Here is a 72,089-nt window from a genome sequence, read left to right as displayed (position 1 = left end):
TAGAAAACCTTTATCACGAAAGAGCTATTTGATTTCCCATAAAAGAACTCACACGGGCGAGAAACCATTTCAATGTGACGAGTGTAGTTACGCATGTTCACATACGAACAGTTTGACTTCCCTCAAAAGAACTCACACGGGCGAGAAACCATTTCTATGTGACCAGTGTAGTTACGCATGTTCACAAAAGACCCATTTGATTTCGCACAAAAGAACTCACACAGGCGAGAAACCATTTATATGTGACCAGTGTAGTTACGCATTTTCACAAAAGACCCATTTGATTTCGCACAAAAGAACTCACTCGGGCGAGAAACCTATTCAATGTGACCAGTGTAGTTAAGCATGTTCAGATAAGAAGGATTTGATTTCCCATAAAAGATCTCAAACGAGTGAAAAACCCTTTCGATGTGACAAGTGTAGTTACTCATGTTCACGGAAGAGCTATTTGATTTACCATTAAAGAACTCACACGGACGACACACCCTTTCAATGTGACCAGTGTAGTTACGCAGGTTCACGAAATAGCTTTTTGAATTGCCATAAAAGAACTCACATGGGCGAAAAACCTTTTCAATGTGACCAGTGTAGTTACGCATGTTCACAAAAGAGTGATTTGACTTACCATAAAAGATCTCACACGGGTGAGAAACCCTTTCAATATGACCAGTGTAGATACGCATATTCACGAAATAGCTTTTTGATTTGCCATAAAAGAACTCACATGGGCGAAAAACCTTTCCAATGTGACCAGTGTAGTTACGCATGTTCACAAAAGAGTGATTTGACTTACCATAAAAGATCTCACACGGGTGAGAAACCCTTTCAATGTGACCAGTGTAGTTACGCATGTTCACAAAAGAGTGATTTGACTTACCATAAAAGATCTCACACGGGTGAGAAACCCTTTCAATGTGACCAGTGTAGTTACGCATGTTCACAAAAGAGTGATTTGACTTACCATAAAAGATCAAACACGGGTGAGAAACCCTTTCAATATGACCAGTGTAGTTACGCATGTTCACGAAAGAGCTATTTGATTTACCATAAAAGATCTCACACGGGTGAGAAACCCTTTCAATGTGACCAGTGTAGTTACGCATGTTCACAAAAGAGTGATTTGACTTACCATAAAAGATCTCACACTGGTGAGAAGCTCTTTCAATATGACCAGTGTAGTTACGCATGTTCACGAAAGAGCTATTTGATTTACCATAAAAGAACTCACACGGGCGAGAAACCCTTTCAATGTGACAAGTGTAGTTACGCATGTTCACGAAAGAGCGGTTTGAATTCTCACAAAAAAACTCACACGGACGAGAAACCAAATGGATGTCCAAAACGTGGTTACCGGGCCAGATACGAGATAAAATTATCTCACCGAGAAAAAGTGCTTTACGCTCAGAGGCCAATGTCACACAAGTGCCCAATTTGCGACCAGAGCTTCGCCACGAAAAGAACCCTCCGAGCTCACCTTCGAATTCATGGTCTTCCAGGAAACCAAAGTGGCGCTTCGACCAATCACGACCCAGATCCACGACACAGAACACCTTCACGACCACGGCTGATTGAGAGCCTTTGTCGTCAATGGGGAATTAGGTCTTGTTCGGTGCAGATGCGACGCGTGACAAATGAACAGATTCAATCTTGCACCGACAACCCCGACTCCGCCCACGTCGTACAACCCGAAGTTCCCGACCCGGACGCTGACCCAACGGCGACCCTACCCGTTAAGAGGGAGGCGGTACTTGGCACTGAAAGCTCGCAGTCGATATCAGCGCCATCAAAGAAGAGCCCTTTTATGACTTCATGGAGCTTGTGAGTGTTCCGTCTGTCGTCAAACTAGAAGATTTGGGATATCGGCCAACTGATATTCCGTCTTGAACAAAAACAAGAAACAAGTAGTTACTACCTAAATTATTTATCAGAGCCCCTCAATATTTTTCCTGAATCTTAAAATTTATTTTACCTGGTTCCTGGTTCCTCAATTCAGAAATGTTTAATTTTTCTGGAAAATTACCAAGTTGTTCATTTTTGCGAATAAATATATTTAATTAAAAGTTGGTCGTACAAAATTTTCGCCTCGAAAGTCAACGAGGAAGTCCTACGAAACATTTTTGAGATTTATATTCGTATTGCTCTTCGCAGGCGTAGAGACAAGGTTAGTTGCATTAGAGATCGGCGGAACAAATAAATTAACCGCAAAAATTTCAATTAATCATTAAAATTAGTATTATTTTGTTTTATACGAATAAATTATACGATTAAACTACGATTTAAGATGCAAAATTAATCATTTTTTCGAATATTTCTGAATAATTCCCGGTTATGGATAAATATAAACAATCGTATAATTTCTTATTCAAACGCCGACCTCTAAGTTGCATTTAATTTCGCAATATATAGTACGATCGAAAGAGGGTAGCTCAACAGCAAAATTTGTCCCAACTTGCAATGTGGCTCTTAAAATTGCTTTTTGGTGTCTACTTTAAGGATCCGATGAGTCCACATAAATGCGGGGTGGACAACATAGTTTTTGAGGGAGCGAATCCGGATTTGTTAGAGGTCGTACCTGGGGTTATTTTCCAAGCTGAATCGAGTGCGACCAACCGCAGGTCCGTAGGGTGAACTGGTTTCGAGTTACGGCTGAATCGGTCCTAAATCACGTGGTTTGGTTTTCAATATGCAAAAAAAATCTGAAAATTATTAATTAGAAATCCGGTCGAGTGGGTTATCGGTTCCTTTAGAATTCTTAACGCTGAGTTGCACGCGTCGCAAATAAAAATCTCGAATGATAAGGTTACGATTCTCTGTTTTCTCTGAGACGACAGCCAATGGGAAGCAGGCTTTAGTTTAATCTCGAGAGAGCAGAAACTAGATGACTTCCTTACCTCCCGAGACATCGCTGCGTTAAGACGTTGAATCACACAACTCTGTCTTCGTCCTTAAGATCTCAGGATTTCCGACCGTAAATATGGATTTTATGTAGTATTGGTGTATTAATTTAAAAACCACGACAGTTCGAGCGTATCCCAAACTAGTCAGACTTTTTTCATTTATTTTAATAAAAATTCTTGTACCCTTGAAAATAAATAATTAAATTGTTTTAACTTAAACAAAAATTTGTTCTTTTCGAAACCCTTGTTTTCTACTCGTGACACATCGACATGGAGTACTCTGTACTAGGCTACTTTGTTGCATACCCTCAAGCCCGCATTAGACGCACAAGGGAGGACCTAGGTTTAACAACGGACCATGAAAAGCGCAGCGTGTAAGGTATTTTTGATACTATTAAAATAAGTGTCTAACAGTTATTTGGTACTCATCACTTTTAAATAGTGGAACTCTCTTAAAATGGCTCTCGCTAATACACAAAATTCAATGATACACTCAAAACCTTTTAGAAAGGACAACTAATGTAATTACTCCCTCTTACCTTTGGCCTGCTCAATATTTGAAAATAGCATTTTCAGTTTACATAAGAGCCTCGTAGCGGCGAACGTTGTAACTTCATAAACTGCTAGATTTTCGTTTGTCAAGCCATCGATAAAAACTTTTTTTTGCTATTTGCAAAAAGGTTGAAATTTCATCAGTATATCAATTGATAAAACTTTATTTTCTGCTATTCTGTAATATACTTTTCGAAAAATACAATATATCTGTGTAGATAGGCAATATCTTCTCTTGTGCAAAAAGGTGACTTCTTAAAAAACTATAAAATCGAAATATAATTAATAATGTTATTCGTCGTTTGGTGAAGCTCAAAGTTAAGAATCGTTTTGATTATATTTTGAAATGAACCATTGTTTACCGTGAATTTTGTTTTGTGTGACCGTATTCAATTTATAAGGGCAACTTCGAGGTATCATACTTTGGAAACAAAACTTCATACAGTTGCTTATTTGAAAAAATAATTTTTATTATTAAAATATGACAATGTTTAAAATTTTTAACCGATATATCTACAAAATGTTATTTTAAGCAATACATAAGATAATGAAAATAAGAAATAAAAAATATTTGGTTAATTCTTCGGCTGTAGATGTTACTTCTTTCCATATCTGTAGCTGAGCCTTACCTGGACCACCTCCCTTTCTCTCTGGACCTGCGCTCCGCCCCCGAAGCCATCCCTGTGAACGACCTCGACCTCCACCGTGGCTCCCACTCCTCGGCACCCAGTGCCAGTGTCATAGCCCATGCCGGTTCCCAGTCGACTGGACAGCACACTGGCTACGGTGACCAAAGCAACTTCGATTATCATCTGTCGAAATATTTGGATACAGAAATCTAATTTTAAATTAACTATCAAAATTAGTTTCTACGCTGTTATAATTAATAAATTAACTTTAATGATGGACAATTTAATAAGAATGAGTGCAGAAGCGTCACACGTGGACTTAATTTGATCAAGAAAATATTGAAGTACGCGATAATAACAGTACTTCTATTTTATTGATTAATTATTTTTAGGCGCAGGAAAGTTTGAACTAATTGGAATCGTTTTTGACGTAGTGCAGAGTTTCCTTGACTTAAAATCTGTTCAAATCAACGTGTTTTATTTAATAGCAAAGAAATATAATTTAATTTCAAAGACGTAAATTAGGTTTTAAAATCTTATGAAACTTAATAAACCAAATTTACAAATTATTATATCCAAACTTACCATAAAACGCATCTTCTCTGAAAGATTTAGTAAATGGTTGCAAAATTAAGGTAAATTAAATAAACTCAATTAGACAAGGTAGTTCAGAAACGCCTGCAGAAAGCTTTAGTCCCATTCGACCGAAATCCCATTCGACCAAAGGCGATTTTTGAGGTATCCCATTCGACCGAGCGCCTTTAAAATGGAATGAGCATGAATTATATTTTTATCTTCACCTAGTCAAGAAAAGTAACTGAACCAAAACTGAAATAGTAAACTTAACCAACTCTAACCTAACCTAACCTAACCTAACCTAAACATGGATCTTCGATAGTACATAACTTATAAATAAAATACCAAATCACCCCGCCAATTGGGCTACATTTTCAAATTATTTCGGTCGAATGGGATTTCAGTCGAATGGGAATAAACGTGCAGAAATTGTATCCTTGTAATGGTTGCTGAAGCTCAAGTGAATTTTCTCAGACTTTTTTTCTTCAAATAGCCCTTTTCCAAGAGTGATCAATGTTGGAAAAATCCAGAATACCTAGTAAATTATCAATTAGAATATTGTCTTTCCTGTTTTTGTCGGATGGAAGAACAAAATTAAATTCGTACACTCCTGGGAATCCCGGTTCAACAATAACGTCTGTTGACTAAATTACGTACCGTCTCGCGTAATTGAATTAGTTAAGTACGTTGACTATATCAGTGGACTTATCTCCGTTCACGCTTTTTAGCGGGAAAAATAAATTAATTCGCGTTATTTTTATTGGCTACAGGCAGTGTCCGATTGCCAGTAACAATTCGTAAAGGGGTTCGCTTCGATTCCCCAATAGATTCAACTACCGGCTATTTTTACTCTCGCTTTTGAACCGGGATTACGGTAAATATATCTTCGCAACTTCCATTTGGTCGCACGATGACTCAAATCGGTAAAAAAACTCGGTAGTTGTTGGATTTTTGCTGTCGTGTCAAATACGTTTCAGTGGGACAGTCAAGTCCGTTGACAACTACGAAGGCAGGCATTATAAATGTACATGTATCATCTATTTTTTTTTAAATAGTACCGAGTAAGCCCTATATACAAAATATATTTCCACTATTTTTAATACACTATGATTATCATTATAAGCAACATAAGAACAATAAGTTTGACAATTCCTACTGTTTTAATGCTAATTACAGAAACGAACCTATTTCGAACACTGGCATTCTCGCCAAGCTCCAATTTGGACTTGCACTTGAACTGAAGAGCGTGTTGGTAGTAGTGAATTTCGCTTTAGGCATATTTAGACACTAGGGGCTCTGTGCTGAGAAGTAATTGACATACATATTTTTATTATGTTACTTATGCTATCATAGTTGCAGCCTACTTTTAGGGGCTAGTAGGCCACACTTTGAAGCTCACTGGCGCTCTTTTAACTCATCGTAGGAAAATGGGAAAAAACCGGCATACTGCTCAACTCACCCTCTACAACTCTTTAAAATTTTTGCATAAACAGTTTTCAATTTCTTAGCACCACCTATTCTTTTTTTTTAAACCATGCACAACCAAGTTATAACATCACCCCCTCGTGTTCAAAGTCAAGTGTTGTAGACCTCGCAATTTCAAATCGAATGGTATATAGCATGTTATAATAAGACAGCGCCATCAAGCGGCGATATAATTATAATTCGGCTTATATTAATGAGCTGTTTTAGTACAGTCAAATTAAATTAAAAAACGGCGGACTTTGGAAATAATTTGCGACAAGCAGCTCTCAAAGGGAGTGTGTGTCCTGATTTGTGGAAAAAAGTTTTCCGCTATCACATTAGCTGATGAAGGTCCGATAACGTGTCCGAAACTAGTCGGGTAAATAATGTTTTAAAATAAAACTTAAAAATTTTTCTTGTGCACTTAAAAATTCGTTGTTTCTAATTTTTAAAAATAAGTATATCTGTGCAAGTCGCTAAAAACCTAATCAATAGTTGATCATGTTTAAATAGTGCCACCATTTTGCCTATTTTCGTGTTTTTGGAAATAACTCTACAGCGGTTGGTGATATCATTTTTATGATACACACCAAAGTTGTAGATCATGTCATGCCTATTGAATGGTATAAAGTAGGTAGTAGTTCGGAAGCTCAATCTAGCGGAGATAATTTTAAAACTATTACGCAATTAATAAAATCGTCTAGTTTTCAACAATGGCTCGGTATAGCACTTTTGTGATTTAGAATAATGTTGTAGACCTTGCATTTTCAAATCAAAGGGTAATTGGTATATAGCATGTTATAGTACGGCAGCGCAGGGCCGTCACCAGAGGGGGGGGGGGGGGTGGTAGGGCCCGGCCCTGCCTAGAATTGGTTTGGCCCTACCTAGAAATTCGCGAGAAATAAAAATTAAAGCCCTTGGCCCTACCTCAAATTTTGGGCTGGTGACGGCCCTGCGACAGCGCCATCAAGCGGCGATATAGTTAAGCATATATTAATGAGCATTATTAGAAACAAATTGCAAATAACAGCATTATTTATTTTGTTCATTAAACATCAATATATAGTTTACTATATATACTGATCTGGCGAAAACGAAATTATCATTTTTTTATTCGATGCGACATTATGTAATTTTTTATTAATCAATATTTAGTTATAATATTATATACCTGATTGTAAGGCTTTATTTGAGAGGTCGTTGATACGTCACTTTGGGATACTAGAGGGAGGCATATCATTCAATGATGCTAGTGTCATTAGTAAGTTTTCAATGGAGCTATGAGAACTGCCCCAAGCGCTTCTCTGGAAGCACGGCCGTAGTTGAGGCTATTGCAGAAGTCATATATAGGTTTTTTTTGTTTAGACCATTCTTAAGTAATGGACTTTTAAAAATAATTTTTGAAAATGAAATAGGTACGGGTACATCAAAACATGATTTAAACCAACCAAATTTGAAATACTCCATGAGAGTATTTATATCATTAGTCAAATTGTATTAGAATTTAAATGTTGGGAGGGTTGCAACCGAGTACAGCGCCGTTTACTAAAAGCGTTGGCTTTGTCAATTTAGAGGAAAGATCTGCCAGTTGAAAACGCTATTGAGTTTCAAGGCGGCATTGACTGTTTCGAACCACTTATTCAAAGAGATTTGGTTGCTGTCCTTTCGCGGTTTATTAACTGTCATTAGGGCGTCTTCCTTTAGCAGCCCCTGTCTGTTGGCTTCTGGTGTAGTGGAAGCATCACCTCTACAATATAAAGGGCGAGCAAACGACGAGCAGAATAAAAGTCACAGACACCGTAGAAGACGCGCTCCAGAAACCTGAGATTGAAGAATATTACGATTACATTCTGGTATCAGACGAATTTAAGGTAATCTACATTTTGCGCAATATAATGCACTATTTCTTTTTTTACGGTGGTATTTGCTTTGCTTTGGGGAAGTCAAAAACCAAGACTTAGCTCCAGCTAGAGAGAAAAGCCCACACTCGGGGCACATTATCCAGGGCAAGGAAGAGTAGTTCCGGCGTGTTTTTTGGCTGTCTCGGCCGTCGTCGTGGAATAACCGAGAATATACTCGCTTCCAACTCTCAAAAATACCAGGCAACGAGATAAATATTCACTCTTAGAAGAATTTGTAAAAATGGACAGGGTCATGTACCATAGACGACATTAACAGTTAAAACGTTCACTATCAGCTGAAATTATGTGCCAAATTTAGATTTTATTGCTTGAATAGCGTTCGGTATCACCAGTTTGAGTACTTAATATTGAGGTATTAAGAGTATGCTTCGCGTTGATTGGCTCGTTTGTAAATTTGTCAATAACTTCATTTATAGTAATTGTCTACAATATATTTTATATGGGATATATAATTTAGGTTAAAGTTCACTAAGTATAGTAAAAGTGATCTAAATATAATACTCTATAATGGCTCTCTGGCGACGTTATTGTTTCGCTATTTTGAATTTAAGCTTCCGTTCCCATTAATAGATGGCTCCACGCTCTCCACGACAGTCATTTTTTTCGAAGATTCGGATAGATTCATGGCCATGTCTAATAACAGGGGCCTTTTCATAATACAGGTGGCAATGGTAGAGTCGACAGTTGCTTTAATATAAAGCAAATCCTTAATTTTAGAACAATGGATTAACAAGTTTACGATTCTGAAGTTCGCCATTTTGCAGGTTGAGATCTCTGTTCTCACGATCAAGATCGCCATGTTTGTAGTACAAAAGATTGATTATCATAAATATATTTATCATAAAAATTGACTTGAAACTTACTTAATACCGTAATTTCATGTAAGTTTAACCAAAATTCATTTAAAAATTTCCAAAGGCTTAAAGTGTTTCCCGAGCTCTGGGGCCCCTCCAACAGTCAAACCGCCTCGAGACGACCCTGCAACCCGTCTAAAGGTCCACCGATTTCTTTAAATTCACAAACCACTAAATCTGTGTATGAAACTAAGATCCAAGTAAAATATTCAGAGTTTAATTATCCCAGTTTAAGGGCCACACCATATTTTACACGATGTACAGAATTGGTTTCATTCATTGGCCCTTCACTGAACGTTTTTTTATAGTAACGTTACTTCCATTTATTTTAAAGAAATTTAGAACTCTTGCAACCAAGTCATCTGATTGGCGAAATCTATCAAGTTTTATCTGATTCTATTGTCCAATTATCTCAAATCATTTGGGGGAGGAGGGGGAGGGGGTTGTCATCAACTTCAGAAATATCATTTTATAGCTCGCGGGAAGTCTTTGAAAGGGTTGTATTTCTTAGTTTTAACTAAGCAGACAATCTTTCTTATTAAGAAGTAATTTCCAATTTCCAATTTATTTGTCAAAAGGGTGAATGTTCTACAACTTTTTAGTAGACTCGAAACCTTTCCAGAGTCGATAAGAAAAGATAAATTTGATTTATCATAAAATAACTCGCACGGGAGAGAAACCTTTTCCATGTGACAAACGTAGTTACGCATCGACTCAAAGAAATCGTTTCAAGGAACACAAAAGAGCTCACACGAGCGAAAAACCCTTTGAATGTGACCAATGTAGTTACGCTTTTTGTTTTATCGCGCCACTGTTAACTATCATGTTAATATTTGAACTAGGAGATGGTGTTTTCTAACAACAAAAACCAGTTTCTGACACTCTAGTTTTGCTAGCTCAGTTTTGTAAATGAAAAATTATTATATTAAATTTGGAAATAATTTCAGAATTCAAATATATATATCTTATTTATGAAGAACGTAATATGCATAAATAAATTTGCATAAAATCAAAACCAGGTCATAACTGCTGAAAATCAACTGTTAGGAACTGGAGTTGTGGGGATTTCTGCCAATCATTTTATTGTGTACCGGTACTTATTACTATAATAAACTCTGTGTAAACTTAAATAAGTAATAAATATTAAATATTTCGTTCAATTAAAGTATTTGAGTGACAGAATTATTTTTGACTTATAAATGGGTTTGTTTATAAAGGCAAAACTTCAGCTCGTTGAGGCAGTCCTAAATATTAATGAATTTACGTACAATTTTTCGTTGGTCATTTTCTGACCAAAATGAACAAGAAAATCAATTTGCAGCAAAATATTTCGATATTTGCATTTTTTTTAAACACCCTAATAGGGGCTATGTGCCGAACTAAACTTTGATGCCCTTGAAATTTAAAAATTGTTAAGGGGTTAGTTTTTGCTCATGATCAAACTTATTGGCGTTATGATACTTATACTGCCACTTGAAGTCTGACATAAGGTTTGTTACTTCGGAATATAAATGGCAAGTCTTTTTCTCAATAGATCATCGCCCCCGTTACAGATAACGGCAGTAACTTCGTGAAAGCTTTCAAAATGTTTGCCGTTCAGCTTTCCAAAACGGATGTAAACGAGGATTCTGAATTAAGCAGTGAAGAGAGCGAAAATGATTCGATGGAAAACCTGACCACATGAACTTTCAAATGCCAAAGACGCGACTAACAATGACAATCAATGTTTACAACACCATTTGAGGTGCTGCACCCACACTAACAATGTGAGTCTCTGTTCCACCATGGATCTTACTAAATGCATCAAAGCAACTTCACTCCTTAACGACCTACATGCTCAAGTTATGCTGAAATGCACTTCATTATGGAACGCAGCTGGTAGACATAAATCTGCAAATGTAAATTAAGAGATAATTTAATCAGACGTTAATGAACGGAAGTTAATAGTAAATTAGTAATAGCACTAGTGAAATAGGCATTTCCCCCAGGTATCCCCAGTTTGCGAAGTCTGGAACATTTTCTTGACGCTACACGAGAGAGAGCTGTATGAAGGAGTGTCACGAGTAGAAAACAAGTATTTCAAAGAGAACAAATTTTTGTATAAATTAAAACAATTTAATTATTTATTTAAAAACAACGATAGTTCAAGTACTAAATAAAATCCAACTTTACGGTCGGAAATCCTGATATCTTAAGGACGAAGACAGAGCTGTAAGGAACGTGAAGAGAGTCAGCTAGTTTCTACTCTCTCGAGGTTAAACTAAAGCCTGCTTCCCATTAGGTGTCGTCTCAGAGAAAACAGAGAATCGTAACCTTATAATTCGAGATTTTTATTTGCGACGCGTGCAACTCAGCGTTAAGAATTCTAAAGGAACCGATAACCCACTCGACCGGATTTCTAATTAATAATTTTGAGATTTTTCGGCATATTAAAAATCAAACCACGTGATTTAGTACCGGTTCAGCCGTAACTCAAAACCAGTTCACCCTACGAACCTGCGGGTGGTCGCATTCGATTCAGCTTGGAAAATATCCCAGGTACGACCTCAAACAAAACCCGATTCGCTCCCTCTCGCCCCCTCAAAAACTATGGTGTCCACCCAGCATTGCTGTGGTCTCATCGGAACCTCAAAGTAGACACCAAAAAGTTGGGACAAATTTTGCTGTTGAGCTACCCTCTTTCACTCGTACTATATATTGCGAAATGAAATGCAACTAATTTTGTCTCTACGCCTGCGAAGAGCAACGCGAATCAAAATGCAAGGGTTTCGCAAAAATGTTTCGTCTAAATATGCTCAATTTTATCATTATTTCGTTCCAAATGAAGTTTTGTGTTGGACTTCCTCGTTGACTCTCGAGGCGCAAACTTTGTACGACCAACTTCTAATTAAATATATTTATCCTCAAAAATGAACAACTTCGATTTGCATACTGAATAGAGTGGGTAATTTTCCCGAAAAATTAAATGCGGAAAAATTTCCGAAAAATTCAGGAAAAATATTGAGGGGCTTTGAGAACTAATTTAGGTAGTAACTACTTGTTTTTGTTCCAGACGGAATATCAATTAGAAAATTAACCTTTTTCGGGAATGCAAATTTTATTTCCAGGTTCGAACGTACACAACTTTCTCCTTTGTCTGATTCCTATCGGTAAAAAATTACTTTTAGAAAACTACAAAATCGTTTTTTCTTAAATTAACCAATTAAAAGTTTTCTTGAAAATATCTTAAACCCGACAACTTCAGAACTCTAAATTAAATAGATCTGATCTATTAATGGGAACGGAAGCTTAAATTCAAAATAGCGAAACAATAACGTCGCCAGAGAGCCATTATAGAGTATTATATTTAGATCACTTTTACTCTACTTAGTGAACTTTAACCTAAATTATATATCCCATATAAAATATATTGTAGACAATTACTATAAATGAAGTTATTGACAAATTTACAAACGAGCCAATCAACGCGAAGCATACTCTTAATACCTCAATATTAAGTACTCAAACTGGTGATACCGAACGCTATTCAAGCAATAAAATCTAAATTTGGCACATAATTTCAGCTGATAGTGAACGTTTTAACTGTTAATGTCGTCTATGGTACATGACCCTGTCCATTTTTACAAATTCTTCTAAGAGTGAATATTTATCTCGTTGCCTGGTATTTTTGAGAGTTGGAAGCGAGTATATTCTCGGTTATTCCACGACGACGGCCGAGACAGCCAAAAAACACGCCGGAACTACTCTTCCTTGCCCTGGATAATGTGCCCCGAGTGTGGGCTTTTCTCTCTAGCTGGAGCTAAGTCTTGGTTTTTGACTTCCCCAAAGCAAAGCAAATACCACCGTAAAAAAAGAAATAGTGCATTATATTGCGCAAAATGTAGATTACCTTAAATTCGTCTGATACCAGAATGTAATCGTAATATTCTTCAATCTCAGGTTTCTGGAGCGCGTCTTCTACGGTGTCTGTGACTTTTATTCTGCTCGTCGTTTGCTCGCCCTTTATATTGTAGAGGTGATGCTTCCACTACACCAGAAGCCAACAGACAGGGGCTGCTAAAGGAAGACGCCCTAATGACAGTTAATAAACCGCGAAAGGACAGCAACCAAATCTCTTTGAATAAGTGGTTCGAAACAGTCAATGCCGCCTTGAAACTCAATAGCGTTTTCAACTGGCAGATCTTTCCTCTAAATTGACAAAGCCAACGCTTTTAGTAAACGGCGCTGTACTCGGTTGCAACCCTCCCAACATTTAAATTCTAATACAATTTGACTAATGATATAAATACTCTCATGGAGTATTTCAAATTTGGTTGGTTTAAATCATGTTTTGATGTACCCGTACCTATTTCATTTTCAAAAATTATTTTTAAAAGTCCATTACTTAAGAATGGTCTAAACAAAAAAAACCTATATATGACTTCTGCAATAGCCTCAACTACGGCCGTGCTTCCAGAGAAGCGCTTGGGGCAGTTCTCATAGCTCCATTGAAAACTTACTAATGACACTAGCATCATTGAATGATATGCCTCCCTCTAGTATCCCAAAGTGACGTATCAACGACCTCTCAAATAAAGCCTTACAATCAGGTATATAATATTATAACTAAATATTGATTAATAAAAAATTACATAATGTCGCATCGAATAAAAAAATGATAATTTCATTTTCGCCAGATCAGTATATATAGTAAACTATATATTGATGTTTAATGAACAAAATAAATAATGCTGTTATTTGCAATTTGTTTCTAATAATGCTCATTAATATATGCTTAACTATATCGCCGCTTGATGGCGCTGTCGCAGGGCCGTCACCAGCCCAAAATTTGAGGTAGGGCCAAGGGCTTTAATTTTTATTTCTCGCGAATTTCTAGGTAGGGCCAAACCAATTCTAGGCAGGCCGGGCCCTACCACCCCCCCCCCCTCTGGTGACGGCCCTGCGCTGTCGTACTATAACATGCTATATACCAATTACCATTTGATTTGAAAATGCAAGGTCTACAACATTATTCTAAATCACAAAAGTGCTATACCGAGCCATTGTTGAAAACTAGACGATTTTATTAATTGCGTAATAGTTTTAAAATTATCTCCGCTAGATTGAGCTTCCGAACTACTACCTACTTTATACCATTCAATAGGCATGACATGATCTACAACTTTGGTGTGTATCATAAAAATGATATCACCAACCGCTGTAGAGTTATTTCCAAAAACACGAAAATAGGCAAAATGGTGGCACTATTTAAACATGATCAACTATTGATTAGGTTTTTAGCGACTTGCACAGATATACTTATTTTTAAAAATTAGAAACAACGAATTTTTAAGTGCACAAGAAAAATTTTAAAGTTTTATTTTTTTACCCGACTAGTTTCGGACACGTTATCGGACCTTCATCAGCTAATGTGATAGCGGAAAACTTTTTTCCACAAATCAGGACACACACTCCCTTTGAGAGCTGCTTGTCGCAAATTATTTCCAAAGTCCGCCGTTTTTTAATTTAATTTGACTGTACTAAAACAGCTCATTAATATAAGCCGAATTATAATTATATCGCCGCTTGATTATAACATGCTATATACCATTCGATTTGAAATTGCAAGGTCTACAACACTTGACTTTGAACACGAGGGGGTGATGTTATAACTGGGTTGTTCTAGGTTTAAAAAAAAGAATAGGTGGTGCTAAGAAATTGAAAACTGTTTATGCAAAAATTTTAAAGAGTTGTAGAGGGTGAGTTGAGCAGTATGCCGGTTTTTTCCCATTTTCCTACGATGAGTTAAAAGAGCGCCAGTGAGCTTCAAAGTGTGGCCTACTAGCCCCTAAAAGTAGGCTGCAACTATGATAGCATAAGTAACATAATAAAAATATGTATGTCAATTACTTCTCAGCACAGAGCCCCTAGTGTCTAAATATGCCTAAAGCGAAATTCACTACTACCAACACGCTCTTCAGTTCAAGTGCAAGTCCAAATTGGAGCTTGGCGAGAATGCCAGTGTTCGAAATAGGTTCGTTTCTGTAATTAGCATTAAAACAGTAGGAATTGTCAAACTTATTGTTCTTATGTTGCTTATAATGATAATCATAGTGTATTAAAAATAGTGGAAATATATTTTGTATATAGGGCTTACTCGGTACTATTTAAAAAAAAAATAGATGATACATGTACATTTATAATGCCTGCCTTCGTAGTTGTCAACGGACTTGACTGTCCCACTGAAACGTATTTGACACGACAGCAAAAATCCAACAACTACCGAGTTTTTTTACCGATTTGAGTCATCGTGCGACCAAATGGAAGTTGCGAAGATATACTTACCGTAATCCCGGTTCAAAAGCGAGAGTAAAAATAGCCGGTAGTTGAATCTATTGGGGAATCGAAGCGAACCCCTTTACGAATTGTTACTGGCAATCGGACACTGCCTGTAGCCAATAAAAATAACGCGAATTAATTTATTTTTCCCGCTAAAAAGCGTGAACGGAGATAAGTCCACTGATATAGTCAACGTACTTAACTAATTCAATTACGCGAGACGGTACGTAATTTAGTCAACAGACGTTATTGTTGAACCGGGATTCCCAGGAGTGTACGAATTTAATTTTGTTCTTCCATCCGACAAAAACAGGAAAGACAATATTCTAATTGATAATTTACTAGGTATTCTGGATTTTTCCCACATTGATCACTCTTGGAAAAGGGCTATTTGAAGAAAAAAAGTCTGAGAAAATTCACTTGAGCTTCAGCAACCATTACAAGGATACAATTTCTGCACGTTTATTCCCATTCGACCGAAATCCCATTCGACCGAAATAATTTTAAAATGTAGCCCAATTGGCGGGGTGATTTGGTATTTTATTTATAAGTTATGTACTATCGAAGATCCATGTTTAGGTTAGGTTAGGTTAGGTTAGGTTAGAGTTGGTTAAGTTTACTATTTCAGTTTTGGTTCAGTTACTTTTCTTGACTAGGTGAAGATAAAAATATAATTCATGCTCATTCCATTTTAAAAGCGCTCGGTCGAATGGGATACCTCAAAAACCGCCTTTGGTCGAATGGGATTTCGGTCGAATGGGACTAAAGCTTTCTGCAGGCGTTTCTGAACTACCTTGTCTAATTGAGTTTATTTAATATACCTTAATTTTGCAACCATTTACTAAATCTTTCAGAGAAGATGCGTTTTATGGTAAGTTTGGATATAATAATTTGTAAATTTGGTTTATTAAGTTTCATAAGATTTTAAAACCTAATTTACGTCTTTGAAATTAAATTATATTTCTTTGCTATTAAATAAAACACGTTGATTTGAACAGATTTGCCAGTAAATAGAGTCGAGAAGGCGGGGAACGGAGCACGAAAATCTACGTGTCTCTTCTCGATGAGGTCCAGGAACTAAAAGAACGTTGAGTCGTATATCTAGAGATCAAATAACACTCGAAACTTCAAGTAAATCCTGATTTCTCATTGGCTGAAACCAATTGACGTCACGGGAGAATGTAAAATGTAACCAAAAATAGAGGTTACTGCTCATCGGTTAGCGATAAAAAATTCGTCACGTGTTAAATTAGGCAAATTAGAATAGCTGAAAATACATTGCGCTTACTTCGCACTAATTTACTTCTGATACAACTTTGATAAAAATTAATCCTGTTTCGGGGCTGTAGCTTGGCTCCCTCTGTTCCCCCGTTCCTCCCCCACCCGCGCCTCTCCCCCATCTCAATCACCAGAATTTCTAATCACCAGATTCTCCCGTTCACGGGTTGCTTTCCCCCAACCCCCATTCACTGGATACTTTATCTCTCGTTCACCAGCTCCTTTCCCCCATTGCTTTCACCCCTTCTTATCATCGAAAACCAACGCAACAAATCCTCCCAGTCGTAGCAGCGAGACCGATTCCTCAATCCAAAAGAGTCTACACGTTACCTTGAAGCGTGAAACTGGCAAAATGAGCAGCCGAGAATTGAAGAAACACAAGTGCACAAGAAAACATACCTTCGAGAAACCATTTCAATGTGACTTGTGTAATTACGCATCTGCATTGAAGAACGGTTTGATTATGCACAAAAGGACTCACACGGGCAAGAAACCATTTCAATGTGACCAGTGTAGTTACGCAGGTTCACAAAAGACCCATTTGATTTCGCACCAAAGAACTCACACGGGTGAGAAACCAAATGGATGTCCAAAGCGTGGATACCGGGCCAGATACGAGATAAAATTATCTCACCGAGAAAAAGTGCTTTACGCCAGAGGCCAATGTCACACAAGTGCCGAATTTGCGACCAGAGCTTCGCCACGAAAAGAACCCTCCGAGGTCACCTTCGAATTCATGGTCTTCCAGGAAACCAAAGTGGCGCTTCGACCAATCACGACCCAGATCCACGACACAGAACACCTTCACGACCACGGCTGATTGAGAGCCTTTGTCGTCAATGGGGAATTAGGTCTTGTTCGGTGCAGATGCGACGCGTGACAAATGAACAGATTCAATCTTGCACCGACAACCCCGACTCCGCCCACGTCGTACAACGCGAAGTTCCCGACCCGGACGCTGACCCAACGGCGACCCTACCCGTTAAGAGGGAGGCGGTACTTGGCACTGAAAGCCTCGCAGTCGATATCAGCGCCATCAAAGAAGAGCCCCTTTATGACTTCATGGAGCTTGTGGGTGTTCCGTCTGTCGTCAAACTAGAAGATTTGGGATATCGGCCAACTGGGGATAACTGCTAGGGTGTCTCAATGAACATGAACACTCTCTTCAAGGTTCTGAAGAACAAACTACTGAATTTTAGAACCAAACCTACGAAACACGTGGTTTTTCTGTCATTTTTATGTTCTCTTTTTATTTGTTCCCAACTAATTAAGACGTGTTGGCTTTTTCAGTCATGGTCCATTAATTGGTTTTTGAAAATTGTTTTTTAATTTATACAAAATTCACATTTAGCCAATGCTATAACACCCAGTAAATGTGGGTTCATCCACCGCATCCCAAAGGCGTATAGGGACAAAATTTGGAAAATTTTCCAATTGACTAGAGCATTTCCTCATATCTATTTAATCTAGGGTTATGAAATTGTCGGGTTTTAGATATTTACAAAGAAACGTTTTTAATTTGTTAATTTCAGAAAAAAAGATTTTGTGGTTGTCAAAAAGTATTTTTTTACCGATATGCATCAGACAAAGGCGAAAGTTGTAGAGTGTACGTTCGAACCTGCAAATAAAATTTGCATCCCTGAAAAATGTCAATTTTCAAATTGATATTCCGTCTTGAACAAAAACAAGAAACAAGTAGTTACTACCTAAATTATTTATCAGAGCCCCTCAATATTTTTCCTGAATCTTAAAATTTATTTTACCTGGTTCCTGGTTCCTCAATTCGGAAATGTTTTCGGAAATTTTTCCACATTGAATTTTTCTGGAAAATTACCAAGTTGTTCATTTTTGCGAATAAATATATTTAATTAAAAGTTGGTCGTACAAAATTTTCGCCTCGAAAGTCAACGAGGAAGTCCTACGAAACATTTTTGAGATTTATATTCGTATTGCTCTTCGCAGGCGTAGAGACAAGGTTAGTTGCATTAGAGATCGGCGGAACAAATAAATTAACCGCAAAAATTTCAATTAATCATTAAAATTAGTATTATTTTGTTTTATACGAATAAATTATACGATTAAACTACGATTTAAGATGCAAAATTAATCATTTTTTCGAATATTTCTGAATAATTCCCGGTTATGGATAAATATAAACAATCGTATAATTTCTTATTCAAACGCCGACCTCTAAGTTGCATTTAATTTCGCTTAGTACGATCGAAAGAGGGTAGCTCAACAGCAAAATTTGTCCCAACTTGCAATGTGGCTCTTAAAATTGGTTTTTGGTGTCTACTTTGAGGATCCGATGAGTCCACAGCAATGCGGGGTGGACAACATAGTTTTTGAGGGAGCGAATCCGGTCTTGTTGGAGGTCGCACCTGGGGGTATTTTCCAAGCTGAATCGAGTGCGACCAACCGCAGGTCCGTAGGGTGAACTGGTTCCGAGTTACGGCTGAATCGGTCCTAAATCACGTGGTTTGGTTTTCAATATGCAAAAAAAATCTGAAAATTATTAATTTGAAATCCGGTCGAGTGGGTTATCGGTTCCGTTAGAATTCTTAACGCTGAGTTGCCACGCGTCACAAAGAAAAATCTCGAATGATAAGCTTACGATTCTCTGTTTTCTCTGAGACGACAGCCAATGGGAAGCAGGCTTTAGTTTAACCTCGAGAGAGTAGAAACTAGATGACTTTCTTCATGTTGCTTACCTCCCGAGACATCGCTGCGTTAAGACGTTGAATCACACAGCTCTGTCTCCCCCATCCCCATTCTCCAAAATTAGTTTTCCTCGCGCAGATATCTGGAGATTAGATTTTTTACCCGTTTGCTTATCGCTTCAGAACCCCTTAATTTTCTAATCTCTAGGTAATAAAAACAAGTTATTTACATTTAATTTTTTATTTTAGAACTTTGTTTTACATGTTAGTAGGTACTATCAGATATTCCATTAGATGGTTATCTTGTACATTACACAATTAAAACAAATTAAAGTAGTTAAGTTTACAGGCATTTAAATGGGGTGAAACGATCTCCTGCAACTTAATTTAATTAAAAGTTCTAACTCACGTATTTGTAGTGTTTAGCAAGAGTATCGTCTGACATCCGAGGGACAGTCACAAACGTCTTCTTCTGGTACAGGTGAGAAGCTTTTGTCAGAGACCGTAGTTGCTTTTGGCGTCGGGGGAATGTCCCATTCTAGCGAAAGGTACTTTTTTTCCGATGGTGAATTATCCCTAGCCGGACAGTTTGGAAAGAATCTAGCATGTTCAAGTTCTGGTACGTCTCCTGATTCCCATCCTTCTAATACGCCGTGGCACTTGTAACATCGTACTTCATCGCCCCGCTGAATATAGTAGAATCCAGCCTTCGCTAGTTGTTCCTTAGTAACGTGCGGATTTCTCCAGTGACGAAAAGTTTCAAGTCGATACGCTTCGATGTCCATACTGTAAACTGATAGTTTCTATAAGCTATTGTCAACATTCTTAAGCCTAATTGGTTAAGCCTAAATTTCAATAAATGTTTTTCTATTTATTTTGGTTAGACTCTATGACTATTTGACTAGAATCTAAGTCTATTTACTTCAATTTAAACAAGGCCTAATTTCCCTCTACAGTAAAATAATAAAGTCACTTACTTTTACGGAAATCCTGAAGCCTTTGCCAGTAAATAGAGTCGAGAAGGCGGGGAACGGAGCACGAAAATCTACGTGTCTCTTCTCGATGAGGTCCAGGAACTAAAAGAACGTTGAGTCGTATATCTAGAGATCAAATAACACTCGAAACTTCAAGTAAATCCTGATTTCTCATTGGCTGAAACCAATTGACGTCACGGGAGAATGTAAAATGTAACCAAAAATAGAGGTTACTGCTCATCGGTTAGCGATAAAAAATTCGTCACGTGTTAAATTAGGCAAATTAGAATAGCTGAAAATACATTGCGCTTACTTCGCACTAATTTACTTCTGATACAATTTTGATAAAAATTAATCCTGTTTCGGGGCTGTAGCTTGGCTCCCTCTGTTCCCCCGTTCCTCCCCCACCCGCGCCTCTCCCCCATCTCAATCACCAGAATTTCTAATCACCAGATTCTCCCGTTCACGGGTTGCTTTCCCCCAACCCCCATTCACTATATACTTTATCTCTCGTTCACCAGCTCCTTTCCCCCATTGCTTTCACCCCTTCTAATCATCGAAAACCAACGCAACAAATCCTCCCAGTCGTAGCAGCGAGACCGATTCCTCAATCCAAAAGAGTCTACACGTTACCTTGAAGCGTGAAACTGGCAAAATGAGCAGCCGAGAATTGAAGAAACACAAGTGCACAAGAAAACATACCTTCGAGAAACCATTTCAATGTGACCAGTGTAATTACGCATCTGCATTGAAGAACGGTTTGATTATGCACAAAAGGACTCACACGGGCGAGCAACCATTTCAATGTGATCAGTGTAGAAAACCTTTCTCACGAAAGAGCTATTTGATTTCCCATAAAAGAACTCACACGGGCGAGAAACCATTTCAATGTGACCAGTGTAGTTACGCATGTTCACATACGAACAGTTTGACTTCCCTCAAAAGAACTCACACGGGCGAGAAACCATTTCTATGTGACCAGTGTAGTTACGTATGTTCACAAAAGACCCATTTGATTTCGCACAAAAGAACTCACACGGGCGAGAAACCATTTATATGTGACCAGTGTAGTGACGCATTTTCACAAAAGACCCATTTGATTTCGCACAAAAGAACTCACTCGGGCGAAAAACCTTTTCAATGTGACCAGTGTAGTTACGCAGGTTCACGAAATAGCTTTTTGAATTGCCATAAAAGAACTCACATGGGCGAAAAACCTTTTCAATGTGACCAGTGTAGTTACGCATGTTCACAAAAGAGTGATTTGACTTACCATAAAAGATCTCACACGGGTGAGAAACCCTTTCAATATGACCAGTGTAGTTACGCATGTTCACGAAAGAGCTATTTGATTTACCATAAAAGATCTCACACGGGTGAGAAACCCTTTCAATGTGACCTGTGTAGTTACGCATGTTCACAAAAGAGTGATTTGACTTACCATAAAAGATCTCACACGGGTGAGAAACTCTTTCAATGTGACCAGTGTAGTTACGCATGTTCACGAAAGAGCTATTTGATTTACCATAAAAGATCTCACACGGGTGAGAAACACTTTCAATGTGACCAGTGTAGTTACGCATGTTCACGAAAGAGCTATTTGATTTACCATAAAAGAACTCACATGGGCGAGAAACCTTTTCAATGTGACCAGTGTAGTTACGCATGTTCACGAAAGAGCTATTTGATTTACCATAAAAGAACTCACACGGGCAAGAAACCATTTCAATGTGACCAGTGTAGTTACGCAGGTTCACAAAAGACCCATTTGATTTCGCACCAAAGAACTCACACGGGTGAGAAACCAAATGGATGTCCAAAGCGTGGATACCGGGCCAGATACGAGATAAAATTATCTCACCGAGAAAAAGTGCTTTACGCCAGAGGCCAATGTCACACAAGTGCCGAATTTGCGACCAGAGCTTCGCCACGAAAAGAACCCTCCGAGGTCACCTTCGAATTCATGGTCTTCCAGGAAACCAAAGTGGCGCTTCGACCAATCACGACCCAGATCCACGACACAGAACACCTTCACGACCACGGCTGATTGAGAGCCTTTGTCGTCAATGGGGAATTAGGTCTTGTTCGGTGCAGATGCGACGCGTGACAAATGAACAGATTCAATCTTGCACCGACAACCCCGACTCCGCCCACGTCGTACAACGCGAAGTTCCCGACCCGGACGCTGACCCAACGGCGACCCTACCCGTTAAGAGGGAGGCGGTACTTGGCACTGAAAGCCTCGCAGTCGATATCAGCGCCATCAAAGAAGAGCCCCTTTATGACTTCATGGAGCTTGTGGGTGTTCCGTCTGTCGTCAAACTAGAAGATTTGGGATATCGGCCAACTGGGGATAACTGCTAGGGTGTCTCAATGAACATGAACACTCTCTTCAAGGTTCTGAAGAACAAACTACTGAATTTTAGAACCAAACCTACGAAACACGTGGTTTTTCTGTCATTTTTATGTTCTCTTTTTATTTGTTCCCAACTAATTAAGACGTGTTGGCTTTTTCAGTCATGGTCCATTAATTGGTTTTTGAAAATTGTTTTTTAATTTATACAAAATTCACATTTAGCCAATGCTATAACACCCAGTAAATGTGGGTTCATCCACCGCATCCCAAAGGCGTATAGGGACAAAATTTGGAAAATTTTCCAATTGACTAGAGCATTTCCTCATATCTATTTAATCTAGGGTTATGAAATTGTCGGGTTTTAGATATTTACAAAGAAACGTTTTTAATTTGTTAATTTCAGAAAAAAAGATTTTGTGGTTGTCAAAAAGTATTTTTTTACCGATATGCATCAGACAAAGGCGAAAGTTGTAGAGTGTACGTTCGAACCTGCAAATAAAATTTGCATCCCTGAAAAATGTCAATTTTCAAATTGATATTCCGTCTTGAACAAAAACAAGAAACAAGTAGTTACTACCTAAATTATTTATCAGAGCCCCTCAATATTTTTCCTGAATCTTAAAATTTATTTTACCTGGTTCCTGGTTCCTCAATTCGGAAATGTTTTCGGAAATTTTTCCACATTGAATTTTTCTGGAAAATTACCAAGTTGTTCATTTTTGCGAATAAATATATTTAATTAAAAGTTGGTCGTACAAAATTTTCGCCTCGAAAGTCAACGAGGAAGTCCTACGAAACATTTTTGAGATTTATATTCGTATTGCTCTTCGCAGGCGTAGAGACAAGGTTAGTTGCATTAGAGATCGGCGGAACAAATAAATTAACCGCAAAAATTTCAATTAATCATTAAAATTAGTATTATTTTGTTTTATACGAATAAATTATACGATTAAACTACGATTTAAGATGCAAAATTAATCATTTTTTCGAATATTTCTGAATAATTCCCGGTTATGGATAAATATAAACAATCGTATAATTTCTTATTCAAACGCCGACCTCTAAGTTGCATTTAATTTCGCTTAGTACGATCGAAAGAGGGTAGCTCAACAGCAAAATTTGTCCCAACTTGCAATGTGGCTCTTAAAATTGGTTTTTGGTGTCTACTTTGAGGATCCGATGAGTCCACAGCAATGCGGGGTGGACAACATAGTTTTTGAGGGAGCGAATCCGGTCTTGTTGGAGGTCGCACCTGGGGGTATTTTCCAAGCTGAATCGAGTGCGACCAACCGCAGGTCCGTAGGGTGAACTGGTTCCGAGTTACGGCTGAATCGGTCCTAAATCACGTGGTTTGGTTTTCAATATGCAAAAAAAATCTGAAAATTATTAATTTGAAATCCGGTCGAGTGGGTTATCGGTTCCGTTAGAATTCTTAACGCTGAGTTGCCACGCGTCACAAAGAAAAATCTCGAATGATAAGCTTACGATTCTCTGTTTTCTCTGAGACGACAGCCAATGGGAAGCAGGCTTTAGTTTAACCTCGAGAGAGTAGAAACTAGATGACTTTCTTCATGTTGCTTACCTCCCGAGACATCGCTGCGTTAAGACGTTGAATCACACAGCTCTGTCTCCCCCATCCCCATTCTCCAAAATTAGTTTTCCTCGCGCAGATATCTGGAGATTAGATTTTTTACCCGTTTGCTTATCGCTTCAGAACCCCTTAATTTTCTAATCTCTAGGTAATAAAAACAAGTTATTTACATTTAATTTTTTATTTTAGAACTTTGTTTTACATGTTAGTAGGTACTATCAGATATTCCATTAGATGGTTATCTTGTACATTACACAATTAAAACAAATTAAAGTAGTTAAGTTTACAGGCATTTAAATGGGGTGAAACGATCTCCTGCAACTTAATTTAATTAAAAGTTCTAACTCACGTATTTGTAGTGTTTAGCAAGAGTATCGTCTGACATCCGAGGGACAGTCACAAACGTCTTCTTCTGGTACAGGTGAGAAGCTTTTGTCAGAGACCGTAGTTGCTTTTGGCGTCGGGGGAATGTCCCATTCTAGCGAAAGGTATTTTTTTTCCGATGGTGAATTATCCCTAGCCGGACAGTTTGGAAAGAATCTAGCATGTTCAAGTTCTGGTACGTCTCCTGATTCCCATCCTTCTAATACGCCGTGGCACTTGTAACATCGTACTTCATCGCCCCGCTGAATATAGTAGAATCCAGCCTTCGCTAGTTGTTCCTTAGTAACGTGCGGATTTCTCCAGTGACGAAAAGTTTCAAGTCGATACGCTTCCATGTCCATACTGTAAACTGATAGTTTCTATAAGCTATTGTCAACATTCTTAAGCCTAATTGGTTAAGCCTAAATTTCAATAAATGTTTTTCTATTTATTTTGGTTAGACTCTATGACTATTTGACTAGAATCTAAGTCTATTTACTTCAATTTAAACAAGGCCTAATTTCCCTCTACAGTAAAATAATAAAGTCACTTACTTTTACGGAAATCCTGAAGCCTTTGCCAGTAAATAGAGTCGAGAAGGCGGGGAACGGAGCACGAAAATCTACGTGTCTCTTCTCGATGAGGTCCAGGAACTAAAAGAACGTTGAGTCGTATATCTAGAGATCAAATAACACTCGAAACTTCAAGTAAATCCTGATTTCTCATTGGCTGAAACCAATTGACGTCACGGGAGAATGTAAAATGTAACCAAAAATAGAGGTTACTGCTCATCGGTTAGCGATAAAAAATTCGTCACGTGTTAAATTAGGCAAATTAGAATAGCTGAAAATACATTGCGCTTACTTCGCACTAATTTACTTCTGATACAACTTTGATAAAAATTAATTCTGTTTCGGGGCTGTAGCTTGGCTCCCTCTGTTCCCCCGTTCCTCCCCCACCCGCGCCTCTCCCCCATCTCAATCACCAGAATTTCTAATCACCAGATTCTCCCGTTCACGGGTTGCTTTCCCCCAACCCCCATTCACTGGATACTTTATCTCTCGTTCACCAGCTCCTTTCCCCCATTGCTTTCACCCCTTCTAATCATCGAAAACCAACGCAACAAATCCTCCCAGTCGTAGCAGCGAGACCGATTCCTCAATCCAAAAGAGCCTACACGTTACCTTGAAGCGTGAAACTGGCAAAATGAGCAGCCGAGAATTGAAGAAACACAAGTGCACAAGAAAACATACCTTCGAGAAACCATTTCAATGTGACCAGTGTAATTACGCATCTGCATTGAAGAACGGTTTGATTATGCACAAAAGGACTCACACGGGCGAGCAACCATTTCAATGTGATCAGTGTAGAAAACCTTTCTCACGAAAGAGCTATTTGATTTCCCATAAAAGAACTCACACGGGCGAGAAACCATTTCAATGTGACGAGTGTAGTTACGCATGTTCACATACGAACAGTTTGACTTCCCTCAAAAGAACTCACACGGGCGAGAAACCATTTCTATGTGACCAGTGTAGTTACGTATGTTCACAAAAGACCCATTTGATTTCGCACAAAAGAACTCACACGGGCGAGAAACCATTTATATGTGACCAGTGTAGTTACGCATTTTCACAAAAGACCCATTTGATTTCGCACAAAAGAACTCACTCGGGCGAGAAACCTATTCAATGTGACCAGTGTAGTTAAGCATGTTCAGATAAGAAGGATTTGATTTCCCATAAAAGATCTCACACGAGTGAAAAACCCTTTCGATGTGACAAGTGTAGTTACGCATGTTCACGGAAGAGCTATTTGATTTACCATTAAAGAACTCACACGGACGACAAACCCTTTCAATGTGACCAGTGTAGTTACGCAGGTTCACGAAATAGCTTTTTGAATTGCCATAAAAGAACTCACATGGGCGAAAAACCTTTTCAATGTGACCAGTGTAGTTACGCATGTTCACAAAAGAGTGATTTGACTTACCATAAAAGATCTCACACGGGTGAGAAACCCTTTCAATATGACCAGTGTGGATACGCATGTTCGCGAAAGAGCTATTTGATTTACCATAAAAGATCTCATACGGGTGAGAAACCCTTTCAATGTGACCAGTGTAGTTACGCATATTCACGAAATAGCTTTTTGATTTGCCATAAAAGAACTCACATGGGCGAAAAACCTTTTCAATGTGACCAGTGTAGTTACGCAGGTTCACGAAATAGCTTTTTGAATTGCCATAAAAGAACTCACATGGGCGAAAAACCTTTTCAATGTGACCAGTGTAGTTACGCATGTTCACAAAAGAGTGATTTGACTTACCATAAAAGATCTCACACGGGTGAGAAACCCTTTCAATATGAGCAGTGTAGTTACGCATGTTCACGAAAGAGCCATTTGATTTACCATAAAAGATCTCACACGGGTGAGAAACCCTTTCAATGTGACCTGTGTAGTTACGCATGTTCACAAAAGAGTGATTTGACTTACCATAAAAGATCTCACACGGGTGAGAAACTCTTTCAATGTGACCAGTGTAGTTACGCATGTTCACGAAAGAGCTATTTGATTTACCATAAAAGATCTCACACGGGTGAGAAACACTTTCAATGTGACCAGTGTAGTTACGCATGTTCACGAAAGAGCTATTTGATTTACCATAAAAGAACTCACATGGGCGAGAAACCTTTTCAATGTGACCAGTGTAGTTACGCATGTTCACGAAAGAGCTATTTGATTTACCATAAAAGAACTCACACGGGCAAGAAACCATTTCAATGTGACCAGTGTAGTTACGCAGGTTCACAAAAGACCCATTTGATTTCGCACCAAAGAACTCACACGGGTGAGAAACCAAATGGATGTCCAAAGCGTGGATACCGGGCCAGATACGAGATAAAATTATCTCACCGAGAAAAAGTGCTTTACGCCAGAGGCCAATGTCACACAAGTGCCGAATTTGCGACCAGAGCTTCGCCACGAAAAGAACCCTCCGAGCTCACCTTCGAATTCATGGTCTTCCAGGAAACCAAAGTGGCGCTTCGACCAATCACGACCCAGATCCACGACACAGAACACCTTCACGACCACGGCTGATTGAGAGCCTTTGTCGTCAATGGGGAATTAGGTCTTGTTCGGTGCAGATGCGACGCGTGACAAATGAACAGATTCAATCTTGCACCGACAACCCCGACTCCGCCCACGTCGTACAACGCGAAGTTCCCGACCCGGACGCTGACCCAACGGCGACCCTACCCGTTAAGAGGGAGGCGGTACTTGGCACTGAAAGCCTCGCAGTCGATATCAGCGCCATCAAAGAAGAGCCCCTTTATGACTTCATGGAGCTTGTGGGTGTTCCGTCTGTCGTCAAACTAGAAGATTTGGGATATCGGCCAACTGGGGATAACTGCTAGGGTGTCTCAATGAACATGAACACTCTCTTCAAGGTTCTGAAGAACAAACTACTGAATTTTAGAACCAAACCTACGAAACACGTGGTTTTTCTGTCATTTTTATGTTCTCTTTTTATTTGTTCCCAACTAATTAAGACGTGTTGGCTTTTTCAGTCATGGTCCATTAATTGGTTTTTGAAAATTGTTTTTTAATTTATACAAAATTCACATTTAGCCAATGCTATAACACCCAGTAAATGTGGGTTCATCCACTGCATCCCAAAGGCGTATAGGGACAAAATTTGGAAAATTTTCCAATTGACTAGAGCATTTCCTCATATCTATTTAATCTAGGGTTATGAAATTGTCGGGTTTTAGATATTTACAAAGAAACGTTTTTAATTTGTTAATTTCAGAAAAAAAGATTTTGTGGTTGTCAAAAAGTATTTTTTTACCGATATGCATCAGACAAAGGCGAAAGTTGTAGAGTGTACGTTCGAACCTGCAAATAAAATTTGCATCCCTGAAAAATGTCAATTTTCAAATTGATATTCCGTCTTGAACAAAAACAAGAAACAAGTAGTTACTACCTAAATTATTTATCAGAGCCCCTCAATATTTTTCCTGAATCTTAAAATTTATTTTACCTGGTTCCTGGTTCCTCAATTCGGAAATGTTTTCGGAAATTTTTCCACATTGAATTTTTCTGGAAAATAACCAAGTTGTTCATTTTTGCGAATAAATATATTTAATTAAAAGTTGGTCGTACAAAATTTTCGCCTCGAAAGTCAACGAGGAAGTCCTACGAAACATTTTTGAGATTTATATTCGTATTGCTCTTCGCAGGCGTAGAGACAAGGTTAGTTGCATTAGAGATCGGCGGAACAAATAAATTAACCGCAAAAATTTCAATTAATCATTAAAATTAGTATTATTTTGTTTTATACGAATAAATTATACGATTACACTACGATTTAAGATGCAAAATTAATCATTTTTTCGAATATTTCTGAATAATTCCCGGTTATGGATAAATATAAACAATCGTATAATTTCTTATTCAAACGCCGACCTCTAAGTTGCATTTAATTTCGCTTAGTACGATCGAAAGAGGGTAGCTCAACAGCAAAATTTGTCCCAACTTGCAATGTGGCTCTTAAAATTGGTTTTTGGTGTCTACTTTGAGGATCCGATGAGTCCACAGCAATGCGGGGTGGACAACATAGTTTTTGAGGGAGCGAATCCGGTCTTGTTGGAGGTCGCACCTGGGGGTATTTTCCAAGCTGAATCGAGTGCGACCAACCGCAGGTCCGTAGGGTGAACTGGTTCCGAGTTACGGCTGAATCGGTCCTAAATCACGTGGTTTGGTTTTCAATATGCAAAAAAAATCTGAAAATTATTAATTTGAAATGCGGTCGAGTGGGTTATCGGTTCCGTTAGAATTCTTAACGCTGAGTTGCCACGCGTCACAAAGAAAAATCTCGAATGATAAGCTTACGATTCTCTGTTTTCTCTGAGACGACAGCCAATGGGAAGCAGGCTTTAGTTTAACCTCGAGAGAGTAGAAACTAGATGACTTTCTTCATGTTGCTTACCTCCCGAGACATCGCTGCGTTAAGACGTTGAATCACACAGCTCTGTCTCCCCCATCCCCATTCTCCAAAATTAGTTTTCCTCGCGCAGATATCTGGAGATTAGATTTTTTACCCGTTTGCTTATCGCTTCAGAACCCCTTAATTTTCTAATCTCTAGGTAATAAAAACAAGTTATTTACATTTAATTTTTTATTTTAGAACTTTGTTTTACATGTTAGTAGGTACTATCAGATATTCCATTAGATGGTTATCTTGTACATTACACAATTAAAACAAATTAAAGTAGTTAAGTTTACAGGCATTTAAATGGGGTGAAACGATCTCCTGCAACTTAATTTAATTAAAAGTTCTAACTCACGTATTTGTAGTGTTTAGCAACAGTATCGTCTGACATCCGAGGGACAGTCACAAACGTCTTCTTCTGGTACAGGTGAGAAGCTTTTGTCAGAGACCGTAGTTGCTTTTGGCGTCGGGGGAATGTCCCATTCTAGCGAAAGGTACTTTTTTTCCGATGGTGAATTATCCCTAGCCGGACAGTTTGGAAAGAATCTAGCATGTTCAAGTTCTGGTACGTCTCCTGATTCCCATCCTTCTAATACGCCGTGGCACTTGTAACATCGTACTTCATCGCCCCGCTGAATATAGTAGAATCCAGCCTTCGCTAGTTGTTCCTTAGTAACGTGCGGATTTCTCCAGTGACGAAAAGTTTCAAGTCGATACGCTTCGATGTCCATACTGTAAACTGATAGTTTCTATAAGCTATTGTCAACATTCTTAAGCCTAATTGGTTAAGCCTAAATTTCAATAAATGTTTTTCTATTTATTTTGGTTAGACTCTATGACTATTTGACTAGAATCTAAGTCTATTTACTTCAATTTAAACAAGGCCTAATTTCCCTCTACAGTAAAATAATAAAGTCACTTACTTTTACGGAAATCCTGAAGCCTTTGCCAGTAAATAGAGTCGAGAAGGCGGGGAACGGAGCACGAAAATCTACGTGTCTCTTCTCGATGAGGTCCAGGAACTAAAAGAACGTTGAGTCGTATATCTAGAGATCAAATAACACTCGAAACTTCAAGTAAATCCTGATTTCTCATTGGCTGAAACCAATTGACGTCACGGGAGAATGTAAAATGTAACCAAAAATAGAGGTTACTGCTCATCGGTTAGCGATAAAAAATTCGTCACGTGTTAAATTAGGCAAATTAGAATAGCTGAAAATACATTGCGCTTACTTCGCACTAATTTACTTCTGATACAACTTTGATAAAAATTAATCCTGTTTCGGGGCTGTAGCTTGGCTCCCTCTGTTCCCCCGTTCCTCCCCCACCCGCGCCTCTCCCCCATCTCAATCACCAGAATTTCTAATCACCAGATTCTCCCGTTCACGGGTTGCTTTCCCCCAACCCCCATTCACTGGATACTTTATCTCTCGTTCACCAGCTCCTTTCCCCCATTGCTTTCACCCCTTCTAATCATCGAAAACCAACGCAACAAATCCTCCCAGTCGTAGCAGCGAGACCGATTCCTCAATCCAAAAGAGCCTACACGTTACCTTGAAGCGTGAAACTGGCAAAATGAGCAGCCGAGAATTGAAGAAACACAAGTGCACAAGAAAACATACCTTCGAGAAACCATTTCAATGTGACCAGTGTAATTACGCATCTGCATTGAAGAACGGTTTGATTATGCACAAAAGGACTCACACGGGCGAGCAACCATTTCAATGTGATCAGTGTAGAAAACCTTTCTCACGAAAGAGCTATTTGATTTCCCATAAAAGAACTCACACGGGCGAGAAACCATTTCAATGTGACCAGTGTAGTTACGCATGTTCACATACGAACAGTTTGACTTCCCTCAAAAGAACTCACACGGGCGAGAAACCATTTCTATGTGACCAGTGTAGTTACGTATGTTCACAAAAGACCCATTTGATTTCGCACAAAAGAACTCACACGGGCGAGAAACCATTTATATGTGACCAGTGTAGTTACGCATTTTCACAAAAGACCCATTTGATTTCGCACAAAAGAACTCACTCGGGCGAGAAACCTATTCAATGTGACCAGTGTAGTTAAGCATGTTCAGATAAGAAGGATTTGATTTCCCATAAAAGATCTCACACGAGTGAAAAACCCTTTCGATGTGACAAGTGTAGTTACGCATGTTCACGGAAGAGCTATTTGATTTACCATTAAAGAACTCACACGGACGACAAACCCTTTCAATGTGACCAGTGTAGTTACGCAGGTTCACGAAATAGCTTTTTGAATTGCCATAAAAGAACTCACATGGGCGAAAAACCTTTTCAATGTGACCAGTGTAGTTACGCATGTTCACAAAAGAGTGATTTGACTTACCATAAAAGATCTCACACGGGTGAGAAACCCTTTCAATATGACCAGTGTAGATACGCATGTTCGCGAAAGAGCTATTTGATTTACCATAAAAGATCTCATACGGGTGAGAAACCCTTTCAATGTGACCAGTGTAGTTACGCATATTCACGAAATAGCTTTTTGATTTGCCATAAAAGAACTCACATGGGCGAAAAACCTTTTCAATGTGACCAGTGTAGTTACGCAGGTTCACGAAATAGCTTTTTGAATTGCCATAAAAGAACTCACATGGGCGAAAAACCTTTTCAATGTGACCAGTGTAGTTACGCATGTTCACAAAAGAGTGATTTGACTTACCATAAAAGATCTCACACGGGTGAGAAACCCTTTCAATATGACCAGTGTAGTTACGCATGTTCACGAAAGAGCTATTTGATTTACCATAAAAGATCTCACACGGGTGAGAAACCCTTTCAATGTGACCTGTGTAGTTACGCATGTTCACAAAAGAGTGATTTGACTTACCATAAAAGATCTCACACGGGTGAGAAACTCTTTCAATGTGACCAGTGTAGTTACGCATGTTCACGAAAGAGCTATTTGATTTACCATAAAAGATCTCACACGGGAGAGAAACACTTTCAATGTGACCAGTGTAGTTACGCATGTTCACGAAAGAGCTATTTGATTTACCATAAAAGAACTCACATGGGCGAGAAACCTTTTCAATGTGACCAGTGTAGTTACGCAGGTTCACAAAAGACCCATTTGATTTCGCACCAAAGAACTCACACGGGTGAGAAACCAATTGGATGTCCAAAGCGTGGATACCGGGCCAGATACGAGATAAAATTATCTCACCGAGAAAAAGTGCTTTACGCCAGAGGCCAATGTCACACAAGTGCCGAATTTGCGACCAGAGCTTCGCCACGAAAAGAACCCTCCGAGCTCACCTTCGAATTCATGGTCTTCCAGGAAACCAAAGTGGCGCTTCGACCAATCACGACCCAGATCCACGACACAGAACACCTTCACGACCACGGCTGATTGAGAGCCTTTGTCGTCAATGGGGAATTAGGTCTTGTTCGGTGCAGATGCGACGCGTGACAAATGAACAGATTCAATCTTGCACCGACAACCCCGACTCCGCCCACGTCGTACAACGCGAAGTTCCCGACCCGGACGCTGACCCAACGGCGACCCTACCCGTTAAGAGGGAGGCGGTACTTGGCACTGAAAGCCTCGCAGTCGATATCAGCGCCATCAAAGAAGAGCCCCTTTATGACTTCATGGAGCTTGTGGGTGTTCCGTCTGTCGTCAAACTAGAAGATTTGGGATATCGGCCAACTGGGGATAACTGCTAGGGTGTCTCAATGAACATGAACACTCTCTTCAAGGTTCTGAAGAACAAACTACTGAATTTTAGAACCAAACCTACGAAACACGTGGTTTTTCTGTCATTTTTATGTTCTCTTTTTATTTGTTCCCAACTAATTAAGACGTGTTGGCTTTTTCAGTCATGGTCCATTAATTGGTTTTTGAAAATTGTTTTTTAATTTATACAAAATTCACATTTAGCCAATGCTGTAACACCCAGTAAATGTGGGTTCATCCACCGCATCCCAAAGGCGTATAGGGACAAAATTTGGAAAATTTTCCAATTGACTAGAGCATTTCCTCATATCTATTTAATCTAGGGTTATGAAATTGTCGGGTTTTAGATATTTACAAAGAAACGTTTTTAATTTGTTAATTTCAGAAAAAAAGATTTTGTGGTTGTCAAAAAGTATTTTTTTACCGATATGCATCAGACAAAGGCGAAAGTTGTAGAGTGTACGTTCGAACCTGCAAATAAAATTTGCATCCCTGAAAAATGTCAATTTTCAAATTGATATTCCGTCTTGAACAAAAACAAGAAACAAGTAGTTACTACCTAAATTATTTATCAGAGCCCCTCAATATTTTTCCTGAATCTTAAAATTTATTTTACCTGGTTCCTGGTTCCTCAATTCGGAAATGTTTTCGGAAATTTTTCCACATTGAATTTTTCTGGAAAATTACCAAGTTGTTCATTTTTGCGAATAAATATATTTAATTAAAAGTTGGTCGTACAAAATTTTCGCCTCGAAAGTCAACGAGGAAGTCCTACGAAACATTTTTGAGATTTATATTCGTATTGCTCTTCGCAGGAGTAGAGACAAGGTTAGTTGCATTAGAGATCGGCGGAACAAATAAATTAACCGCAAAAATTTCAATTAATCATTAAAATTAGTATTATTTTGTTTTATACGAATAAATTATACGATTAAACTACGATTTAAGATGCAAAATTAATCATTTTTTCGAATATTTCTAAATAATTCCCGGTTATGGATAAATATAAACAATCGTATAATTTCTTATTCAAACGCCGACCTCTAAGTTGCATTTAATTTCGCTTAGTACGATCGAAAGAGGGTAGCTCAACAGCAAAATTTGTCCCAACTTGCAATGTGGCTCTTAAAATTGGTTTTTGGTGTCTACTTTGAGGATCCGATGAGTCCACAGCAATGCGGGGTGGACAACATAGTTTTTGAGGGAGCGAATCCGGTCTTGTTGGAGGTCGCACCTGGGGGTATTTTCCAAGCTGAATCGAGTGCGACCAACCGCAGGTCCGTAGGGTGAACTGGTTCCGAGTTACGGCTGAATCGGTCCTAAATCACGTGGTTTGGTTTTCAATATGCAAAAAAAATCTGAAAATTATTAATTTGAAATCCGGTCGAGTGGGTTATCGGTTCCGTTAGAATTCTTAACGCTGAGTTGCCACGCGTCACAAAGAAAAATCTCGAATGATAAGCTTACGATTCTCTGTTTTCTCTGAGACGACAGCCAATGGGAAGCAGGCTTTAGTTTAACCTCGAGAGAGTAGAAACTAGATGACTTTCTTCATGTTGCTTACCTCCCGAGACATCGCTGCGTTAAGACGTTGAATCACACAGCTCTGTCTCCCCCATCCCCATTCTCCAAAATTAGTTTTCCTCGCGCAGATATCTGGAGATTAGATTTTTTACCCGTTTGCTTATCGCTTCAGAACCCCTTAATTTTCTAATCTCTAGGTAATAAAAACAAGTTATTTACATTTAATTTTTTATTTTAGAACTTTGTTTTACATGTTAGTAGGTACTATCAGATATTCCATTAGATGGTTATCTTGTACATTACACAATTAAAACAAATTAAAGTAGTTAAGTTTACAGGCATTTAAATGGGGTGAAACGATCTCCTGCAACTTAATTTAATTAAAAGTTCTAACTCACGTATTTGTAGTGTTTAGCAACAGTATCGTCTGACATCCGAGGGACAGTCACAAACGTCTTCTTCTGGTACAGGTGAGAAGCTTTTGTCAGAGACCGTAGTTGCTTTTGGCGTCGGGGGAATGTCCCATTCTAGCGAAAGGTACTTTTTTTCCGATGGTGAATTATCCCTAGCCGGACAGTTTGGAAAGAATCTAGCATGTTCAAGTTCTGGTACGTCTCCTGATTCCCATCCTTCTAATACGCCGTGGCACTTGTAACATCGTACTTCATCGCCCCGCTGAATATAGTAGAATCCAGCCTTCGCTAGTTGTTCCTTAGTAACGTGCGGATTTCTCCAGTGACGAAAAGTTTCAAGTCGATACGCTTCGATGTCCATACTGTAAACTGATAGTTTCTATAAGCTATTGTCAACATTCTTAAGCCTAATTGGTTAAGCCTAAATTTCAATAAATGTTTTTCTATTTATTTTGGTTAGACTCTATGACTATTTGACTAGAATCTAAGTCTATTTACTTCAATTTAAACAAGGCCTAATTTCCCTCTACAGTAAAATAATAAAGTCACTTACTTTTACGGAAATCCTGAAGCCTTTGCCAGTAAATAGAGTCGAGAAGGCGGGGAACGGAGCACGAAAATCTACGTGTCTCTTCTCGATGAGGTCCAGGAACTAAAAGAACGTTGAGTCGTATATCTAGAGATCAAATAACACTCGAAACTTCAAGTAAATCCTGATTTCTCATTGGCTGAAACCAATTGACGTCACGGGAGAATGTAAAATGTAACCAAAAATAGAGGTTACTGCTCATCGGTTAGCGATAAAAAATTCGTCACGTGTTAAATTAGGCAAATTAGAATAGCTGAAAATACATTGCGCTTACTTCGCACTAATTTACTTCTGATACAACTTTGATAAAAATTAATCCTGTTTCGGGGCTGTAGCTTGGCTCCCTCTGTTCCCCCGTTCCTCCCCCACCCGCGCCTCTCCCCCATCTCAATCACCAGAATTTCTAATCACCAGATTCTCCCGTTCACGGGTTGCTTTCCCCCAACCCCCATTCACTGGATACTTTATCTCTCGTTCACCAGCTCCTTTCCCCCATTGCTTTCACCCCTTCTAATCATCGAAAACCAACGCAACAAATCCTCCCAGTCGTAGCAGCGAGACCGATTCCTCAATCCAAAAGAGCCTACACGTTACCTTGAAGCGTGAAACTGGCAAAATGAGCAGCCGAGAATTGAAGAAACACAAGTGCACAAGAAAACATACCTTCGAGAAACCATTTCAATGTGACCAGTGTAATTACGCATCTGCATTGAAGAACGGTTTGATTATGCACAAAAGGACTCACACGGGCGAGCAACCATTTCAATGTGATCAGTGTAGAAAACCTTTCTCACGAAAGAGCTATTTGATTTCCCATAAAAGAACTCACACGGGCGAGAAACCATTTCAATGTGACCAGTGTAGTTACGCATGTTCACATACGAACAGTTTGACTTCCCTCAAAAGAACTCACACGGGCGAGAAACCATTTCTATGTGACCAGTGTAGTTACGTATGTTCACAAAAGACCCATTTGATTTCGCACAAAAGAACTCACACGGGCGAGAAACCATTTATATGTGACCAGTGTAGTTACGCATTTTCACAAAAGACCCATTTGATTTCGCACAAAAGAACTCACTCGGGCGAGAAACCTATTCAATGTGACCAGTGTAGTTAAGCATGTTCAGATAAGAAGGATTTGATTTCCCATAAAAGATCTCACACGAGTGAAAAACCCTTTCGATGTGACAAGTGTAGTTACGCATGTTCACGGAAGAGCTATTTGATTTACCATTAAAGAACTCACACGGACGACAAACCCTTTCAATGTGACCAGTGTAGTTACGCAGGTTCACGAAATAGCTTTTTGAATTGCCATAAAAGAACTCACATGGGCGAAAAACCTTTTCAATGTGACCAGTGTAGTTACGCATGTTCACAAAAGAGTGATTTGACTTACCATAAAAGATCTCACACGGGTGAGAAACCCTTTCAATATGACCAGTGTAGATACGCATGTTCGCGAAAGAGCTATTTGATTTACCATAAAAGATCTCATACGGGTGAGAAACCCTTTCAATGTGACCAGTGTAGTTACGCATATTCACGAAATAGCTTTTTGATTTGCCATAAAAGAACTCACATGGGCGAAAAACCTTTTCAATGTGACCAGTGTAGTTACGCAGGTTCACGAAATAGCTTTTTGAATTGCCATAAAAGAACTCACATGGGCGAAAAACCTTTTCAATGTGACCAGTGTAGTTACGCATGTTCACAAAAGAGTGATTTGACTTACCATAAAAGATCTCACACGGGTGAGAAACCCTTTCAATATGACCAGTGTAGTTACGCATGTTCACGAAAGAGCTATTTGATTTACCATAAAAGATCTCACACGGGTGAGAAACCCTTTCAATGTGACCTGTGTAGTTACGCATGTTCACAAAAGAGTGATTTGACTTACCATAAAAGATCTCACACGGGTGAGAAACTCTTTCAATGTGACCAGTGTAGTTACGGATGTTCACGAAAGAGCTATTTGATTTACCATAAAAGAACTCACATGGGCGAGAAACCTTTTCAATGTGACCAGTGTAGTTACGCATGTTCACGAAAGAGCTATTTGATTTACCATAAAAGAACTCACACGGGCAAGAAACCATTTCAATGTGACCAGTGTAGTTACGCAGGTTCACAAAAGACCCATTTGATTTCGCACCAAAGAACTCACACGGGTGAGAAACCAAATGGATGTCCAAAGCGTGGATACCGGGCCAGATACGAGATAAAATTATCTCACCGAGAAAAAGTGCTTTACGCCAGAGGCCAATGTCACACAAGTGCCGAATTTGCGACCAGAGCTTCGCCACGAAAAGAACCCTCCGAGCTCACCTTCGAATTCATGGTCTTCCAGGAAACCAAAGTGGCGCTTCGACCAATCACGACCCAGATCCACGACACAGAACACCTTCACGACCACGGCTGATTGAGAGCCTTTGTCGTCAATGGGGAATTAGGTCTTGTTCGGTGCAGATGCGACGCGTGACAAATGAACAGATTCAATCTTGCACCGACAACCCCGACTCCGCCCACGTCGTACAACGCGAAGTTCCCGACCCGGACGCTGACCCAACGGCGACCCTACCCGTTAAGAGGGAGGCGGTACTTGGCACTGAAAGCCTCGCAGTCGATATCAGCGCCATCAAAGAAGAGCCCCTTTATGACTTCATGGAGCTTGTGGGTGTTCCGTCTGTCGTCAAACTAGAAGATTTGGGATATCGGCCAACTGGGGATAACTGCTAGGGTGTCTCAATGAACATGAACACTCTCTTCAAGGTTCTGAAGAACAAACTACTGAATTTTAGAACCAAACCTACGAAACACGTGGTTTTTCTGTCATTTTTATGTTCTCTTTTTATTTGTTCCCAACTAATTAAGACGTGTTGGCTTTTTCAGTCATGGTCCATTAATTGGTTTTTGAAAATTGTTTTTTAATTTATACAAAATTCACATTTAGCCAATGCTATAACACCCAGTAAATGTGGGTTCATCCACCGCATCCCAAAGGCGTATAGGGACAAAATTTGGAAAATTTTCCAATTGACTAGAGCATTTCCTCATATCTATTTAATCTAGGGTTATGAAATTGTCGGGTTTTAGATATTTACAAAGAAACGTTTTTAATTTGTTAATTTCAGAAAAAAAGATTTTGTGGTTGTCAAAAAGTATTTTTTTACCGATATGCATCAGACAAAGGCGAAAGTTGTAGAGTGTACGTTCGAACCTGCAAATAAAATTTGCATCCCTGAAAAATGTCAATTTTCAAATTGATATTCCGTCTTGAACAAAAACAAGAAACAAGTAGTTACTACCTAAATTATTTATCAGAGCCCCTCAATATTTTTCCTGAATCTTAAAATTTATTTTACCTGGTTCCTGGTTCCTCAATTCGGAAATGTTTTCGGAAATTTTTCCACATTGAATTTTTCTGGAAAATTACCAAGTTGTTCATTTTTGCGAATAAATATATTTAATTAAAAGTTGGTCGTACAAAATTTTCGCCTCGAAAGTCAACGAGGAAGTCCTACGAAACATTTTTGAGATTTATATTCGTATTGCTCTTCGCAGGCGTAGAGACAAGGTTAGTTGCATTAGAGATCGGCGGAACAAATAAATTAACCGCAAAAATTTCAATTAATCATTAAAATTAGTATTATTTTGTTTTATACGAATAAATTATACGATTAAACTACGATTTAAGATGCAAAATTAATCATTTTTTCGAATATTTCTGAATAATTCCCGGTTATGGATAAATATAAACAATCGTATAATTTCTTATTCAAACGCCGACCTCTAAGTTGCATTTAATTTCGCTTAGTACGATCGAAAGAGGGTAGCTCAACAGCAAAATTTGTCCCAACTTGCAATGTGGCTCTTAAAATTGGTTTTTGGTGTCTACTTTGAGGATCCGATGAGTCCACAGCAATGCGGGGTGGACAACATAGTTTTTGAGGGAGCGAATCCGGTCTTGTTGGAGGTCGCACCTGGGGGTATTTTCCAAGCTGAATCGAGTGCGACCAACCGCAGGTCCGTAGGGTGAACTGGTTCCGAGTTACGGCTGAATCGGTCCTAAATCACGTGGTTTGGTTTTCAATATGCAAAAAAAATCTGAAAATTATTAATTTGAAATGCGGTCGAGTGGGTTATCGGTTCCGTTAGAATTCTTAACGCTGAGTTGCCACGCGTCACAAAGAAAAATCTCGAATGATAAGCTTACGATTCTCTGTTTTCTCTGAGACGACAGCCAATGGGAAGCAGGCTTTAGTTTAACCTCGAGAGAGTAGAAACTAGATGACTTTCTTCATGTTGCTTACCTCCCGAGACATCGCTGCGTTAAGACGTTGAATCACACAGCTCTGTCTCCCCCATCCCCATTCTCCAAAATTAGTTTTCCTCGCGCAGATATCTGGAGATTAGATTTTTTACCCGTTTGCTTATCGCTTCAGAACCCCTTAATTTTCTAATCTCTAGGTAATAAAAACAAGTTATTTACATTTAATTTTTTATTTTAGAACTTTGTTTTACATGTTAGTAGGTACTATCAGATATTCCATTAGATGGTTATCTTGTACATTACACAATTAAAACAAATTAAAGTAGTTAAGTTTACAGGCATTTAAATGGGGTGAAACGATCTCCTGCAACTTAATTTAATTAAAAGTTCTAACTCACGTATTTGTAGTGTTTAGCAACAGTATCGTCTGACATCCGAGGGACAGTCACAAACGTCTTCTTCTGGTACAGGTGAGAAGCTTTTGTCAGAGACCGTAGTTGCTTTTGGCGTCGGGGGAATGTCCCATTCTAGCGAAAGGTACTTTTTTTCCGATGGTGAATTATCCCTAGCCGGACAGTTTGGAAAGAATCTAGCATGTTCAAGTTCTGGTACGTCTCCTGATTCCCATCCTTCTAATACGCCGTGGCACTTGTAACATCGTACTTCATCGCCCCGCTGAATATAGTAGAATCCAGCCTTCGCTAGTTGTTCCTTAGTAACGTGCGGATTTCTCCAGTGACGAAAAGTTTCAAGTCGATACGCTTCGATGTCCATACTGTAAACTGATAGTTTCTATAAGCTATTGTCAACATTCTTAAGCCTAATTGGTTAAGCCTAAATTTCAATAAATGTTTTTCTATTTATTTTGGTTAGACTCTATGACTATTTGACTAGAATCTAAGTCTATTTACTTCAATTTAAACAAGGCCTAATTTCCCTCTACAGTAAAATAATAAAGTCACTTACTTTTACGGAAATCCTGAAGCCTTTGCCAGTAAATAGAGTCGAGAAGGCGGGGAACGGAGCACGAAAATCTACGTGTCTCTTCTCGATGAGGTCCAGGAACTAAAAGAACGTTGAGTCGTATATCTAGAGATCAAATAACACTCGAAACTTCAAGTAAATCCTGATTTCTCATTGGCTGAAACCAATTGACGTCACGGGAGAATGTAAAATGTAACCAAAAATAGAGGTTACTGCTCATCGGTTAGCGATAAAAAATTCGTCACGTGTTAAATTAGGCAAATTAGAATAGCTGAAAATACATTGCGCTTACTTCGCACTAATTTACTTCTGATACAACTTTGATAAAAATTAATCCTGTTTCGGGGCTGTAGCTTGGCTCCCTCTGTTCCCCCGTTCCTCCCCCACCCGCGCCTCTCCCCCATCTCAATCACCAGAATTTCTAATCACCAGATTCTCCCGTTCACGGGTTGCTTTCCCCCAACCCCCATTCACTGGATACTTTATCTCTCGTTCACCAGCTCCTTTCCCCCATTGCTTTCACCCCTTCTAATCACCAGTTGCTTTCCCCCATCCCCATTCTCCAGAATTTGTTTTCCTCGCGCAGATATCTGGAGAATAGATTTTTACCCGTTTGCTTATCGCTTCAGAACTCCTTAATTTCTAATCTCTAGGCAATAATAACAAGTTATTTTCAATTTAATTAATTTTTTATTTTATTTTAGAACTTTGTTTACATGTTAGTAGGTACTATCAGATATTCCATTAGATGGTTATCTTGTGCATTACACAATGAAAACAAATTAAAGTAGCTAAGTTTACAGGTTAATTGATTATCTACGAGTAAATTAGTAAAATCTTGTAGTACTTCCGAGGGTGATTTAAAACAGCCAAAATAAGATTTTACTTGATGGTACGAATTAAATTGATCAGGGTACAAAAATAAACCCTCGAAAGGTTTTCCATATAATAATTCGTGAATTTTTTTAAGGTTTTTAACAATAGCTAAGTACATGCATTCGATAACATTTTTATGTTCGTTTAAAAGATTTATTTGAAACCGAATAAAATCAATTTTTTTTTGGAACTCACCGATTTCGCGAGCTCCCAGATCCAGAACATGACCGTAGGCAGAGTTCAATTTGATGTTGTTGGTAGTGGCGACGACGGATACGTTGTTGTCGTGATAGTCGATGATGTTGTGGGTTAGAGACGATGCTCCGGTTTGCGTAGCGGCGAAAAGCTCTCCCCAAAGAGAGAGTAGATTGGTGAAAGCTTCGGAGGTCAGGAACAGAATATTTTCGTTCGATTTTTTGAAGAAGAGAACTTGTAATTTTGATCCGTCGAAACCAAAAGAAATGTAGACTGATCCTCCTAACGTGATTTTTATGTTGATACGTCTTTCTTGGCCCCTGCGTTTGGATACGGTATGCGTCTCGGCTATAGAAAATGAAAATGTTAAGCCTTTGTCTATTGAAATAGTAATAGTATTAATAAAATAATGCTTACCAATAGATCGTTTTTCCATGTTTACGGTAGATGAGGAGAGCAAAGCGGATGCACTTCTTTTCAGTTCAGCGTCTCAGAGAGAAATGACGCATGTGAGATTAATCAGTTCCTATCTTGTTGAGATTAATTCATCACGTGATCTAAACTTCAAATAACCCTCAAATTCTATCGGCTCTCTCTCTCTCTGAGATAACCGTTCTAGACACTCGAAATTAAACCGTCCCGTGCTCGAAACTGCCTCTAATTATTCCCATTGACGTCACATATTAATCCACTTGGAAGAAGAAAAAAACCCATTGTAGTTTCCTCTCGAGAGCTTGTGATGCAATCATATCCTAGAAAACAATACAATTAATAGAAATTAACATAAAATTAGTATACTTTTAATACCATTTTGTGAACTACAGTGAAAAAGTTACAATTTTACGGTAGAAACGTTTTCAAAATACCACAAAATGAACTCAAATAAGAAAATTGTAATTAAAATAATCACTACGGCTATAATTTTAGAAGGTTGTTTCAGGACGGTGATTATGGCAGATGTTTGTACTTCAGTGTCCATATCGGAAATGAAGTTAAATGGAATATTTTGCGTAAATAAGTATAAATTTTAGCATAACCCTAATATATTCTCGAGAACTGAACAAGTTCTTTGGGAATAAGAGATAAGCTTACTATCTTCCCCTAGGCCCTATATAAGGGGGGGTGCCTGAACCGGGGGAACGTCACTCTATTGTTGTTCTTTGTGCGTCTAGTACCAGGATTTTTGAAGCGCGCTCTCTCTCTCTCTACGTAAGTTTATTTTGATTTTTTTTATCGTAATTTTTTGAATAAGGTTTAAGTAAATCGGCATTAAAATGAAAGGTGTACAATACCCAGAAATTAATTTAGTTGATACCCCGGAAATGATTATAATCGACTCCCCTGAATTGATTGATATAACTGATAACGAGCTCCCGGAAGTACCCATAGTAACTTTACCCAATTCTCCAGAAATGGAAATAATAGATTTAACTGATACCCAAGACCCTACCCTTTCCTTAACTACAGTAACTGATTCGCAATTGGAACGTTTAAAAGAAATGACAATGGTACGAGATTATCTTAGAGAATATCAACTAACCCATCAAATCTGTTCGCCCCCTATCGATAATTTACCTTCACCCCTTTTAAGACCTAGTTCTATTCCACCTGACGAAGTACGTTTTTTCGCCCTCGTATACGCCTATGGATGCTCCCTCACCCTTTCTAGAATCAGATGACACATGTCACTCTTTATCTTTGGAAGATAATTTTATCATGTCGTCCCTCAGTACGGACAGCATTCAGCGCTTAGCTGAGAACGTACAATTTTCATTTGTACGCTAGTACTCGAAGGGAGATAACCATGCAATTTATTCATCCGTTTAATTGCGTAACGGCAGGCCCGAGTCAGAGTGGCAAAAGCTATTTAATTGAATCTATAATTAATCACGAAGAAGAAATGTTTGTTCCGGGTTTCAAAGAAATACATTGGTATTACGGAGAATGGCAAGCTCTATACGATAAAATGAAGCACAGGGTAGTTTTTAAAGAAGGATTGCCTGTTTTATCTGATTATGACGGAAAAGATCCTATATTATTAGTTATCGACGACCAGATGAGCGAGAGTAAAGGTCAAATTGGTGATTTATTCGTGAAAGGGACCCATCACCGTTCTCTAAGCGTTATTTTTATTACACAGAACTTATTCCATCAATCAAAAGATAGCAGATCCATTTCCCTGAATTCGCATTACATAATTTTATTGAAAAGCCCCCGAGACCGTCAGCAAGTGGCTTATCTCGCTAGACAAATGTTCCCTGATAAGTGGCGTTTTGTAGTTGACGCTTACGAAGACGCGACTTCGAGACCTCACGGTTACCTAGTATTCAATTTAACTCAAACTTGTCCCGAAGATCAAAGAGTCTTGACTAATATTTTACCGGGAGAAACGTGCTACGCTTATCTCCCTAAATAAATAAATAGAACTAACATTTCGTAATTTCTATCAGTTATGAATCATGTCTCGTAGAGTACGTATCGAGAGAGACGTTCTCCGATATCTCGGTCGTTGCAAACCCGTTCAAAGAAAAGCCATTTTAGCTAAAGCCGACAAATCCCTCATAGACGCTATCAGTGAATGTATTCATAACACTTTAATTGGTAACGTAAAACTATCAAATACCCAAAAAACCAGGTTATCTCGTCATAAAAATACCCTTCGAAAACTAGCTAGTAAGCGGGTAGCTTGGAAAAGTAAAAAGAAATTGTTAGTTCAGTCTGGGGGCGGATTTTTCTCGTTTCTTCTACCCGTCGTTTCAACCCTTCTTGGTTCTATATTCGGTAGTAAACAATGAAACACGCCAGAAAAATGATTCTCGTCCCTAGCGGCGTTTTAAAGCCAGACCCGTTCCCGCACCCCCTCGCTCTGACAGTCTCTGAATTAGACGTTAAGATGGACCAAATATTAAATATGAAAGATTTAGACGACGCCTCGAAATGGATTTTATACGAACAAGCTTTAATGAGACACGGAAATCTACGTAAGCAAGCCTCGGCCCCTAAAGAAATCGAAATTGCCCCCGCATTCGACTCGCTAAGTAGGGACTGGATAGACGATTTGCCTTTGATATATTACCAAAAAGCGCAAAGCATGGTGGATCAGTTGGAAACTGTACCCGAAAGAATACGGTGGGATGAAAACGGGGAGCTCGTAATAAACGGTCGACCTATTAAAGGTTCCAATATTAGCGAAATTACCAAAGCGTATTTAAATCCTAAAACCCACCCAAAACCTATCGGATATTTCGCGTTTATTTCCAATTTAACCCAATTTAACTCTTCACCGGCAATCCAAGGCTTTCCCTCCCCGCTAGCTCCGAGAACCCGACAACGACGTTCTCCCGTTAAGCGCGAGTATCCGGTTCCTCAAAGTGGGCGTGCGCGCAGGACAGATAAGCCCCGTCCCACTCGTAGCCTTGACCGAGATCACTCCTCCACGTCTGACTCTTCTCTTCACTCTTATAAACAAACAAGGAGTCGCGCGCAAAAGTCTAAAGTATGGGCGAAGCTATTTTAGAAAAAATATATTTTAACCCGAAGCATCCGGCTTCTTTCGGAGGCGCTGAAAGGTTATTCCAGTCCGTAAAGTCTCACGGCTTAAGTAGGGAAACTGTAGAAAAATGGTTAAGAGGAATCGACGCTTTTACGATGCATAGGCCGAAATATAAAAAGTTTCAACGAAATAAAATAGTAATTAGTAATATAAGGGAACAATACCAGGCTGATATTAACGATATGCGCTCGTTAGAGGCAGATAATGACGGGTACAAATACATTTTAACAATTATAGACTGTTTTAGTAGAAAAGCGTGGGGGTTACCTCTTAAAACTAAATCGGGGAAAGAGGTTTTGAAAAATATAAAAATTGTTTTTAAAGACGGATTTCCAGATAAATTTCAATCGGACAAGGGCACGGAATTTAGGAATAAAGAAGTACAAGGATATTTCAAAAAGAATAAAGTTAAATTTTTTAGTACCGAAAATGACGAAATAAAAGCCTCTATCGTAGAAAGGTTTAATAGAACGTTAAAAACAAAAATGTATAGATATTTTACCCATCACTCCACAAATAGATATTTGGAAGTCTTACAGGACTTGGTCGAAGCGTACAATTCCTCTTATCATAGCTCAATTAAAATGGCCCCTAATGACGTTTCGGAAAATAACGTATTACGTGTGTACAATAATATCTACTCTAAATATTATGCCGAGAAACTGAAAATGAAACCGCAATTCCAAGTAGGGGATTTGGTTAGAATAAATACAACTAAAATGATATTTCAAAAGGGTTTCGAAGCTAATTATACCGAAGAAATATTTAAAGTCGTAGCTATAGTTAAAAGACATCCTCCCGTTTATAAAATAAAAGACCTATCAGAAATCGATATAAAAGGGACGTTCTATTCGAGAGAGCTTCAAAAGGTCAGTGCGCCTCGTTCGTTCAAGTTAAACAAGATTTTACGTCAGAGAACTAAAAACGGAGTAAAACAATTGTACGTTAGTTGGCTAGGATATCCTCCATCGTTTAATAGTTGGGTTAATCAAGATGACGTCTGGGATTTACATAACTCTTCCTAGTAATACTAGAGATAAGAATAAGAATAATTCAGAAAATACTCTAGCCTCGTATTCTACAACGTTGGCCAAACCCATTAGTTTACGCGGAGATTGGGAAATTGCTCTGGTAGAAATTATTTATCCTTTATCTTTTTATAACGTAAGCGAGCCAATGGGATGTGGAATAGAAATTAAGGAATTACTATCGAAACCTCCAGCCCACATAGTAGATTACAAATATACCTACGACTTCCGCGAGATACCTCAGGGCTACTACAAAAATCCTCATGAACTTTTGGCCGTACTTAATGAAAGTATTAAAAGTTTGAACCTTGATTTAAAGGAAAGCGCTAATTCAGAGTTCGATAATGATTCATTAGGAAAATTTGAATATAGTTTAGAAAGTGGACACGTACAATACACTTCCTATAGTAAACATTATTATCAACTCGAGTTAACGCCAAAGTTGAGGAAAATTTTAGGATTTAGAGATAATGTTACTGATATTTCACCTAAGGTAGCATTCAGATCAGATTCCCCTATGCAATTAAACTTATTCATCCCCGATCTTATGTTCGTGTATTCCGATTTGGTAGGAAATGAAATGGTTGGGGATACATTAGCCCCCCTTTTGCGAACAATTGTTGTAGACCAAAACGCCCCCAATGGATCAACCGTTTCAAAAACTTTCGATTCTCCGCATTACCTTAAACTGAGTAGAAATTATTTTGACTGTATCGACATTAATATAAGAACTAGTTTAGGTGAATTCGTGCCATTTCAGTTTGGTTCAGTCACGTGTAAAGTACATTTACGACGAGCTCAGTAAAAAAAAAAATGGCTTATCAGTACGTCGATAGAAATTGTCCCTACATGCAATATTATTTAAATCAGGCGGGGGGCGGAGTAGATTTACCTTATTTCTCTGGGTTTGCGGGACAAAAAGGACACGGAATTGGTAGCTTTTTTTCTGGGCTAGCTAGGTTTGTATTCCCATTCCTAAAACAGTCTGCCAAATACGTGGGAAAAAGGGCCCTTTCTACAGGAAAGAAAGTACTCGGAGACGTCTTGCAAGGTCAGGACTTAAAAACGTCGGCCAATAAACGAATGACAGAAACTGTGGACGAAATGGCAGCGCAAGAAGGTTCGGGTCGTCGCAAGAGAAGAAAAACTACTAAGAAAGCATTGAAGAAGAAGAAAAAGAGTTCAGTTAAACGCCGCAAGTTCACGCGTACGGTTCGCGATATTTTTGCTCTCTAAAAAAAAATGGAAGTACTTAAAAGCGAATTAAATATTTTCAACGAACTACCAACTCAACTCAGCGTTGAAAAGGGTCAAACGGTATGGTGTAAGCCAGTTTCATCTATCGACAGCAGTTCTATCATCGAATTCGTGGTACCGGGTACGGGAGACTCTTACACAGATTTGGCAATGACAATGATATATTGTAAAGTAAAAATCGTCAAAACCAACGGTGACAACTTGGATGCCGGGTCTAACGTTTCGCTCGTGAACAATTCTCTGCATTCGCTATTCAAACAATGCGAAGTGAAACTCAATGATACGACGGTTTCACCATCGGCCTCAAATTACCCCTATAGGGCCTATATCGAAACCTTGCTCAACTTTGGGTACGATGCAAAAAACACTCACCTTGCGACATCTGGATGGTACGATGACACGGCTGGAAGTATGGATCTGATAACAAACGCAGGATTCATAAAACGTCAGGTTCTAGCTGCTGAATCAAAAGAAATTGAACTTTACGGGAACATTTTTTGTGACATTTTTAATTTCAACAAATATTTAATTAATGGCGTACAACTTAAGGTTTCACTCACTAGAAATAGCGATAATTTTACCCTTTTTAGCGACACTGTCGACGTGTATAAAGTCGAATTTATAGACGCTGCTCTAATTGTACGTAAAGTTAAAATTATGCCTAAAATTTTATTAGCCCATCAGCAAGGATTATTACGTAGCAATGCCAAATATCCCTTTACTCGTACTGAAATTAAAGTTAAAACATTAGCTAGTTCTATTCAGAACGATAGTTTTGACAATATATTCTTAGGTCCGATGCCCAACAGAGTCATTATTGGTTTAGCCACCAACAAAGCGTATAAGGGCTCCGTTAAGTCTAATCCTTATAATTTTGAAAATTTCGACCTAAATTATCTGGCTCTATACGTTGATAACGAACAAATCCCTTCGAAAGCGTTGACCCCTAATTTTAATAGTAAACAATTTACGCTAGCCTATCATTCGATATTCTCGGGATCTGGGATACTCTACCAAGACGAGGGAAATCACATTGCGTTGGCTCACTTTCCTCTAGGCTTTGCCCTATATGCTTTTGATTTAACCCCCGACAATTCGGCCAGTGACGTCACGTTTTGGAACCCCGTAAAGAGAGGGCAACTACGTTTAGATTTAGGATTTGGTACCCCTTTAAAAGATTCTACGGTCGTTATCGTGTACGCTGAATTTCAATCTTGTTTACAGATAGATAAAAATAGGAACATTATTCGAGACTATTAAAATGACTACGACAAACGTGGACTTATCTCAGGCACTGTATAAAACACCGAACTTTTTAGGCGTGTTTTCTTCAGATAATTTAAAACCTATAGTGAAATATCCGCAATCGCTTATCATTAATTTTGATAAAAGGGGAGAAACAGGTTCTCATTGGATTTGCGTCTACGTCGATGGCCGAAAACGGGGATTCTATTTTGATTCAATGGGGCTTCCGCCATTTTTACCCACAATCAGAAAATATTTAAATTCAATGTGTAAGACGTGGACATTTAGCAAAAGACGATTGCAAGGACTAACTAGTAACGTTTGCGGCGAATATTGCGTAATGTATATTTTGCATAGAACTAAAGGACAGAGTACAAAAACGTACTACCAAAAGTTTTCCAAAAATTGGGAAAAAAACGACAGCAAGATATTTTTATCTTTCGCAAATCATGCTAGAAAAATCATCACATCGAATTTAGCGAATCCATTAGCTAGAGAGAGAGGTATGGTGACTGACTGGAAAAAATCCGGTTCCAGAGGATAAAACAATATATTCCCACGCTATCTGGTATCTTTTAGAGATATGACCCGACCTCTCTCGAAAACATGCGCGCGCTTCTATGAGCGCCAAACCATTTACTTTCGAATAAAATAAACCATCCAAAACAAAAAAATTAAAATTGAATCAGAAAGTATTGGTAAACTAGTTAGGACAACGTGGGTGGTTTACGCAATCTAGCATGAAAACAAAACAAAACATTGGTAGAAATATATTATTGCATTATTCCTGTACGTTCTATTTAAAGTACTTTCTAAAAGTCATTGAAATCTGTTACCGTCTTGAACCATTGAAATATGTTTTCTACCCGTCATTAACAAAATATCTTTAGTACACGCAAAATAAGATTGGTGAAAAAAACATTGCCTTAGATAATTTAACAGGGATTTAGTTAGCTTTGGGTCTTGTAATGATAAAAAAGATTGAAATTTGACTCTACCATTTTATTTAATAATATAAACTCATGTACGCGAAAAAAACAATTGTAAACAATTTTTCCTATGTAACTTTTTTCACTCTTAATAAATACTTTAAAAAACGTAACAAAAAAAGACTCTTTATTGAAAATCGCTTACCCTTTTTTTCCAGAATTTCGTTAAGTCAACCCAGTCCGATGCAAGAACGTACTACAATGCGGACTCTTATCTGTAAATTTGTTAGACTTTGCACGAACCTAAACCATCTTCTCGTGACGTACGCTAAGAGGAAGATGGTGGAAATTCCCAGTCTCACGAAATTAATTATCTACGAACACTATTTAACCAATGGAAAAATTTACAGACTTTACCCACTTATTTACACACTGAATAGATTCCACACTCAATCACTAACTTAGATTTCATCACGGAAAAGAAGGAGATAGGATATAGGGGCTAGGAATTGGTGGGGATGGAAAATGGTATAAAAAGGGAGTAAATCAATTAGAACAAATTATTCCTACCTTTTTCTTTGCTTGGAGCAAAAACTAAATCGAAATCAAAAATGAGGTAAATATTATTTTAAGATTTAAATAACTTTTAGAACAAAAATTTTAGATTTTAATTTTCTTCATGTAGAATTGAAGAAATTAAGGGGATATTAATGCAAAGTGCGAGCGATGATTCTATTAAATTTGAGATTAGAATAAGGTAATAAATTAAATTTCACGAATTATTTATACTGTACTAAAGTTAAAATTTTATGTATTGTTCTGTTAGCTTTGAGGTTGGAGAGCCCAGGAAGCTTCTTCAAGTCTGGGAACATCAATTATATTGGGACGATGAGGGCGAAATACATTCCAGTAGGATACTACTCATCGTCCCAATTATTTTATAATAAAAAAATTAACATTTATCACGATTCTTTTATTTTCCTATCCAACAATAATCATTTCAGTATATATCAAACATTACAATAACAAGGATTATATGCAATTGCAATTGCTAAAATAGTGTATTCTACCGAGTTAATAGTCTCTAAGATTTCCTCCTGGGGGTTCCCCCCGAAACAGGATTAATTTTTATCAAAGTTGTATCAGAAGTAAATTAGTGCGAAGTAAGCGCAATGTATTTTCAGCTATTCTAATTTGCCTAATTTAACACGTGACGAATTTTTTATCGCTAACCGATGAGCAGTAACCTCTATTTTTGGTTACATTTTACATTCTCCCGTGACGTCAATTGGTTTCAGCCAATGAGAAATCAGGATTTACTTGAAGTTTCGAGTGTTATTTGATCTCTAGATATACGACTCAACGTTCTTTTAGTTCCTGGACCTCATCGAGAAGAGACACGTAGATTTTCGTGCTCCGTTCCCCGCCTTCTCGACTCTATTTACTGGCAAAGGCTTCAGGATTTCCGTAAAAGTAAGTGACTTTATTATTTTACTGTAGAGGGAAATTAGGCCTTGTTTAAATTGAAGTAAATAGACTTAGATTCTAGTCAAATAGTCATAGAGTCTAACCAAAATAAATAGAAAAACATTTATTGAAATTTAGGCTTAACCAATTAGGCTTAAGAATGTTGACAATAGCTTATAGAAACTATCAGTTTACAGTATGGACATCGAAGCGTATCGACTTGAAACTTTTCGTCACTGGAGAAATCCGCACGTTACTAAGGAACAACTAGCGAAGGCTGGATTCTACTATATTCAGCGGGGCGATGAAGTACGATGTTACAAGTGCCATGTCGTATTAGAAGGATGGGAATCAGGAGACGTACCAGAATGGGAACATGCTAGATTCTTTCCACACTGTCCGTCGAGGGATAATTCACCATCGGAAAAAAAGTACCTTTCGCTAGAATGGGACATTCCCCCGACGCCAAAAGCAACTACGGTCTCTGACAAAAGCTTCTCACCTGTACCAGAAGAAGACGTTTGTGACTGTCCCTCGGATGTCAGACGATACTGTTGCTAAACACTACAAATACGTGAGTTAGAACTTTTAATTAAATTAAGTTGCAGGAGATCGTTTCACCCCATTTAAATGCCTGTAAACTTAACTACTTTAATTTGTTTTAATTGTGTAATGTACAAGATAACCATCTAATGGAATATCTGATAGTACCTACTAACATGTAAAACAAAGTTCTAAAATAAAAAATTAAATGTAAATAACTTGTTTTTATTACCTAGAGATTAGAAAATTAAGGGGTTCTGAAGCGATAAGCAAACGGGTAAAAAATCTAATCTCCAGATATCTGCGCGAGGAAAACTAATTTTGGAGAATGGGGATGGGGGAAAGCAACTGGTGATTAGAAGGGGTGAAAGCAATGGGGGAAAGGAGCTGGTGAACGAGAGATAAAGTATCCAGTGAATGGGGGTTGGGGAAAGCAACCCGTGAACGGGAGAATCTGGTGATTAGAAATTCTGGTGATTGAGATGGGGGAAAGCAACCCGTGAACGGGAGAATCTGGTGATTAGAAATTCTGGTGATTAGAAATTCTGGTGATTGAGATGGGGGAGAGGCGCGGGTGGGGGAGGAACGGGAGAGGCGCGGGTGAACGGCGGGAGCCAAGCTCTTTGTGTCCTTCTGGTGATTGAGAATGAAATTCTCAATCACCAGCGGGACACCCTTCTCTCTTACTAATACCTGAAAAATGGACTTTAGAGTGGATAATTAAGTATTTTTTCAATCCTTTAACCTATATTTACATATTGGAATTGTTACAAAAGGTTCTTTTAAACGTAACTTAGTATATTAATTTATTTTGGAAGTTCAAAACGTATTAAGAGCCCTTCAGAGTACTATAAAAGGATTTCATTTTCAAACTAAATTAATATTTTCTTCAAACTTTCAATTCGTTATAATTTGAATTTAAATGAAAATATCATGGATTATAGGTGCGTAATCTACTATTAGACCGAACGGATTAAAAAAATACTTAAAGTAAGTGGTTTTACTGATACACTCTAAAGGAATTTTGGAATTTTCTAGAATAGCAATGTAAAACTAAAACGTAAACCAAGTTTAAAACGAAACTAATAACTGGGAGAAAGGTTGAAGTAAGTAATTTTTTTGATTTTTTGTTTTTTAATTTTTGAGTTCCCTATATTATTATAAACTAAATTAAATATAATTTTTGAAAATTTGTGATAAAAGATCTGCTCCTTCGTGTTTTACATATATTTAAAAACTCGAGATTTTAATGAATTATTTTCAAAGCATGAAAAATATAGCAGATCCTTTGATTTTAATTGTAGTTAGTAGTTACTTAAAAAAAGTCGCTAGCTGACTTGGAGCTGGTGTAGTTAAATTTTAAAAATGTGTATTTTAAATTTTGTTTGTAAAAGTTTTTTTTGAAAAAGATTAGTATTATAGTTTAAATTTATTAAATAAAATAAAATATAAATTATACATTTGGTTTAGTATTTTACTATTGCAAGTAAAATTAACAGTAATTTCAATTACTTTTTTAGTTTTTTTTTGACAAATATGCAAACTATTTAGTTATTTCAAAAACAAATATGTCGAATTATTTGGTATTCGAAATACTATTGGTTAGTTTTTATATATTTAATTTTATTTTTCAGAACAATTTATCTTTGTCTAGCTTCTTCTAACTTTAATTAAGATGGCCTTAAAGCCAAGTATTTAACAAATTTTGTAACCAAGTAGATGGACCTTTAAACAATTTTTCAGTCATGTAGTCAAGGAAATGTTCAAATATACGTATATTTGGTCATTTTGATGGTCAAATAGCCCAGTATGGAATCTCAAGTTTTTAAATATATGTAAAACACGAAGGAGCAGATCTTTTATCACAAATTTTCAAAAATTATATTTAATTTAGTTTATAATAATATAGGGAACTCAAAAATTAAAAAACAAAAAATCAAAAAAATTACTTACTTCAACCTTTCTCCCAGTTATAAGTTTCGTTTTAAACTTGGTTTACGTTTTAGTTTTACATTGCTATTCTAGAAAATTCCAAAATTCCTTTAGAGTTTATCAGTTAAACCACTTACTTTAAGTATTTTTTAATCCGTTCGGTCTAATAGTAGATTACGCACCTATATTCCATGATATTTTCATTTAAATTCAAATTATAACGAATTGAAAGTTTGAAGAAAATATTAATTTAGTTTGTAAATGAAATCCTTTTATAGTACTCTGAAGGGCTCTTAATACGTTTTGAATTTCCAAAATAAATTAATGTACTAAGTTACGTTTAAAAGAACCTTTTGTAACAATTCCAATATGTAAATATAGGTTAAAGGATTGAAAAAATACTTAATTATCCACTCTAAAGTCCATTTTTCAGGTATTAGTAAGTATTTCATACAAACTAACTTCTAAGTTTGAAAAAAAAATGGATTATATAGTGAATAAAAAATCCTTTTAAAGTACTTTGAAGGACTCTTTATACGTTTTGCACGTTTTGAACTTCTAAAATAAATTAATGTACTAAGTTACGTTTAAAAGAACCTTTTGTAACAATTCAAATATATATATATTAAAAATAACCGTGATAAATAGTAAACACCACTTATTTTTCAATAAATACATTTCAGATACACAAATTAATTAAATAAAAGGATTTAAATAAGAATTGCTTCACTAAATTATGCATTTGTACTTTAAATAATACCTGAATTTGAAATTATATTAGAATAATTATATTGTTTAACGTCTTTCATTTTTAAAAATGTAGTAGAAAATGAAATATATTTTAATTAAAACATTTCTTAATTTCTTTATTACCTAAAATTATTTACAATATTTACAAATTTTTATATTGTTTAACTTCTTTCATTTTTAAAAATATAATTGCTTGACTTAAATAAAGCGTAAAAATTATTAGTTTCAAATGATATTTACAAATCTTATCAACTCTAAAGTCCATTTTTCAGGTATTAGTATGTATTTCATACAAACTAACTTCTAAAATATGGATTTAGTTCGTAAATAAAATCCTTTTAAAGTACTTTGAAGGACTCTTTATACGTTTTGAACTTGAATAAAATTAAAAACAATAATCTAAGATAAACTTTAAAGTTAAATTCCTTTAGAGTTTATCAGTAAAACCACTTACTTTAAGTATTTTTTAATCCGTTCGGTCTAATAGTTGATTACGCACCTATAATCCATGATGTTGTCATTTAAATTCAAATTATAACGAATTGAAAGTTTGAAGAAAATATTAATTTAGTTTGTAAATTAAATCCTTTTATAGTACTCTGAAGGGCTCTTAATACGTTTTGAACTTCCAAAATAAATTAATGTACTAAGTTACGTTTAAAAGAACCTTTTGTAACAATTCCAATATGTAAATATAGGTATAATGATTGAAAAAATACTTAATTATCCACCTTAAAGTCCATTTTTCAGGTATTAGAAAGTATTTCATACAAACTAACTTCTAAGTTTGAAAAAAGAAATATGGATTTAGTTCGTAAATAAAATCCTTTTAAAGTACTTTGAAGGACTCTTTATACGTTTTGAACTTTTATAGTATTTTTCTATGTATTTATTACTATAAATATCCCAATATTAAATGGGAACCATGTATGCGTAACAATTTCAATATGTAATTATAGGTATAAAAATATGATAATCAAATTTAAAACTTACGTGCACAAAAGAGTGGTTTGACTTATCATAAAAGATCTCACTCGGGTGAGAAACCCTTTCAATATGACCAGTGTAGTTACGCAAGTTCACGAAAGAGCTATTTGATTTACCATAAAAGAACTCACACGGGCGAGAAACCCTTTCAATGTGACCAGTGTAGTTACGCATGTTCACAAAAGAGTGGTTTGACCTACCATAAAACAACTCACATGGGCGAGAAACCTTTTCAATGTGACCAGTGTAGTTACGCAGGTACACAAAAGAGCTGTTTGATTTTGCACAAAAGAGCTCACTCGGGAGAAAAACCTTTTCAATGTGGCCAGTGTAGTTACGCAAATTCACGAAAGAGCTATATGATTTACCATAAAAGAACTCACATGGGCGAGAAACCTTTTCAATGTGACCAGTGTAGTTACGCATGTTCACAAAAGAGTGGTTTGACTTACCATAAAAGATCTCACTCGGGTGAGAAACCCTTTCAATGTGACCAGTGTAGTTACGCATGTTCACGAAAGAGCTATATGATTTACCATAAAAGAACTCACACGGGCGAGAAACCCTTTCAATGTGACCAGTGTAGTTACGCATGTTCACAAAAGAGTGGTTTGACTTACCATAAAACAACTCACATGGGCGAGAAACCTTTTCAATGTGACCAGTGTAGTTACGCATGTTCACAAAAGAGTGGTTTGACTTACCATAAAAGATCTCACTCGGGTGAGAAACCCTTTCAATGTGACCAGTGTAGTTACGCATGTTCACGAAAGAGCTATTTGATTTACCATAAAAGAACTCACATGGGTGAGAAACCCTTTCAATGTGACCAGTGTAGTTACGCATGTTCACGAAAGAGCTATATGATTTACCATAAAAGAACTCACACGGGCGAGAAACCCTTTCAATGTGACCAGTGTAGTTACGCATGTTCACAAAAGAGTGGTTTGACTTACCATAAAACAACTCACATGGGCGAGAAACCTTTTCAATGTGACCAGTGTAGTTACGCATGTTCACAAAAGAGTGGTTTGACTTACCATAAAAGATCTCACTCGGGTGAGAAACCCTTTCAATGTGACCAGTGTAGTTACGCATGTTCACGAAAGAGCTATATGATTTACCATAAAAGAACTCACACGGGCGAGAAACCCTTTCAATGTGACCAGTGTAGTTACGCATGTTCACAAAAGAGTGGTTTGACTTACCATAAAACAACTCACATGGGCGAGAAACCTTTTCAATGTGACCAGTGTAGTTACGCATGTTCACAAAAGAGTGGTTTGACTTACCATAAAAGATCTCACTCGGGTGAGAAACCCTTTCAATATGACCAGTGTAGTTACGCATGTTCACGAAAGAGCTATTTGATTTACCATAAAAGATCTCACACGGGCGAGAAACCTTTTCAATGTGACCAGTGTAGTTACGCATGTTCACAAAAGAGTGGTTTGACTTACCATAAAAGATCTCACTCGGGTGAGAAACCCTTTCAATGTGACCAGTGTAGTTACGCAAATTCAGGAAAGAGCTATATGATTTACCATAAAAGAACTCACACGGGCGAGAAACCCTTTCAATGTGACCAGTGTAGTTACGCATGTTCACAAAAGAGTGGTTTGAATTCTAACAAAAAAACTCACACGGACGAGAAACCAACTGGATGTCCAAAGCGTGGATACCGGGCCAGATATGAAATAAAATTATCGCACCGCGAAAAAGTGCGTCACGCTCAGATGGCCAGATCACACAAATGCCCAATTTGCGACCAGAGCTTCGCCACGAAAAGAACCCTCCGAGCTCACCTTCGAATTCATGGTCTTCCGGAAAACCAAAGTGGCGCTTCGACCAGTCACGACCCAGATCCACGACACAGAACATCTTCACGATCACGGCTGATTGAGAGCCTTTGTCGTCAATGGGAAGTTAGTTCTTGTTCGGTACAGCTGCGACGCGTGACTAATGAACAGATTAAATCTTGTACCGACAAACCCGACTCCGCCGACGTCGTACAACCCGAAGTTCCCGACCCGGACGCCGACCCAACCGTGACCCTTCCCTTTAAGAACGAAGTGGCCCTTGGCACTGAAAACCTCTCAATCAATATCAACGCCATCAAAGAAGAGCCCATTTATGTCTTCATGGAGCTTGTGGGTGTTTCGTCTGTCGTCAAATTAGAAGATTTGGGATATCGGCCAATTGGGGATAATTACCAGGGTGTCTCAATGAACACGAACACTCTCGTCAAGGTCGAATGTGTTTCTGAAGAACAATCTTCTGAATTTTAGAACCAAACCTACGAAACACGTGGTTTTTCTGTCATTTTTATGTTCCCAACTAATTAAAACTCATTACCAGACGTGTTGACTTTTTCTGTCATGGTCCATTAATTGGTTTTTGAAAATTGTTTTTTAATTTATTCAAAATTCACATTTAGCCAATGCTATAACACCCAGTAAATGTGGGTTCATCCACCACATCCCAAAGGCGTATAGGGACAAAATTTTGAAAATTTTCCAATTGACTAGAGCATTTCCTCAGATCTATTTAATTTAGAGTTCTGAAATTGTCGGGTTTTAGATATTTTCAAGAAAACTTTTTAATTGGTTAATTTAAGAAAAAACGATTTTGTAGTTTTCTAAAAGTAATTTTTTACCGATAGGAATCAGACAAAGGAGAAAGTTGTGTACGTTCGAACCTGGAAATAAAATTTGCATTCCCGAAAAAGGTTAATTTTCTAATTGATATTCCGTCTGGAACAAAAACAAGTAGTTACTACCTAAATTAGTTCTCAAAGCCCCTCAATATTTTTCCTGAATTTTTCGGAAATTTTTCCGCATTTAATTTTTCGGGAAAATTACCCACTCTATTCAGTATGCAAATCGAAGTTGTTCATTTTTGAGGATAAATATATTTAATTAGAAGTTGGTCGTACAAAGTTTGCGCCTCGAGAGTCAACGAGGAAGTCCAACACAAAACTTCATTTGGAACGAAATAATGATAAAATTGAGCATATTTAGACGAAACATTTTTGCGAAACCCTTGCATTTTGATTCGCGTTGCTCTTCGCAGGCGTAGAGACAAAATTAGTTGCATTTCATTTCGCAATGTATAGTACGAGTGAAAGAGGGTAGCTCAACAGCAAAATTTGTCCCAACTTTTTGGTGTCTACTTTGAGGTTCCGATGAGACCACAGCAATGCTGGGTGGACACCATAGTTTTTGAGGGGGCGAGAGGGAGCGAATCGGGTTTTGTTTGAGGTCGTACCTGGGATATTTTCCAAGCTGAATCGAATGCGACCACCCGCAGGTTCGTAGGGTGAACTGGTTTCGAGTTACGGCTGAACCGGTACTAAATCACGTGGTTTGATTTTTAATATGCCGAAAAATCTCAAAATTATTAATTAGAAATCCGGTCGAGTGGGTTATCGGTTCCTTTAGAATTCTCTGAGACGACACCTAATGGGAAGCAGGCTTTAGTTTAACCTCGAGAGAGTAGAAACTAGCTGACTCTCTTCACGTTCCTTACAGCTCTGTCTTCGTCCTAAAGATATCAGGATTTCCGACCGTAAAGTTGGATTTTATTTAGTACTTGAACTATCGTTGATTTTAAATAAATAATTAAATTGTTTTAATTTATACAAAAATTTGTTCTCTTTGAAATACTTGTTTTCTACTCGTGACACTCCTTCATACAGCTCTCTCTCGTGTAGCGTCAAGAAAATTTTTCAGACTTCGCAAACTGGGGATACCTGGGGGAAATGCCTATTTCACTAGTGCTATTACTAATTTACTATTAACTTCCGTTCATTAACGTCTGATTAAATTATCTCTTAATTTACATTTGCAGATTTATGTCTACCAGCTGCGTTCCATAATGAAGTGCATTTCAGCATAACTTGAGCATGTAGGTCGTTAAGGAGTGAAGTTGCTTTGATGCATTTAGTAAGATCCATGGTGGAACAGAGACTCACATTGTTAGTGTGGGTGCAGCACCTCAAATGGTGTGGTAAACATTGATTGTCATTGTTAGTCGCGTCTTTGGCATTTGAAAGTTCATGTGGTCAGGTTTTCCATCGAATCATTTTCGCTCTCTTCACTGCTTAATTCAGAATCCTCGTTCACATCCGTTTTGGAAAGCTGAACGGCAAACATTTTGAAAGCTTTCACGAAGTTACTGCCGTTATCTGTAACGGGGGCGATGATCTATTGAGAAAAAGACTTGCCATTTATATTCCGAAGTAACAAACCTTATGTCAGACTTCAAGTGGCAGTATAAGTATCATAACGCCAATAAGTTTGATAATGAGCAAAAACTAACCCCTTAACAATTTTTAAATTTCAAGGGCATCAAAGTTTAGTTCGGCACATAGCCCCTATTAGGGTGTTTAAAAAAAATGCAAATATCGAAATATTTTGCTGCAAATTGATTTTCTTGTTCATTTTGGTCAGAAAATGACCAACGAAAAATTGTACGTAAATTCATTAATATTTAGGACTGCCTCAACGAGCTGAAGTTTTGCCTTTATAAACAAACCCATTTATAAGTCAAAAATAATTCTGTCACTCAAATACTTTAATTGAACGAAATATTTAATATTTATTACTTATTTAAGTTTACACAGAGTTTATTATAGTAATAAGTACCGGTACACAATAAAATGATTGGCAGAAATCCCCACAACTCCAGTTCCTAACAGTTGATTTTCAGCAGTTATGACCTGGTTTTGATTTTATGCAAATTTATTTATGCATATTACGTTCTTCATAAATAAGATATATATATTTGAATTCTGAAATTATTTCCAAATTTAATATAATAATTTTTCATTTACAAAACTGAGCTAGCAAAACTAGAGTGTCAGAAACTGGTTTTTGTTGTTAGAAAACACCATCTCCTAGTTCAAATATTAACATGATAGTTAACAGTGGCGCGATAAAACAAAAAGCGTAACTACATTGGTCACATTCAAAGGGTTTTTCGCTCGTGTGAGCTCTTTTGTGTTCCTTCAAACGATTCCTTTGAGTCGATGCGTAACTACGTTTGTCACATGGAAAAGGTTTCTCTCCCGTGCGAGTTACTATAAAAAAACGTTCAGTGAAGGGCCAATGAATGAAACCAGGAATTCATACATTCATTTCCGGGGTAGCTGTTATAGAAGAATCGTAATAATTAATTTAAACCCACCTCACATTTCAACTATAAGAAGCGGAAAACGGTTAATATGTAAACTATTTAAGTTTAATTAAATAAAAATTGACACGTGTCATCGCTTTCAAAGTTACATGGTTTATACTATTGAAAGCGGCCTGTCGAATGGCGTAACAATTTCCGGGGTAGCTGTTATAGAAGAATCGTAATAATTAATTTAAACCGACCTCACATTTCAACTATAAGAAGCGGAAAACGGTTAATATGTAAACTATTTAAGTTTAATTAAATAAAAATTGACACGTGTCATCGCTTTCAAAGTTACATGGTTTATACTATTGAAAGAGGCCTGTCGAATGGCGTAACAATTTCCGGGGTAGCTGTTATAGAAGAATCGTAATAATTAATTTAAACCGACCTCACATTTCAACTATAAGAAGCGGAAAACGGTTAATATGTAAACTATTTAAGTTTAATTAAATAAAAATTTACACGTGTCATCGCTTTCAAATTTACATGGTTTATACTATTGAAAGCGGCCTGTCGAATGGCGTAAGAGAGAAGGGTGTCTATCCGGTGAATGAGAATTTCATTCTCAATCACCGGATAGACACAAAGAGCTTGGCTCCCGCCGTTCACCCGCGCCTCTCCCGTTCCTCCCCCACCCGCGCCCCCATCTCAATCACCAGAATTTCTAATCACCAGAATTTCCAATCACCAGAATTTCCAATCACCAGAATTTCCAATCACCAGAATTTCTATTCACCAGATTCTCCCGTTCACGGGTTGCTTTCCCCCAACCCCCATTCACTGGATACTTTATCTCTCGTTCACCAGCTCCTTTCCCCCATTGCTTTCACCCCTTCTAATCACCAGTTGCTTTCCCCCAACCCCCATTCACTGGATACTTTATCTCTCGTTCACCAGCTCCTTTCCCCCATTGCTTTCACCCCTTCTAATCACCAGTTGCTTTCCCCCATCTCTAGGCAATAAAAACAACCATAATTGTTATCTCTCATACTATCGATCCCAATCGCTAGAAATTGGCTTTTTCCCCATTCGCTATAAATCGCAGCAGTTTGCCAGAATTAGTTTTATCTCTCCGAAATAATTAATGTACCCAAAATTGGACCGCCAGTTTATTATTCTTTTTAGGGGAATCTCTATGGGAGTTTAACATTACAATAAAGCTAAAAGGTCCAGTTTGGGGTACATTTGGTCCGAAATGGGGTACATAGGGCCGAAAATGGTGACTTTGGTCGTTTTTGGGGTACATTTGGTCCATTTTGGTCCATTTTTGGGTACATCCCTGCTTTCCCCCATCCCCATTCTCCAAAATTAGTTTTCCTCGCGCAGATATCTGGAGATTAGATTTTTACCCGTTTGCTTATCGCTTTCGAACCCCTTAATTTCTAATCTCTAGGCAATAAAAACAAGTTATTTACATTTAATTTTTTATTTTAGAACTTTGTTTTACATGTTAGTAGGTACTATCAGATATTCCATTAGATGGTTATCTTGTACATTACACAATTAAAACAAATTAAAGTAGTTAAGTTTACAGGCATTTAAATGGGGTGAAACGATCTCCTGCAACTTAATTTAATTAAAAGTTCTAACTCACGTATTTGTAGTGTTTAGCAACAGTATCGTCTGACATCCGAGGGACAGTTACAAACGTCTTCTTCTGGTACAGGTGAGAAGCTTTTGTCAGAGACCGTAGTTGCTTTTGGCGTCGGGGGAATGTCCCATTCTAGCGAAAGGTACTTTTTTTCCGATGGTGAATTATCCCTAGCCGGACAGTTTGGAAAGAATCTAGCATGTTCAAGTTCTGGTACGTCTCCTGATTTCCATCCTTCTAATACGCCATGGCATTTGTAACATCGTACTTCATCGCCCCGCTGAATATAGTAGAATCCAGCCTTCGCTAGTTGCTCCTTAGTGACGTGCGGATTTTTCCAGTGACGAAACGTTTCAAGTCGATACACTTCAATGTCCATAGCTGATCTAGACCAAATACGTTCTATAGTTTCAAATGATACATTCTCTAAGCCTACATTTACCCCTAAGTCTACTAAACCTAATTTTATCAATATGGTTAAATTTCTACGCTAAAATTATCAATATAAATGCTTTTTTCAATATGCAAATTGTTTTAAATATGTCTAAAAATATAGTCTATTACCAAGAAAAAATAGTTACTTACTTTATGGGTAGAAATCCTTTGTCAAGCTGTAGAAAAGACTGAGCGAACCGTCAGCAGGTCTTTACTCGTCAATGTGCCGTAGAGAAATGACGCACGGAAGATTAATTTATTCCTATCTTGTTGAGAATAATTCATCACGTGACCTAAACTTCAAATAACCCTCAAATTCTATTGGCTGTCTCTCTCTGACAGTTTAAACTGCCTCTAATGATTGACGGCACATATTAACCCACTTGAGTATTTGGAAAAAACCCTTTGCTACTCAAGGAGAGTTTTGGAAATACCACGTTGACGATATCAAAATCGAGCTCTCACTTGAAAATGTTTACGGAAAACAATCCTCTTGGAAAATTGAGTTACGTAGAAGATTGCTAAAAAATGGCTATGTGTTAAGTTTTTTTCAATAATGAGTCTTATTTTTTACATTTTAAAGTATTTATTAAGAGTGAAAAATCCTATGACTACACTGACGGCATATCTTAAGTACCGGTGGAAAAATCCAGTGCTCAAAGTTCAGTTATCTTATTAAACGTGCGCGTGCACAGAAAAATGAACGAGTCACGTGATAGTAACTTAATTTCTACGCTAATCTTACCCCTACTAGACCTAATTTCTGTCTAATACATTTCCAATATATATATATATATATAAAAGAATGCCTAAAAATTTCATTTTAAATATAATAAAATAGCCTAGCTGATTATTATTATTATAACTTACTTTTCAGCGTGACCTTCAATGACTATTCCCAATGCTAAGACTCTTTATTGAGATAACTAAGAATTGATTCCCATGACTACCCTGACGGCATATCTTAAGTACCAGTGGAAAAAAATCCATTGCTCAAAGTTCAGTTATCTTATTAATCGGGTGCGCGCGCACAGAAAATGAAAGTCACGTGAGAATCGGTACGTCACTGAAAATAGTGGAAGTGTCATCACTAGAGTTCTTTTATCAATATATTTAATTAAGGATTATTTCAAAGTTTAGATGGCGCCATGGTTCTCAAAGCAGTGATATTAAAAGATCTCAACGGGTGGAATTGGAGAAACGCTAAAAATATTATCGACATATTCATTCTCCCTAAGTATAAATAAATAAATAAATAAATAAATACATTCTTGGCATAGTAGTAGGATTTTAAGAAAAAAATTAAATACGGAAAATCAATTATTTTATTTTAAAGGTTTTGTGATTTCTCACCAAACAATTTCAACATCTTCAATGTAGGCTATCACATCAGGGGCATCTCAAAAATCTTTTTCCTCTGATCTCCTAGTTTCTGCCTCTGTCTTTAGTATTTATAAATATTTTCCTATCCATAAACCATTTCCTAACTGGTTGACATTGATAACACTAAAAGTTTACTTATAATAATATGCTGAAATACATTTTCCAATACGCAAAAAATTAAAGCTAGACCTAAAAACCTGTAAAGTGTAAATAGTTAAGACTAAATTTCTAAGCCTAGCCCATGAAAGTACATTTTCCGTAAATCATATCCTAACATGAATGCATTTGTTTTTTTTAAAAAAAAATATGCTAATTAATTTCGTAAACAAGCATAAATTTTAGTTCGCCCTTCCTCCAAAATATCTAATAGAGGTAGTACATTCTCGATAAATATACATGTTCTTGGGGAATAAGAGACGTTTTTTATCAAAGTAAGCCAAGTTTAAAGCTTATTGTCATTGGTTCCATAACAAAAACCACATTCGGATCAAAATAAATTTATTTATTTTATTTTTATACAGATTTTTTTTCATTTTTTTTGCCTTAATTTCAATTTTGGGAGTCGGTACCCGTTTCACCGAAGATGAAGATGCTTCGTTTTATTCAGCGTTGGGTAAATCGCCGTGTAAAAAAACATCTAGCATTGCATTAACTTTTTCCTCGTCCTCGTCCGAGACCCCTACAATACGTCTCTCGATCTATAAAGTAAAGAAATCAAAATAATAAGCTAAAAGATAATCCATACCTTCTATTCACTAGTTCAATTTATCACTGTCTCATATATCCACTATCGTACATACATACATTCATACACTAACTTACTAACGCTTTAGTCTCCGCAAGTTTTTATGTTGTATAATCAAAGTTTTGAATCGAATAATAATAATAATAATAATAATTAGATCAAAACAAATTTCAAGCTTACGTTAATGTATTCCCTTGAGTGAGGGCCCAATCTTTGAAAAATCTTCTCAATGACGACATGGGTAGCTAGATGGACGTCGATGTAACCTTCGTCCTCTTGCAGGTTCAATTCACGTAAATACCAGTTTTTATATTTTCTTAACATTATTTCTAACGTTCTAAACGAAAATTGTTTTTCGTTTGGCATATCAGGCTTAAAAGAAAACCTAAGAACTGCTTTAGTTACACGCATATCCACGTTATTTTCCATAGCTAATATTTAGCCCTTAAACTTGCTCGTAATTACGAAGAATGTAAAAATGTAGAATGCTCGCTCCTATATTTATGCCAAATCAGAAATCACTTGAAATAATAACTTCATTTGGTACTTAAAAAACGGTGAGAGGTGGGAGGAGGGGTTTGGTAATTTATAAATTTTTATAATCAAATGTACCATAGCAAAAGTATATAAATAATACAAGAAGTGCACTAATTATTATTTTCGCTCGCCAGGTAATTTCGTTTGATTTCCGTTTCGCACGGACGCAGATAACATGGTAACGCGACTACAGCGAACCGATAAAGCTAATTAATAAAATATTGTCAACCATTTGATATTAGAAATGTTAAAATAAAACTTTTACAGATAAATCTAATTTATAAAATATTGCCAATTGAGGGTTTGCAAGTTAGTTTGATTATAGGTTTTGAGTGTTAGAATAGAAATAACGCTAAATACAGGGTTAAATTCAATTCAAAATAAAAGACCATGACAATAAAAAATAACCTTTAAAATATAAATCGCGAAGAAAATGAAGTAACGCGACTTTTAAAATTAGTATAAAATGTTTAATCCCTCTGAAAACGTGAAAATTCATATAGGACAAAACCCAAATACATGTTTACTGAGCTTAGCACTCTACTTTTTCAATCCTCTATTCTCAATGGTGGCCTCTATTTTTACCATCGTCTGCTTCGTAAACTTTATGGATGCATTGGAAGGGCTCAAATTAAGCTAAGTGGGTACACTTCTTGTTTAATTTATATACTTCTAACCATATTAAAGTATCAATTTTAATAAAAGGAATTCAACTTAAGTGTTGTTTTGCTATCTGAAATTCGAAAACAAAGAAGGTAGTACAGGGGTACTTAAGTTGATTTTAATATTTTTTTTAGAAATAACTTAAGTATACAGCGAAATAATCATTAGTGGTATCTAATTTTTTAAGTGCCCACATACTTCTCATCTCGTATAAAAGAGGGTCATTTTTGTACTATAAAACCATTCCATTCCTGAAATCCGCTACAGGAAAAAAGTTGATTAAGCTAAGCAATTTACGAGCGACGTCCTAGCGTACTTGTAATTAAGAAAGTAAGTACTTAGTTTTACGATTTTGCTTAAAACTATGATTTTAAATCGATAAAGTGAAACACGTAAAGTGTCCCTGACCAAAATTGTTTCACAAACATCTGTACCGTTTAATAAGATACGAGTATGATAACGATTTCTAGAGCCCTATGTTCGATAATGATTCATTAGGAAAATTTGAATATAGTTTAAATTTTTAATTACTTATTTTTTGGTTTGACTACCAATTTGGAGGACTACTGTTTTGATTTTGATATAACTAAATTTGATTGGTTTTCGAAAAGTTTTCTCTTCTACCCCCGCCCCCGGTTTATAATTATGATGTCAGTTGTAAATTGTTTTTTTCGAGTATAAAAAGGGTAAACAGAAAAATTGAGAGATAGTATTAAGAAAACAGCCAATTCGAATTGTTTCGGAATCGGCTCGAGGGACTAAGTACGTAGATATACGTCAATTGTAAATTCTAAACTTTGTATATATATTATATTCATTCATTCATTCTTACTAATTTTATAGTAATGGATCCTATTTCCATAACTTTGGCCTCGGGAAATGAGTACGTCGGTACGACAACCGAATCTATGATTTGCTTTCACTGCGGCGAATGTACGGAAGAATTGGCAGTAAGAGGCGGAGAACTCTTCTTTTGCTGGGGTCGAGAGTGCGCGCATTATCAAATGGGAGTAATTTTTCGACATGGTAATGTCTATACCAAACACATCCCAGGGCATCTTATAAAGGAGTTCCCGCCCCATCTCCGCTGTACGTACTGTGGAAGAAGAGGGTCGAAGAGAAGCCGTCGACGGGAGGAGTGCTCAGCGTTCGATTTCATGGGATGCTGTCATTACCCTAAGCCTCCCAGAGACCGAACTGTAGTTCGTTTTATAAATAGATAAATAAATAAATAAAATTGCGAATAATTTACAAATAAATGTCTATTGACTTTTCTTCATCCTATAATATAAGTTTATTCCTAAATTTTTAAGCTTATTACAATAAGATTTCTTTAAGAGAGAGAGAGAGAGAGAAAAGAATTGCTTAAATTAGGAAGTAATAATGAATCTATTGAATCCAATGTAAAGAAAATGCATCAAGATATTAACTTGGAAAATCCAAAAGATGATTCACCAGTAAGCAGTATTCAGTTAATTAAAAATCATAAACAAAAACCGACTGATTACGGTGCATCAAGATATAATATTTGTATATCTTCGAAAAAAGGTGAATCATTAAACATCAACAATGCGGTAATTTACTTATAATATATTTTATATGAAAATAATTAAAGATTTTATAAATGATAAATTATATTATAGATTATAGGTGGATCTAATAGCAAAATAGTATACGTCCAGGTAAAGTATTGTTTTATTTAGAAGTTTAAATATTAAGTTAATGGTTTATTTTAGAATAACTATATGTTAAATGATTTATTTTAGAATAGCGTTGATACATATGGTGGTAGGACAACATTAGAAAGTAGGTATATTGATTTAAAAAAACTATCGATTAATTAAACATTTTAATAATATTTTTACATAGCTTCGATAGTATCCAGAGATTGTACGATTGTTATTACGAAATGAAACTAATTTATTTTATAATAAATATAGGTAGTAAAATGCTGCAAAAACCTCTGACTCTACGTTCAATACGTTAAAATAGATTACAATACGTAAATATAGGTGAAAAAATACTAGAAAAACACGCATACTATTATTTTTTTTAATTTTTGGAAATACACAACATCCACCAGTTACTTCGCAATGACGAACTGGCTGCTCTCTTTGTCCCAGGAGACATGACCAATGAGTTGGCAAAGTACGGAAAAGACTCGTACATCCAAGAATTGGCAACAGGTGGCGCAAAAAATTACGCCTTGATTTATACGGAACACGTAATTTTTTGCGCCACCTGTTGCCAATTCTTGGATGTACGAGTCTTTTCCGTACTTTGCCAACTCATTGGTCATGTCTCCTGGGACAAAGAGAGCAGCCAGTTCGTCATTGCGAAGTAACTGGTGGATGTTGTGTATTTCCAAAAATTAAAAAAAATAATAGTATGCGTGTTTTTCTAGTATTTTTTCACCTATATTTACGTATTGTAATCTATTTTAACGTATTGAACGTAGAGTCAGAGGTTTTTGCAGCATTTTACTACCTATATTTATTATAAAATAAATTAGTTTCATTTCGTAATAACAATCGTACAATCTCTGGATACTATCGAAGCTATGTAAAAATATTATTAAAATGTTTAATTAATCGATAGTTTTTTTAAATCAATATACCTACTTTCTAATGTTGTCCTACCACCATATGTATCAACGCTATTCTAAAATAAATCATTTAACATATAGTTATTCTAAAATAAACCATTAACTTAATATTTAAACTTCTAAATAAAACAATACTTTACCTGGACGTATACTATTTTGCTATTAGATCCACCTATAATCTATAATATAATTTATCATTTATAAAACCTTTAATTATTTTCATATAAAATATATTATAAGTAAATTACCGCATTGTTGATGTTTAATGATTCACCTTTTTTCGAAGATATACAAATATTATATCTTGATGCACCGTAATCAGTCGGTTTTTGTTTATGATTTTTAATTAACTGAATACTGCTTACTGGTGAATCATCTTTTGGATTTTCCAAGTTAATATCTTGATGCATTTTCTTTACATTGGATTCAATAGATTCATTATTACTTCCTAATTTAAGCAATTCTTTTCTCTCTCTCTCTCTCTCTTAAAGAAATCTTATTGTAATAAGCTTAAAAATTTAGGAATAAACTTATATTATAGGATGAAGAAAAGTCAATAGACATTTATTTGTAAATTATTCGCAATTTTATTTATTTATTTATCTATTTATAAAACGAACTACAGTTCGGTCTCTGGGAGGCTTAGGGTAATGACAGCATCCCATGAAATCGAACGCTGAGCACTCCTCCCGTCGACGGCTTCTCTTCGACCCTCTTCTTCCACAGTACGTACAGCGGAGATGGGGCGGGAACTCCTTTATAAGATGCCCTGGGATGTGTTTGGTATAGACATTACCATGTCGAAAAATTACTCGCATTTGATAATGCGCGCACTCTCGACCCCAGCAAAAGAAGAGTTCTCCGCCTCTTACTGCCAATTCTTCCGTACATTCGCCGCAGTGAAAGCAAATCATAGATTCGGTTGTCGTACCGACGTACTCATTTCCCGAGGCCAAAGTTATGGAAATAGGATCCATTACTATAAAATTAGTAAGAATGAATGAATGAATATAATATATATACAAAGTTTAGAATTTACAATTGACGTATATCTACGTACTTAGTCCCTCGAGCCGATTCCGAAACAATTCGAATTGGCTGTTTTCTTAATACTATCTCTCAATTTTTCTGTTTACCCTTTTTATACTCGAAAAAAACAATTTACAACTGACATCATAATTATAAACCGGGGGCGGGGGTAGAAGAGAAAACTTTTCGAAAACCAATCAAATTTAGTTATATCAAAATCAAAACAGTAGTCCTCCAAATTGGTAGTCAAACCAAAAAATAAGTAATTAAAAATTTAAACTATATTCAAATTTTCCTAATGAATCATTATCGAACATAGGGCTCTAGAAATCGTTATCATACTCGTATCTTATTAAACGGTACAGATGTTTGTGAAACAATTTTGGTCAGGGACACTTTACGTGTTTCACTTTATCGATTTAAAATCATAGTTTTAAGCAAAATCGTAAAACTAAGTACTTACTTTCTTAATTACAAGTACGCTAGGACGTCGCTCGTAAATTGCTTAGCTTAATCAACTTTTTTCCTGTAGCGGATTTCAGGAATGGAATGGTTTTATAGTACAAAAATGACCCTCTTTTATACGAGATGAGAAGTATGTGGGCACTTAAAAAATTAGATACCACTAATGATTATTTCGCTGTATACTTAAGTTATTTCTAAAAAAAATATTAAAATCAACTTAAGTACCCCTGTACTACCTTCTTTGTTTTCGAATTTCAGATAGCAAAACAACACTTAAGTTGAATTCCTTTTATTAAAATTGATACTTTAATATGGTTAGAAGTATATAAATTAAACAAGAAGTGTACCCACTTAGCTTAATTTGAGCCCTTCCAATGCATCCATAAAGTTTACGAAGCAGACGATGGTAAAAATAGAGGCCACCATTGAGAATAGAGGATTGAAAAAGTAGAGTGCTAAGCTCAGTAAACATGTATTTGGGTTTTGTCCTATATGAATTTTCACGTTTTCAGAGGGATTAAACATTTTATACTAATTTTAAAAGTCGCGTTACTTCATTTTCTTCGCGATTTATATTTTAAAGGTTATTTTTTATTGTCATGGTCTTTTATTTTGAATTGAATTTAACCCTGTATTTAGCGTTATTTCTATTCTAACACTCAAAACCTATAATCAAACTAACTTGCAAACCCTCAATTGGCAATATTTTATAAATTAGATTTATCTGTAAAAGTTTTATTTTAACATTTCTAATATCAAATGGTTGACAATATTTTATTAATTAGCTTTATCGGTTCGCTGTAGTCGCGTTACCATGTTATCTGCGTCCGTGCGAAACGGAAATCAAACGAAATTACCTGGCGAGCGAAAATAATAATTAGTGCACTTCTTGTATTATTTATATACTTTTGCTATGGTACATTTGATTATAAAAATTTATAAATTACCAAACCCCTCCTCCCACCTCTCACCGTTTTTTAAGTACCAAATGAAGTTATTATTTCAAGTGATTTCTGATTTGGCATAAATATAGGAGCGAGCATTCTACATTTTTACATTCTTCGTAATTACGAGCAAGTTTAAGGGCTAAATATTAGCTATGGAAAATAACGTGGATATGCGTGTAACTAAAGCAGTTCTTAGGTTTTCTTTTAAGCCTGATATGCCAAACGAAAAACAATTTTCGTTTAGAACGTTAGAAATAATGTTAAGAAAATATAAAAACTGGTATTTACGTGAATTGAACCTGCAAGAGGACGAAGGTTACATCGACGTCCATCTAGCTACCCATGTCGTCATTGAGAAGATTTTTCAAAGATTGGGCCCTCACTCAAGGGAATACATTAACGTAAGCTTGAAATTTGTTTTGATCTAATTATTATTATTATTATTATTATTCGATTCAAAACTTTGATTATACAACATAAAAACTTGCGGAGACTAAAGCGTTAGTAAGTTAGTGTATGAATGTATGTATGTACGATAGTGGATATATGAGACAGTGATAAATTGAACTAGTGAATAGAAGGTATGGATTATCTTTTAGCTTATTATTTTGATTTCTTTACTTTATAGATCGAGAGACGTATTGTAGGGGTCTCGGACGAGGACGAGGAAAAAGTTAATGCAATGCTAGATGTTTTTTTACACGGCGATTTACCCAACGCTGAATAAAACGAAGCATCTTCATCTTCGGTGAAACGGGTACCGACTCCCAAAATTGAAATTAAGGCAAAAAAAATGAAAAAAAATCTGTATAA

The 72,089-nt window shown here is 37.0% G+C and overlaps 3 protein-coding genes, 1 long non-coding RNA gene and 1 pseudogene across 4 annotated transcripts; 3 read left to right on the top strand and 2 right to left on the bottom strand.

The window, feature by feature from the left end:
* Window positions 1-26,357: 26,357 nt before the first annotated feature.
* LOC149949826 (uncharacterized) lies at window positions 26,358-32,817 on the top strand. Its single transcript, XM_090169512.1, has 4 exons — window positions 26,358-27,359; window positions 27,410-27,798; window positions 30,936-31,499; window positions 31,632-32,817. The coding sequence occupies exons 1-4, from the start codon at window positions 26,358-26,360 to the stop codon at window positions 32,815-32,817; spliced, it is 3,141 nt and encodes a 1,046-aa protein (XP_090025638.1).
* Window positions 32,818-34,995: 2,178 nt separating this feature from the next.
* On the bottom strand, window positions 34,996-35,655 carry LOC149949825 (death-associated inhibitor of apoptosis 2-like). The gene is made up of 2 exons (XM_090169311.1): window positions 35,635-35,655; window positions 34,996-35,450 (listed from the first exon to the last, which is right to left on the bottom strand). The coding sequence occupies exon 2, from the start codon at window positions 35,440-35,442 to the stop codon at window positions 35,080-35,082; it is 363 nt and encodes a 120-aa protein (XP_090025437.1). The 5' UTR covers window positions 35,443-35,450; window positions 35,635-35,655; the 3' UTR covers window positions 34,996-35,079.
* Window positions 35,656-36,286: 631 nt separating this feature from the next.
* LOC149949824 (uncharacterized) lies at window positions 36,287-38,098 on the top strand (annotated as a pseudogene).
* A 2,178-nt stretch (window positions 38,099-40,276) lies between these two features.
* LOC149949823 (death-associated inhibitor of apoptosis 2-like) lies at window positions 40,277-40,936 on the bottom strand. The gene is made up of 2 exons (XM_090169309.1): window positions 40,916-40,936; window positions 40,277-40,731 (listed from the first exon to the last, which is right to left on the bottom strand). The coding sequence occupies exon 2, from the start codon at window positions 40,721-40,723 to the stop codon at window positions 40,361-40,363; it is 363 nt and encodes a 120-aa protein (XP_090025435.1). The 5' UTR covers window positions 40,724-40,731; window positions 40,916-40,936; the 3' UTR covers window positions 40,277-40,360.
* Window positions 40,937-50,741: 9,805 nt separating this feature from the next.
* On the top strand, window positions 50,742-50,978 carry LOC149949822 (uncharacterized). The gene is made up of 2 exons (XR_016479967.1): window positions 50,742-50,773; window positions 50,843-50,978. It is a non-coding gene; the product is annotated as an uncharacterized LOC149949822 (long non-coding RNA).
* Window positions 50,979-72,089: the final 21,111 nt, after the last annotated feature.

The sequence above is a fragment of the Leiobunum rupestre genome, chromosome 3, assembly GCF_980474605.1.
Source record: "Leiobunum rupestre chromosome 3, qqLeiRupe1.1.hap1, whole genome shotgun sequence".
NCBI classification, from domain to species: domain Eukaryota; kingdom Metazoa; phylum Arthropoda; class Arachnida; order Opiliones; family Sclerosomatidae; genus Leiobunum; species Leiobunum rupestre.
The sequence above is the reverse complement of the archived record's forward strand: the minus strand, read 5'-3'. Positions and strand labels throughout refer to the sequence as shown.

Coding starts and splice junctions, on each gene's coding strand:
- LOC149949825 (XM_090169311.1), bottom strand. CDS start 35,442: ATGGACATCGAAGCGTATCGACTTGAAACTTTTCGTCACTGGAGAAAT.
- LOC149949826 (XM_090169512.1), top strand. CDS start 26,358: ATGGGCGAAAAACCTTTTCAATGTGACCAGTGTAGTTACGCATGTTCA. Junction 27,799..30,935: donor ATGGAGCTTGTGGGTGTTCC/GTCTGTCGTCAA, acceptor AAATCCTCCCAG/TCGTAGCAGCGAGACCGATT. Junction 31,500..31,631: donor AAACCTATTCAATGTGACCA/GTGTAGTTAAGC, acceptor TTACCATTAAAG/AACTCACACGGACGACAAAC.
- LOC149949823 (XM_090169309.1), bottom strand. CDS start 40,723: ATGGACATCGAAGCGTATCGACTTGAAACTTTTCGTCACTGGAGAAAT.